This window comes from Equus quagga, chromosome 5 (assembly GCF_021613505.1).
Source record: "Equus quagga isolate Etosha38 chromosome 5, UCLA_HA_Equagga_1.0, whole genome shotgun sequence".
Taxonomy (NCBI): Eukaryota; Metazoa; Chordata; class Mammalia; order Perissodactyla; family Equidae; genus Equus; species Equus quagga.
Genome location: NC_060271.1, coordinates 104,415,328 through 104,486,650, shown reverse-complemented (window position 1 = coordinate 104,486,650; position 71,323 = coordinate 104,415,328). Strand labels below are relative to the sequence as shown.

Here is a 71,323-nt window from a genome sequence, read left to right as displayed (position 1 = left end):
CAACTTCCTGCAAATCTATATTTATTGCAAAAATTAAAAGTTTAAAAATAATAACATTAAATAGTAAATAGCCCTGGCGGCTTGGAGTTTGACCCTCCAGCCCTGCCTTCAGGCGTCATCCGAGTGCTTTCCTGGCATTTTGAAGACGTCGAAGCTGGAAACTTTCCCCCACAGTTTGTTATCATTCCAGAGGGCAATATAGAAATATAGCCTCCAAAAAATGACTCCAAATTACAGACATTTGCAGCCATTCAAGACTTAGAGTTTGTAAAATGTCTTCTTTCCTTTCGTTTGAAACCTTTTGTGGGGTAGGGGCGGAACAGCCTTTTGGAAACTTTTATCCCCAAAAGCGATTACTCTGAAAGGCCTGGCCCTGCTCTACCTTCTGTGTGCATTTTTGTTTCAATTTACATCTGGGAGCAGATTTTTTTCTTTCATAACTACATTTAAAACACAAGTATGGAGTTGTATTAACAAACGTTCATTTAGGCAGTCTGAGTTTGCAATCAACAGGAAAAAAATGTCTAAATTTTGGAAAATTTGTTAAAAACTGTCAAAAATAGTGTCACGTTTTTCTTTGGGGGCCATAGCAAGGTGCCGCCCAGAGATCCCTCAGAGTGCCTCAGGCGATGCCTCCCCTGCATTCGGTCCCACAATCAAAGATTCTCAAGCGCTGGGCACTGGACTAGCTGCCAGGAGCAGCAATTAGGCTGAGAGACCCTGTTCCACTTCTGGCCCTGCCTCTCAGGACAGACACTGGATGTTCTTCTACGGATCTCTCAGCAGCAGAATCAGATTAGCAAAATTCACAGAAGCAGCTAAGGAAATAAGAGTTCCAATTTATTAAATTAATATGGGATTGACCCCTCACTCCCTCACCAGGGACCAGAATACCTAAATCCCCAACCACAACCACCACCTGGGTATGCAAGTGGGGGGAAGTGATTAAAAGTTGGGGACCTGAGAGTCCAATTGCCTGGATTCGAATCCCAGCCCTCTCTTACTACCTATGTAACGCTGGGCAAATTGATTAACCTCTGTGCCTCCATTCTATCATCTGTAACATCCAGATAATAGTAACCTGTATCATTCGTTATTGTGAAGATTAAATGAGATAATGCACGTAAAGGGCTTAGAAGAATGTTCTCTAAGGCCTTAGAAAGTGTTCTCTGTTATGATTAACTTGAATTATTGACCAAAAGGTTGCTTGGCAAGCCCAGAATTAGAACAAAGGGCAGTTGAAGCCATAGTTCCCCTTAGCTCAGGAGACATCAGTGAAATATTGCTCACCCCCCGAAACAATGGTCACCCTCTGGTCAGCAGGCTGCTCATGCCATTCATATTCTGTGTTTCCCTTTGGGCTGGAGAGGCTTAGCACATCTTGCTTCTCTAAACCTCGTTTTCTATGTGAACCCCCTCTTGTCTGCTGGCTCGTTTTTCCCTTCTGTTTAAAGTGCAGCAAGATTGTTCTTTCCGCAGTTCTAGCAGACATTATATCCCCACCCCACCCCCACCTGCCCAGTGTTGATTCAATTAGAACCACTCTCAGAGCTCCAGCTGAGGCGCCCAAGGTCAGGGCCCATGTGCAGGAACCACATTACCTTCCCTGTGAATCACCACCCATCATTTCATATTGGTGTCAGCAAGATTTAAACCTTTCAATAAGAGCTACATGTCTTTTACAGTTGTATAGTTCCTGATCTTTTTTGTTTTAGCATAATCAAGTTTAGAGCACATGTAATTTTACTTTAGCTTCCATTACTTTATTTGCCTCTCACAGTGGAAACTATATATGCTTGTGCATTTCTTAAGGAGACAAACACGCTGAAGTAGCCCACGTTAACTCCTTTGATCTCAGTTTTCTTGCTTAGTTGAAAGTCCACTGCTTCCATTCTGAGCATCATGTTTTCAGATGACTGGCTTTGGCAATCTCCTGGCCCAGCCACATAGCTGTTGATTTTATACTTCCCCTCCAATTGCCGAAAACACCTTATGTTCAACATATATAAGACTAAACTCAAAATCTTAACCCCCTCCTCAAACTGGGTCTTCTTCCAGGGTGCCTTATCTGAAGGATAACACCTCCATCTATGCATCTGGACAAGCCTGGAACCTAGAGGTCATTCCTGACAACTTCTTTCCCTCACCCACCATATGCAATCCATCTCCAAAATCTTAGCTCCTGAATATCCTCTGAGTCCATCCACTTCTCTCCATCTCAAATGCCTCAACTCCAGCCAAAGTCACCTTTGTTTCAGAGCTAGACTATAAAATGGCCTCCCGACTGGCATCCTTGTGTTCCTTCCTGATGCTCCATTCCCTTACGGACTATCATTGATGAAGGAAGCATGGCTTGTTTCCCAGATTGTCCACATGTACTATCTAACTTTGGTGCACATCAAATCACCAGGCATCTTTGCTAAAATGCAGCATCAACCTACGGAGATTCTAATTCACTGGGTTTTGAGTGGGATTCCAGAATCTGTCTATGTAACAAGTACCCTAAATTAATTCTGATGCAGACAGTCTATGAATCGGCATTTGGGGATCACCAGCTACAGCTCACCAGCACCATACCTGACCCATTTTATAGATGGCCAAATATGTTTCCTGCATGAATTAAGGGATGAGTACCCATGGGACAAATATTTCTTGAGTCCTCACTACATGCTAGGCTGTTCAGGCACTAAGGATACAGTAGTGAATAAAAGGGACAAAAATCTCTATATTCATGGAGCTTACATTCAGGTAGTAGGAGAGAAAACAAAAATTAAAATAAAATATATGGAATGTTAGATGGCAATAAGTACTGGGGAGAAAAATAAAGCAAGTTGAAGGAAGGGGTGTAGACCTGTGGAGGGCAGGGCAGATTGCCATTCAGAACAGGATGGTCAGGGAAGGCCTCCCTGGCAAAGTGGCCATTGAACAAAGACTTGAAGGAGAAGAAGAGCGAGAACCATTCAGATAACTGGAGGAAGGGCTTTCCTAAATGAATTCTAGAAGAGCAAGCAAACCTTGCCCTTCTAGCCTTCTCCATCAGAAAGATATTCTCTGCAGATGCCCTGTCCATGTTCCTAGCCGTCAACTCCAAACTGGAGAAGATATTCCCAATAAACTGTGGTATTTCTCCCCTCTATGTCATTGCTCAAGTATTCCCTCTGCCTGAAAATCTGTTCTGGACCCCTCAGCTCAGAAGCATTACTGACTCGGCCATTTTATGCTCCACCATATCTGGAGCTCCTTCTATCTAAGCACCGACCATAGCACCTAAGATACAGTATTGTTTTCTTGGGTTAACATGCTTATCCCCCCCATCCCCAAGACTGGACATTTTTGTCTTTATCTATTAAGGTGTCTTTAGTGCATAGCAAAGTATTAGGTCAGAGTAGATTCTTTTTTTTTTTCTTTGAGGAAGATTAGCCCTGAGCTAACTGCTGCCAATCCTTCTCTCTTTGCTGAGGAAGACTGGCCCTGAGCTAACATCCATGCCCATCTTCCTCTACTTTATATGTGGGACACCTACCACAGCATGGCTTGCCAAGTGGTGCCATGTCCGCACCTGGGATCCAAACCAGCAAACCCCGGGCCGCCGAAGCGGAATGTGTGCACTTAACCACTGCACCACCAGGCCAGCCCCCAGAGTAGATTCTTAATACCTGTTAAGTGCAGAAAAAAAGAGTGAGGAAGGGAGGGAGGGCGGGAGGAAGGAAGGAAGGTAGGAAGGAAGGAAGGAATGGAGAGACAGATGGAGGAGAGGAGGGAGCAGACGGGAGGGAGGGAAGGAGATGGAAGGAAAGAAGGGAGACCTAACTTCGGGTCAAATGCCAAGATAGGTATTACATAGTGGTAGGTCGCCAAACCAGGACTCCTGCCAGCTGGTCCTGTGGAGAGGAGCGACGGAATTCTCCTGCCATCCTTCAGTAGTCCCTGTGGATTTGCCTTCAGGTGCAGGTGAGTGATCATAAGATACAATAATAATAATAACAGCTGTCACCTGTCAGGTGTATGCTATGTGCCAGGCACTACACCAAGTCATTTGCATGCATTACTGCATTATCTCATTCAAATCTCACAATAGCTCTGTGAGGTAGATACAAGAATTATCCCTACTTCACAAATAAGGTGTCCAGTGTCTTGCCCAAAGTTTCCCAGCTGGTGAGTGATGGAGCAAGTGTTCGAATCCAGGGAGTGTGACCCCAGAGCCCATGTGTTTACCTTCTGCTTCTGAGTCAACTGAGCAGTAACTTCAAGGAGACCCACCTTCTGGGTCAGGAAGCTGGGGAGAGCGAGTGAAAAAGAGAGGAGGAAGGATGGTCTGGCCCGGAAGAGAGGCCTTATGGACAGACAGGGAGGTCAGTGAGGTAGGCGGAGGGCCAGGGCTTCAGAACCCCTACAGTCCTCTCAGGAGCTCAGGGGCTCTTCCACAAAGCTCTACCCAGAGCAGAGGAAATAGGGCTGAGATGCCTCTGGGGGAATTTGGGGAGGGTAGCTGGACTTGAAACTGGATTGAACAGGAGGTTCTGAGGGAGACATGTCTCCTGAACTGGCCGAGGGATCTGGGATTGCTTGGCCCGCTGGCGCTGCTCTGGGGAGGGTCATTAAAGCTGCCCATTGGCCATGTTGCACAGCTCCAAGGACATCATTCAGACTAGGCTGCAAGAAGGAGCTTTCCTCCACTGGGTCAGCAGGCCTGAAAGGAAGCGTATTCGGTTCCTCTGTCCACAGGACTCTCTTACCCATCCTACAGAGTTCCCTTCTCCACAGCAGCTATCTGTCTTCCTCCACCCCACTCTCATCCTACATGTCCCCCATCCCCAAGAAAACCTTCCTTCCATTGGAATTTTCCACCACCTGAAGAACAAAAGTTTACTATGGGGAGATTAGGGCACAAGACCTTGGGTCAAGGGAGAAAAGACACAAACAAGGTGAAATGGAGAGAGGTGAGGGGTCTAGCTTGAGCCCAGCCAGGCAGGGCCTGGGATTCTGGAAGCTCTGGAGAAACTTGACACCAAGGCCAGGGCGGGGGAGGGTGTAAACCATCTTCCCGGAGCAGGAAGTGAGGGAGAGAGAGTGAGAGTGAGCTGGGGAAGCGCTCTGTTTTCTTTGGCCTCTGCCAGCCCCGGGAGAGAGCGGGAGAGAGGCTGGAGGGAGGACGATGGGGCTGGTGGAAAGATCCGGCCTTTGTGTCCTGCCCTCCCCAGGAGGTGGAGGCTGGAGGAAGGTGGGAGGGCTGGGGGCTGGAGGGCACCCAGACCAGGCAACGGTTGCTCTCTGCTAGCTCCCTGTGAGATGTGCAAGGGAGCTGGGGCCAGTGAGGTGAGAATGTGGGGTGTGGTGGGGAGTGGGAGGGCTGGAGGTGGGAGGACAGAGCATTATTGTGTCAGAAGGATGTGGGATACCCCAAAAGCACAACCCAAACACTCCAGGTGGCCACAGGAAGTTCCTTACATTCTCTCCAGCCTTGATCTCCTGGGGCGCCCCGCCCAAAAGGCCTTGACCTCATGCACTGCTCTCTCCACCAAACAGAGCCTGAGGGGTGAAGGTCATCTTGGCAACAACTCTGGGCTTAGGTAGGCCAGGACACCCCCTCAGGAAGCCCAACTTGCAGAGCTCCAATGTGTCTCCTAGGGATATGCCGGGAGGGAGACAGATGGAGTCATTCCACCCCTAAAAGAAAGGCTTCCTTAAGGGAAACCCCATCCCTAACCCTAATTCTCCCAGAGACTTTCATCCCAAATGGCATCCTAACCCCAAACTCAGTCCTAACACCCATCCCTCACAGGAACCCCAAACCAGTCTCAACACGAACACTATTCAAAACTATTGAATTTAAAACCCCACACCTTTACCCTCATCCAAAACCTTACTGTAGCCTGACTCCAAACTCACCCCATCTGTGTAAATGTAAGCCCGACCCACACAGAAGTGTCTGTTGGGGGGTAATTAACAAACAGTAAGAGTTAACACGCATTGAGCATTTACGAGGTGTTAGGCTCTTTAATAGGTTTTTCTATTTATTGCTGTATTTAATTAACACCAACCCTATGAGTGAGGCATTACTATTACAGCCATTTTATAGATGAGAAAACCAAGGCTCGGAAAGATTAGGCTTGTTACTCCAGTAAAGTGCCACCAGCCTTGGGTGTGACTGATGGAACCACTGCTCCCATCAGCAATATCTGGCAGGGTGAGTGTGGGGCCTCAACTGGGATGTCTTTTGTCTGCATGGGGAACATTAGGGCTGCTCTAGAAGCCAAACCAACGCTGTCAGATGAGATCCAGATGGGGTCTCTGCTCACGTATTGAGTGACAGTTGCTCTGAGGTCACGGAGCCTGGAAACCCACTGCAGAGTGACACAAGAATCATAGCGTAGGTGGAAAGGATCTGATCCAGGAAACAACCCCAAACTTGGTTAACTCCCAGCCCTGCAGAACCACTGAGGACCCCACCACCATGGCCCCCACCCTGCCACTTTAGGGGTGTTCTTCCTGATCAGCCAGTTCTAACTTGGGCTCAGCTAACATTGTGATTCATCCTGGGGAAAGTGCCATTCTAAATCACAAGGTCCTGGAGGCTTCCAGAACACAATGAGGGGCGTCCTCAATCAGACAGGGATGATGACCTTCTAAGCATAGTGGTTTATCCCCCACTTATAGATGGGCTCGTTCATGCACTCACACACTGTCCTATTCAAGACCTCTCTGGTTTCTTTTCTCTGCCCCAAACCATGTTTTCTCTAGTCCAGTGAGAAAAGCCAATACCAGGGTCTACCTCCCTCATCTGGAGGAGCCCATTTAGGGGGACACTAGCCTGCAAAGTTCCCAGGACATCAGCAGGACTGAGCCAGACCAGAGGAAAGGTACCAGCTCTGTGGAGTCCTCTATCCCTTCCTGGGTCAGGCTTTGGGTCAGGGTTTTTATGGCCAGAGTGTCCGTCCAATCATGAAGGACCACACCAAGAAATGCTCAGGGTGCCCCCACCACTAGCCCCACCACTCTCCACCAGTCTTGAGTAGGTGACCAAACCAGGGAACTCTGGCCAACAAAGAAGCCTGATCAGAGGCCACTTGGGAAACCCAGCCTATAGCCCAGGGTGCTCTGGCTTAAAAGCCAGAACAAGTCCTCTCACGGATACTCCTGGCCTGTAAGCACGGCTCATCTTGGTCACACGACCCTTGCCCCTGGTGTTGCCTGTTGACGTTACCTGGAGCCTTTCCAAACCAGTCCAGGGACCCCTAAGATAGCCTGGGCCGGCCCTGTGAAGCCCAGCCTCATCTTGTTCTCCCTCCTACCACCCCCTACATTTATCACCCTCCCACATGCAACATAAGCGTTCTTTCTCCTCTGCCACCATCCCCACGAAGTAACAATAATAAGTATAATTAGCTTGTGGAGGAGGAGGGGCAAGTGGCATAGAGTAGGACTTGGGGAGGAAGACGGCCTGGGGAGGGAGGTGTGAGTCTCTGACGGAATACCTCCCAGCTGTTTCTGCCTGGAACCCAACAGCCAGGAATCCATGAGTGCAGAGAGGTGGGAGCCAATGCCCTCAACTGAAGCACTTTAGAGCAGCTCCCCTTCACCTGGTGGCATGGAGTCCTCCCCTGCTGTCCCCTGGAAACTGACAGCTCCTGGGGCTAGGAACCCACCATTCACAGATCCCCTCCAGATTCCACAGATGCAGAAAAATGTCAGAATAGAAATAATCAGCTCTGAGAGGGGTGGCTGCAGATGTGGCCAGCAGAGCCCCAGATGTGGCTCTGCCATGGCGGCCGCCAGGGCTGCTGTGGCTGTGAAGAGGAATGTAGACCCAGATGGGGATGGGGATGGGTCTGGATCTGGGGATCAGAGGAGGGGACAATGCACAGAGCTGCTTCTGGGCTCTGGGAGGGGTAAAGCTCTGAGGAGGAGAGAGGTCTAGCGTCTGACTTCATGAAAACGCTCTGCCTGTTCCTGGGGAAAGTAGATTCCTGCAAACGAATACTCCACCCTCATCCACCCCAAGCCTCATTACCCTCTCCTCCTAGTCCTGCTGCCCTTCCCCACCTCAGCCTCCAGCCACAGAATCAGCTTCACTGGGACCCTTTTCTGCTGGTGGCCCCGGGGGTTCTCCTTGGGCACCTCCTGCCACAGAGGGGAGGGCAGTGATGCTGCCTCTGCCTCCGGGAAATGTCGGTGTCAGCCCAGCAGGTCAGCCTCCGTCCTAAGCCCCACTAATACCCAGCATTCCAGGCTTCATAAAGATGAAGGGGCCCACAGCCCTGCTCAGGGGCCCCTGCACATAAACACCCCCAATGATAAACCTCCCTGCGCCATTGCTCACGAGGCCCATTTACTTCCCACTTTGTTTTGAATTTTCATCTTGGGAGAAGTTTGCAAATCGCTAACAGCAGGAACATTCCAGAAGTCGCAGAATATAATCAGTGCATTCTCAGGCTTGCCACTCTCAGGCAGAGCTCCCCCAGGGAGCTGCCTACCAGTGAGTGGAGGAGGCAGGAGGCTGAAGGCAGCCAGTGGAGTCTGGGTGGGAAGAGGCCATGAAGGAGCACCTTGCCCAGCCCCCGCCTCTGGGTGTGCTTGGCCTGCACCCCAGCCAGCTGCCATCATCCCAGTCCTGTTTGTGAAAATAAGAAGCCCAGCCCACGCTCGGCTTTTTCCAGAGGACTAGCTATCTCAACACAGAACATCTCTCCTGGGCAGGAAGTTTTTCTTTAAATATACCCTGAACCCCTCCCATTACATAATCAGCCATTTCCTTTGGTCAAGCCTCAGGGGAGGGGAGGTGGAGGAAGACAGCTGTCACTGTCCTCTCTTAAGGAACCAGAGCCACAGCACTGGGATTGCCAAGTCCCCCGACCCCTGTATGTCTCTTTTGCATGGTACACAGGCCTGTTCTTTGCAGAGCGCAGATCCGGGATCAACACGCCTCTGGGTAGAAGTCCTAGCACTGGGTTTCTCGGCATCACCCTGCCCCTCTGAGGCTCTCCCGGCATGGCCTATTGCATTTGCCACAGGAAACAAAGCCTCTTTTAGAAAAATTCACCCCCTTCTTCCAGTCTCCTCCGAAGAGCCAAACTAATACTTCCTGAGCACCTACCATGCGCTTCAGACGCTTCAGCCCATCTAATTTCATCTTTACGACTCTGCAAGCATGGAATTACCACCATCATCTTAAACATGAGGGAACAGCCTCAGAGAAGATAAAAACATTCTCCTGAGGTCACAGAGCTACTAGACAACTGGACAGGGCCAGGACTGAGTGTTCAACCTGAGCTTCCTCCTCATGTCACACTCCACCTGAGAATTGGAGGCTGGACCCTGAGTGGGCAGAGGAAAGTGTGGGAGGAGATGCATGTAGCACTTCCCTCCGGTTCTCACTGTCACGCTCCAGCTGTGACTCACCTGGCTGCCTTCCTGACAGGCAAGCACCCAGGCTTCACACCTGGACTCACATCTTCCCACAGCCCAGGCACAGGATTCCCAGCAGCCAAGCAAGGTTGAGGGATAGCCAGAAACATTGCTTTCCCCTCCTCCATCCGAGGAGAGTGACTAGCTTTTAGATTTCCACCTGGAATTATAGATTGATAAGGATTATTAATGTCAGATGGGTTTAAATCAAGGCAGACTCCTGGGAAGAGGGAAGATCATGGCCAGTCTTACAAAGCAGTGAAATTCTTTGTGCAGAAAGGAGGGAGAAGAAAGCCCCAGAGCAGAGAAGGGACTGACCAAAGGTTGCAGAAGTGGACCCAGCACCATGGGGAGGAGGACGGGGGCCAGGAATGACACACACTATGTGGGGTCAGCGGCCATCTGCAGTTCTCCCATCCAGAGCTCAGCATCCGGGTCCCTGAGAGGGCTGCAGCAGCCCTCCTCACGTGGTCTACGCCACATTCCTCACATTCTTTACGCTCAATTAAGGAGAAATAATCAGGGGAGCAAGCAAGGCCACAGCAGGGCCGCCATGCCCCACGCTGCTGGTATCACGTGTGCGGAAACAGCCCCCCCTCGGTCAAGCCAGACCAAACCTCGGACCCAGGGGCGTTGGGGGAATGAGGAAAGCAAGCAGTGAGAACCAGCATGTCTCTCTGTGCTCCACAGAGACAAAGGGGAGTGAAGGAGGCAGGCAGGAGGGTGGGCATCGGGAAAGAAAAGGAAATGAGAAGGCAAGGTGGGAGCAGAGGGACAGTGTGCAGCAGAAGACTCCAGTCGTCCACTTCTTAATCATGCTACTGCCTTACGATCACAGCACTGCATCACCATGCACCACCGTCACCAAATGCCCTTTGACCTGCTCCTGGATGCTTAGAACGTTATCCACCTTCATCAGTTAGTGGCATGCATTGACTAAGAAGTATGGGAACAACACCTCTCTATGGTCTTCAAAATACAGTCTCAGCCTGCAGGGAGATGCCATTCTTGACCCCACGGAACAGCCATATTATTTCCTCCTCTTGGACCCAACAAGCCTGGTCAGCCAAACAAACTCCTACTCCCTGAAGCTCTGTCCAAGAGCTGCCTTCAAGCCCACCCCCCACCCTAAGCCCCTAAAGGCCTCCCCTGATGTCCCCAGGACACTCAGAGTCTCTTTCTGGGCTCCCCCTTCACCTGGTGCTGTTTTATAATTTTAGGTGTGTATGTCTATATCCCCACTAGAATAAATAATAACTAAGTGAATGATCATTATTATTTCTTAAGTATGTTCTACATGAAAACACGAATGCATAAAGATACATGCACCCCTATGTTCACTGCAGCATTATTCACACTAGCCAAGACTTGGAAGCAACCTAAGTGCTGATCAAGGGACGAATGGATCAAGAGGATGTGGTATATATATACAATGGAATACTACTCAGCCATAAAAAAAAGATGAAATCTTGCCATTTGCAACAACATGGATGGAGCTTGAGGGTATTACGCTAAGTGAAATAAGTCAGAGGGAGAGAGTCAAATACTGTATGATCTCACTCATAAATAGAAGATAAAAACAACAAGAAACAATTATATAGAGACAGAGACTGGATTGGTAGTTACCAGAGGGGATGGGGGAGGGAGAAGGGTGATGGGGTGACTAGGCATACGTTTGTGGTCATGGATGGTAATTAGTCTTTGGGTGGCAAAAATGATGTAATCTACACAGAAATAGAAATACAATGATGTACACCTGAAATTTATATAATGTTATAAACCAATGTTACCTCAAAAAGTAAAAAAAAAAAAGCATATTCTATGTGCCAGGCACTGTGTTAACACTTGATGGATGACCTCATTTAATCCTTTTAACATCCCTAGAGGTCATTATTATTTTATTATTATTATTATTATTACTACTACTACTATTCCCATTACTCATGAGGAAGTTGAGACTTAAAAAGGTTAAGTAACTTCTCCAAAGTGACTCAGCTAGTAAATTAAGGAGGGGGATCTTGAACACAGGATTGTAAAATGCCAAAACCCATGCTATTAATCCAACACTGAGATGTTTGAGGACAGGGTCTATATTTCGCCTTGCTGACCACTAAACGGCAAAGAACAGGTGCTCAATACAGGATGGATGGATGGATGGGTGAGGTGGGCTTTACAGAGCTTCAGCCGTGCCTCCCTTATCAATGGATCAAATTTGTGAGATGATTTGTTCGACCAAAGACCCAGTCTGTGTTCTTTATTCCATCTACTGTTCGGACACACTTTGTGGCCACTTTGGAGCTTAAGTCTATGACCACATTGCAGCCTCTGTCTGTGGCCACTTTAGGGTCTCAGTCTGTGGTCAGAATTAGGGACCAGTTTATAATTAGGGTGGGAATCTGTCTGGGCCTCGCATGGAGGATCAGTCCGTGGCCAGTGTAGGTCAGAGGAAGAGAACACCTCTCTGCCAAGCTGACTTGCAGCTGAATAGAGAATGGATAGTTCCCAAACCAGACTCCCTTGTTCCCAAGCATTCAGAGGTGGAGAGGGATGTGTGAGAGTAACCGGGTGTGTGGGATAGCACAGGCGGGGTGCCCTGGGAACGGGGGTCAGGAGATGTACCCACTAATCACGTGCCGTGTTTACTTCGTGAGTCCCACATACTTGCGAGTATGTGGTGTGGCACATGTGTGTGTGCTATGAGTGGTGGGGCGTCGGGGGTTGGGTAGGGTGTGGGAGAGACAAGCACACACCTGTAATAACATTGGCTTCAGACGCTAGGAGAGAAGAAATTCCCCCAACTGTTTTATCAGAGCCGAAGTACCAAATTACGTTGTTGTTTTAAATTTGAGCTTCTCTGGCTGCAAACGGGAGGATCTCAGGTTCACGAGCAGTAATGCTTGGCTGGGCCTGGAGCTCTGCTTCCCAGCCCAAGCCCCGCTCCCAGAGCTCCCAGGCCCGAGGAACAAAAGTCTTCTCTCCCGGGGCTTTGAAGTGGAAACACTAACTGCTCTCTTTAATTAGAAAGAAACCCCCTATTGTTCCTGCTTTATTACTGATGGATGAAGATGGGGGTGGGGGGAGATTCTGAAGAGCAGAGGTGGGGTGGGGGAAGAGTGGAGGGGACGCGAAGTCTCTATTTAGAAGAGAGAATCTCCACGCTGGGTCTCTATGCACCAAACCAGACCTCTTTATCCACCCAATCAACCAAGATTTTACAGGGCATCCAGCCTTTGATTAGATGTTATAGGAAAGATGGAAGACAGAGTCCCAGCCTCAGAGAATTTCCAATCTAGGTAAAGGAGGCAGAACAGGGGGACAAGAAATGAAAGATAATTCATACTAAACCAGGACTGTCAATATAGTCAAGAAGAATTTAGGACAAATAGAACAGAGAGATAATCCCATAAGACAACCTCCTAAAAACATTCCAGGGGTGGTGTCAAGGGACTTGAGCTGGGTGCTGCAGACTGGAGAGAATTGACAGAGAGTACGGGAGAGGATATTTCCATTCCAAGCAGGGTAAATGGCCTGTGCAAAGGCAGAGAAGTGGGAACGGGCACAGCTTCTTTGGAGGACAGGAAGAAACAGGTCTGGCTATCGAGGAGGGTGAGTGCGGGGAACTATGGGAAATCCGGCTGCATAGAGCAGACGTCCCGGAGGAGGGAAGACTCGAAGCACACGGGGAGAACGGCCTCGACAAGATCATTAGGGAACCATGGGGCCTTCTTGAGCAGGGGAAGGACCTGGTAAAAGGTGGCTCTTGGGAAGATTAATCCCTGTGCAGGAAGGCATGGAAGGGAGGAAGAGTAAAGGTGGAGACCAGTTGGGTAGGTCCTGAGGAAACTCAGGTACTGATGGCTTAGACTAAGGTCATGGCAGTGGGACCAGAAAAGAAAAAGTGGCTCTTGGATAGATTTCAAAGGAAGAAATAAGATGTGTTGACAGAGTAGATATAAGGGGATAAAGGAGTGGGAAGACTCAAGGCACCTCCAAGACCTCCAGTCTAGGAGACTAGGATAGCGGTGGAGTGGGGAAGGATGTAGAAGCTTCCCTCTAGGGGAACTGAAGAGCCAGAGGAACCCCCAAAAGCTTTATTCCCCTTCCAGAGCCAAAAGATGCTCTGAACTGGGTACTCAGATGACAGTAACTCCAGAGCAGGAAAGCCCTGTTCCGTGAGACTGGGCACACCGTTAGTGAGAACGACAACTTTTGTACAATCGTTTTTCCATGCATTTCAAAGTAATTTACACCTGTGTCTCATTTGATCCTCAAAACAACCACAGCAGGTATCATTATCCCCATTTTGCAGATGAAAAAACTGAGGCCCAGAAAGACTAAATGACTTGCTCTAAGTCACACAACCAGTTAAGGGCAAAGCTAAGAGCAGAAGCCTTCTGACTTTCAGCCCAGAACTCCTCCCAGTGCCTGTTGACAGCCCAGAGGAGGAGAGGGGCCCAGAGCTGCATGTACCCTGAATCACTGGGGGCAAAGAGTATGGGGCTCCGAGAGATGATCCACCCCAGACTTCAACCGCATCCCTCGCCTGCTCCGCACACTCACATAGGGCGTAAGTCGGGAGCCCAGGGTTGGAAACGCCAAGTCTAATCAGACCTCACAAGCCCACAGATGGTTTGAATCAACGTGCTACCTTGATAGGAATAATGAGGAGTCCTGAAGACAGTCTTATGCCAGCTCCATCGGTCTGGAGAGAGAACCACATCTTCCACAAAAAATTTTCCCATCCAGGGTCCCATTACCCTTCAAGTCAGGCAAATCCTTCACAGGCAAGACCCCTGGTCCCACATCACACCTGCTCCCTGGCCCCCACCAGCAGAACCACCCACAGGTTTCCCAAAAACTCTGGCTTTAGGTTCTTATTGGACAAACTCTGACTTCTTAGGCCTTTCTCGAGGCTGAAAATGGTTCCTGGGAGAAATGGATGACCATGGATTACCAGCCTGGGGCAGGGGGTGTGAGGCAGTATGGCGGGGTGGATGGGCCTAGATCCAGACAAGGCAGAACCAGACAAATGTCCCACTCACTTCCTGGTAGAATGAGGATTCCCGAGGTGCACTGTTTCATTCATTCAAAATGACAAATGTCATCATGACATTTCCTTTTATGGGACACCTGACCTAGGGTACCCAAATCTTCTAAAGCCTGGGATTAATCAATCTATGAGGCCACAGAGTCTCAGGAACAAAACTAGGCCTATGGTTTAGAAAAACCTCACCTCTTACTGAGGGAGCCCGTTGGAGCCAGGCCCCATAATGGCAGCAGTAGCCCTTCCCCAGGGCAAGCTCAGGCTTGGGGTCTCGACCCCCTAGTGTGGCCCTGTGGGCAGGGACCTGTTTTAATAAAAATTTGGCCCTGCCCCACCCCTTGCCTAGCAAAATTTAATTTGAAGCTTAAAAAACAATGAAGTTAATTTTTAAAAACCTTTCATTGAGTTCCATGAGACCCCTATTAATTTTATTGTTTCAATAAAGCATTTATTTAATTGTCTCCAGAAGGGCCCTGTTAAATGCACAGATGTTACCTGAGTCAGAAGGGATGGAGCTGGGAGCCTTTTTTTCACCCTCTCCCGCTAGCACGTTAGCAGGATTCTGTTATTGGATTAACTGATTGTCACCTTGAAAGTCACAAAGTAGAGCCCAGAGGGGATGAGACACAAGACAGGTAAATTCTGGGGAGCATTTCAGGTCACAGTTGCAGGAAGCAGGAAGCCAGGCACATCATAGACAGGCTGGGTTTGGTTAAGACAGAAGAAGAAGATTTTTTTCTGCTGATGAGGAGACATTTCTTATTTAGCCTTTGGCACAATGCTGATATCCCTGAAAAAAAATCAGAGGACGAGCGCCTTAGTAGAAATATGGTGTCCAAACCATAGGAGGGGAAGAACTCAGCTTGAGTCAGATTTTTGGAACGTTAGGTTCAGTCCTTCCACAATCATTTACTGAGTACCTGCTAGAGGCTGCCACTACTTGGAGCTTTGAGCCTAGGACAGTGAACAAAACAAAGACTCTGCTCTCATGGTGCTTACATTTTAATGAAGGGAGACAGACAACAAAAAAGTAAAAATACCACAGACATATAAAGATAATTTCAGACAATGAGAAGTGCTCTGAGGACAAAACAGAGTAATGTGGTAGAGTGTGGTCAGAGGAGACCTGTATGATGAGATGACGTCTGAGCCAAGACTTGAATATACAGAGAACGAACCAGCCACAGGAAGGTCTGAGAGAAGAGCTTTCTGAGCAGAGGGAACAGCAAGTGCAAAGATCCTGGGGCCCCACTTTGAAAGGAGCATTATCAAATAACTAAGTAATCACAGGAGCATGATCTGGAGGGAGGCCCAGGGGACCCTCTTACACCAAGAATATTTCAAGAAATACCTCAAGACAGAGACTCCATCATTCATCTTTGTGTCCCTGGTTATTTGCTTGGTGTCTAGCCCAGAGTAGGTGATCAATAAGTGTAGGATTGAAAGGGGGGAAAGGAATGAGAGGAAGGGGAAGACTGAACACTGACAGGGAACTTCATTTAGTCACATTATTTTTTAATACAACAACCAATTAAATCAGAAAGAAAGAGAGGGGGACAAAATCTCAGTCTATATACAAGGTCACTCATTACCAAGCTAAGGGGGGGCCTGTGGGGGGGAAGGTATGGGAGACGTACATCTGGGTCCATCTAGGAGATCAAAATATAATTGAAGAAACAATAATAGTAATCACTCCTAACATTACTATAGGCCCTGATTTAGAGCTTACAAAATGTTTTTGCACACATTTACTGTTTCTAACAGCCTCGTGGGATAGAAAATACAGTCACACACCACATAACGACATTTTGATCAATGACGGACCACATATACGACAGTGGTCCCACAGATTAGTACCATATAGCCTAGGTGTGTAGTAGGCTATACTGTCTAGGTTTGTGTAAGCACACTCTGTGATGTTCACACAATGACAAAATCTCCTAACAACACATTTCTCAGAACATGTCCTCATCATCAAGCAACTCATGACTGTAACAATATTACTCAATATTTAACTAATTGCCTATAGGACTTGGCACCATGCTGGGTGATGGGGATATTTTGGGAGCAGAAATCAAACAAGGTCCTGCTTTCATGGGGTATATAGTCCCAAGTAGACAGACTTCAATCAAATGACACAAATGAAAGAAATTACAACCACAGTGAGGGTTGCGATGGATAGGGCTACAAGAACCCATACTGGGGGTGATCAGGGAAGGCTTCCTTGAGGAGGTGTCTTAGGAGCTGAGCTCTAAGGATGAGTGGAGTAAGTAAGCAAAGAGCAGAGACAAGAGTGTTCCAGAGGGAATAGTAAGTAGGAGGAGAGTGCAAGGTGAAAATGAGGATCAGGGGAGGGTAAGTGGGTCCAGAGCAGAGATGCGGGACAGGGCATAGTTAAGGGGGAAGTGGGAGAGTGGGGCCTCAGAGTACATGGAGGAAGGTTTGTCTTTGGCTTTTAGGAAACTGGAAGCCAATGAAAGTTTTAAGTTATCTTCAAATACTTAAAGAGCTGTCCTGAGGAAGATGGTTCAAGATTTACTGCAATCAAAAAACATCTTGGCTACCTCTAAGAAAGTGAGCTTGTCCACCGGGGGCGGGGGCGGGAGGTGGGGGCGCTGGGCCATTCAGATGTCAGGGAGGGGACTACTTTGGTGAGGAGATTGGGCAGCATCAATGACCAACTTTTTCACCATGAAGGATTCCTTTTATTCATTCTGCTGCCCCACAAACCCCAGAGTTTTTTAAAGAGTCTGTCTACCAGGGTACATTTAGATAACATAATTTTCCCCCCTTTTTCTTAATGAACAACCAATCTCATTCATTGGTACAAGACCCCCAATTCATGATATAGTTCTGGTCACAAGCAAAGAAAGTCAATGTTTCCCTTGACTGGGCAAACTTATCATGAAAACATGTATAATTTCCTACAGGCTTTCTGAAATATTGACAAAAGCTCTCCCCTGCCCAGCACATTTGCAGACTCCTGGAGATCTTTGGGCCCCAGGTTGGGAACTACTATTCTAGAGTCATACCCAAGGTCTCTTCCAACCAGGGGACTCCCGGAACCATGAGGTGCAGGCTCCTTGTGTGCAGGCATCTGGGAAATGAGCAGTGGACGTGAACTAAAGCAGTCAGGGAAGGCTTTCTGGAAAAAGAAAGCTTTGAGATGGGCCTTGCAGGATGGGCAAGCTTTGGATAGGTGGGGAAAGGGTAGAGAGTATGGTCTAAGCCTGGTGAAGCAACCAGCCAGGCTGCAACACAGAGTCAGGCAGCACCTATAGATATGACAATAGAAGAGGCAGGTTGCCACCAACTTTAAATGCCACACTAAATTATCCTCTAAACGATGGGGAATCATCAATGATTTCAGAACAGGAAAATGATGTGCTAAAAGCAGTGTTCTTGGCAGATGACTCTGGTGCCCATACATGCTTTGAGATGGGAGAAGAGCATCAAGGGGTCCCAATCAACAGACCAGATGTGAGAGGAAGAGCCTGGACTGGGGAGGATGGCAGTGAGGAAATAAAGGAGCAAATCCAAGAGACATTTTTTTTAAAAGCACAGGACTTGAATGAGTTTGGAAGCATCAGAGAGACTCTGAGGTGTCTTGTGCCTGCTGGTACGGAAATGAGACAGTCACCAAAGGAAGCCCATGGTGGGAAGGAGAGGATGAATGCATGGGGCATCTTAAAGAGTCTTTACACACTACATCCTTCATGGTGGTTACCTCTGCAGGTGGGATTGGAGGGGCAAGCAAGGTAGCTTTCACATCATATGATATATAATCTCTTTTAATGGAGGGATTTTGTAGAATTTTTACTTCCTTTTTTGTGCTTTTTGGAATTTTTCAAATAATTATTTTAATTCTACGCAGACTTTCAGAGTCTCATTAACCCTCTGTAAAGCATCACTCCTGACTTGTTACCTCTCCCCCAGAGGGAAGGGGAAAGAGGCAATGATTTACAGGCTCTGCTGGAGTCTCTGAACAGCACTTCATAGGGGTTTAGTCTGTGGTTTTCCCTATGGGGGAGGGGTCTCCTCAATGTACCTCTTTCTGTGTCTCCCCCCTCTCCCCTACTGCCTCCTTCCCAGCAGGGCCTGCCTCCGGCCTTTAAAGGCCCAAACATCATCAGACATCCATCTTTGAAGCAAGATTGCAGTGCTGGGCTTGGAAAGACTGACCCTGGGATTTTTATAGCTGAAATCAGCCCAGCCCAGCTCAGCCCATGAACTAAACTACAGGCAGCAGGACAGAAGATGGAAGAACACAGTCTGCAGTCAGAGGCCTCTGTGTCCAAAGGCCAGCTCTGCCACAAGTGACCCAGCCTCTCTAAATGTCAATTTTCTCATCTTGAAAATTGGAGATAATAATAGTATTTATCTCCTAGTGGTATTAAGTAGATTAAATTGATGATGAAAGGCATTTAATAAGCGTGCTCTATCATTAGTATTAGTAAGAACAATAAAATAATAAATCTTTATGAGCAAACTTTGTTACTTGGAGGCAAAAATAACCTTAATGCACTTGCATCTTGGTTCCCACTGGTGGCATTTATTTGCCTCTCTCTCTCTCCCTTTGACTGGAATTTTCTTTTTTTCTCGAACCAACAAAGAGCTGAGAGAAGACCTGAATCAGGGCCTGAGTCACTGCTTCCTGATTTCAAGGTGGTCTGCTCTGCCACTTATCATTTGTGTGACACTGGACAGATTCCTTCATCTCAGGAGCCTCAAATCCCTCATCTATAAAACGGGTGTAATAATACTGACCTCACAGTATGTGTCAAGAGGTTAGACAGTTCCTGGCACACAGCAGGCTTTCAGTACACGATAGTTCTCCATCAGTGTTCCAGGTAGGGGCCAGCTCTTTCCTGCCTGCCCACCCCATCCCCCAGTCCTTCCACAGTCTCCTTTGTATCAGTCCCCGTTGGTTTGGGGTGTATCTTCCCAATTACGCCATAAGCTCCTGAGGACAGAGGCAGGGCCAAGACCTCCCTAACTGTAAGGAGCCGTCTTCCTCTGGGGGAGGCTGGGTCCAGGCCAGCCTGCTGGGGCAGCCAGGAAGAGAATTATCAGCCCTCTAGAGGTCCAGAACCAGATGTACAAACTCAACAGTCCCTCTTTCTTCCCCTTTTCTCTCCACTTTCCAAACCACAGCCCTGAGGCTGCTCAAAAAAGAACTGTTACTTTCTGTTTGACCGTGGCCTAGAAGAAAAGTTGCCCCATTGACTCAGGGTGCATTTGGCTTGGTCAGAGAAGGTATGTGTTAAAACCAATCACCTGGCCACTATGCTCCCATCCTATCCCTCTCCCATGCAAAGGCCTCTGGCAAAGGCAAAGGCCTCCCCTCAACTACCCTCTGCTGCCAGGGTCCATCCATCACCCATTGATGCAATGGTCAGTTCTCCATCCCTCTACCTGCCTCTCCATCTGCCCCAGGGAATAGAGGCCTTGAGATTAAGCCCTCACTGTTCTCCTTCCCATAAACGGTCTTCAGGACCGAGTCTTGGTTCTGGGCCGGGTCCGTTGCCAAGGCAGCCCCCTGGCTCCTTCTCCCTCTAAACAGGTACCACTTAGTCTTCTCTGTCCTCAGCCCCACCCACCCCGCTACTCCTCCAATCAAAGGAAACAGTGGAGGAGGAGGACACACATCTCAGGCAGCCAGGAAAAGGAGAGAAAGAGAAGCTGTCATAGAGCATCTCCCCGGGCTGGTGGGTGAGCCTGAGCAGGAGGGAGGAGTGAGGAAGAGAGAGCCCGACCCAGGGAGGGATACTGAGGACACTCTGGACTACAGCCCTGGAGGCCCAGACAGAGAGCCCAGCCCAGGCAGTGAGAGCTCTGGGAGCCCATAGAGACTTTTGGTTTCTCGGGTCCTAGAGGGCCTCACCTTCTGACAGAGCTGTGGAGCCAAGATGGTTCATGTTCCCATCTTGAGACCCACGGAGAGGGACTAAGCTCTTTTCCAGAAACGACTGGAAAGATCTCTCCTGAGCCACAGCTTTCTGTCTGTCTTTGCCTGACTACCCTTCTCAGGAGTCAGGGTTTTTGTCTCTGTCTCCATGTTTCCGATCTTTGCTATCTTGTCTCCTCTCTCTTTCTCCCTCTGCCCCTCATCTCTGTCTCAGATAATTTCTTGGGGACTCTGCCTTGGGGCTCTCGCTCTCCAGTGTGAAGGAAACCTGACCTTCATCATCTGTTTTTTATATTTTGGTAACGTCAGCTTCACTTCCTACCTGAGGGAAGTGGGGGTGGGGGAGCAGGCTGCCTGGCTCCACCCCTTTTCCTCTCCCCTCCTTTTCTGAATCCGTCCCCTCCCCCAGCTCCTTGCCCCAGGGAGGACAGAGCTGAGGCCCTCCCAACGCTGGGTCACTGTGGCATCAGGAGTCAGGGCCTGATTCATGGTCCTCCCTCCACAGCTCACCGCAGGGTTAGGAAGGCGGCGAGGCCTCTTCTGATCGACCGCTGGTTTGCTGATTTGGGAAAAAAGTAAAAATTCCAGGCACAGAGAAAGCCCAGGAGGCTGAGAGATTTCACCAGTTGAAACCAGGACGGAAAGCAGTTAAAGTCATTTCTGCCTCTAGGCTGAGTTCCATCCAACCAAGATGTCTAGCATGTTGTCACAGAGGTTTATTTGTTTAATATTATTAATACTAGCAATACATTATACATACTGAGGGCTTATCCCATGCCAGGCACTTTTTTATGTTTTTGCATTTCATTCATTCAACAACTTCATGTGGTAGGTACTATTATTATCTCCCAGTTTCCTAATGAGAAAACTACTACACAGAGAGGTTAACTAACTTGCCAAAAGTAACTCAGCTAATGAGATTAGAACCCAAGTTTCTCTGGCTCCAAGTCCCAAGCTCTTTACAGCAAGGTTTCCAAGACCTGAGAAACGTATTTTGTACATTTCTTTTTGAAATAACAAATCTACGGAACTCAGAATATACCTTCAAGATCCCAGGGACCCCTGTAGCCCAGTTGGAGAAGCACTGTCAGTGACTTGCTGCTTTCTGGGACACCTGGGAGAACCAGCCAGCAAAGATGACGTGGAAAGGCTAGAAGAGGTCATTTCAGGAAGGAGCAACTGGGAGGGCAGCAAGTCAAGAGAGCACAGGCACCAGGCTGGGGGAGTCTGACTCTGTGCAGGGAAATGAAAAGCGGCAACAGAGCTAGGGAGGGGCAGGGCTCAGCTCCCAGAGGCCGGAAGGCCCAGTTCAGTTTATCCTCCAGGTTTCTGAGCAGGAGAGTAATACTCCAAAAGAGGTGTCTGAGACCTGGGCGGGAGGGAAAAGGCAGACAGTAAAGAGGCTGCTGAGAGGTTAATACTGCAATCCTGGCAGCCTGGGATGATCTGACAGCACATGCAGAAAGGGGGATCTAAAAAACATTTCCGAAGAAATGTAGCATTCTGGAGTCTGGGCCATCTGCCTCCTTCCTAAGGATTGCTCTTCAAGCTGGTGTTTGGGTGGGTGGGTGGGGGGGGGTGCTGCAGGCAGAAGAAGGAGCAGGAACACTTGGTGTGTCTGCAGCACAGAGCCTTCGTACTGGCAAGCACTCTGATCTGAGGGCTGCTGTGGCCCTGAGTCACAGCTGGAGGGGGACTCTGTGTGCGAAGCTGGCACTCAGCGTTCTGAGCTGGACACTGGCCTGACGACTCTAGCCTGGGAGGCCCCGCCAGGTCTCGGGGCAGGCTGGGCAGGCAGGCTGTAGATCTGGAGCCTTAAGCAGCTTTTTGTGTCTTTTTCAATTCTTTGAAATGATGATTCCTCTCCCTGGGTGGCAAAAAAAAAAAAAAGCAAACTAGCAGAATTTGGTTAAGAACTCAAGAACTGCCAATTCAGAAACTCTAATCTGTTCAAAAAGTTCAATCTCCTTTTTTCAGAGGCCAAAAACCTATTTCCATCAAAGATTGTATATGTCTGTGTGTCTGAGGGCTGGTGAGGGAGACCCAGTGAGTGTGAGCAGGAGAGAGCTGAAATGCCTGTGTTCCTGCGGGTGAGGCTACTGCTCCGTGGGCTTGTGTGTGTGTGTTGTACGTACATTTGTGCCTGTTTCTCAGGCCCCCGTGTGCACTGAACTTTCAAACCATAACAGAAACACTGGAGCTTGGCAAAGATATCACAGGAATAATTATCTAATTTCAGAACATGTTATTATAATACCTACATGATGTGTAACGAACTTAACAATGTTCGCGTTATATTCACCAACTCTGAGTTATAGACCCACAATGCCAAGTCCTACCTCAGCACTTCTCCAAGAACCCAGAGCAGAGCAGGCCCCAAAGAAAGCTCTCTAAGGAATATTCCCCCCACAATGGCTTCCTCATGGATCAGGAGGCTGGGTAGACATGAGGAAATCACTGGAAATCGCTGGAAGGGGGTGAGAGCCTATCTTGGGATGGCAAATCTATTTCTCCCAGAATTCCTGTTCCTCCCCAGCAGATGAGTGTCCAGAACTGGTAAGGAAACAGCCATATTGGGGTCACAGAGGCAGACAGGCTTCCCCTGACTCAGCTGTGGGCCAGGGGTCCTCATGAGCGGCAGGGCTCCCGCTTCCTGAGGCGGCTGGGTTGGACTGATGCTGTGTGTGAGGGGAATGTTTGCTGTTTGCTGCTGCTCCCTGTTGACTTTAGCCAGTAGCTCTGTTTACAAACCCAGGTTGGTTTTTCCAGCACAGTTAATTAGACCAAAGACATCTGGTCTGAGGGCTGGGGAGGGCATCTGCTCAGAGCCTCTCCCCCCACCCCCCAGCAGCCATGGGCCAGTGCAGAATAGAGCAGCTAAACAGGACCAGACCGAATTCCACCAAACCAAAGGTTCTCAGGAGAATCGTGGCTTCTCTCACTCTGCTGAGTTAAACTGGGCTCCAATTCTCGGAGTCTTAGGGGACCCCAGGAGTCAGGGCTGGATGCCCCTACCTCAGTGGGATCACAGGCTGGAGAGCAAGGATTCAGTCCTCTCCTCTGCCCTTCCATGTCCACAGGAACCAGGCAGAGATTCCTGGCCCCTCTCTCATCACAGTGAGTCTGCATTCTGTAGGAACACCAGACCTCTTCAGCCTCATGCAGGAAAGTCTCCCCTTCCTGGACACCCCCTCAGAAAAGAGGCTCTGGGCCCTCCCCTTCCTCCCTGATTCCTCTCCAGCCAATCTCTGACACAGCGGGGAGGAAAGAGATTAACAAATCCAGGAACAGAGGGAGGCAGAAAGGTGCCCAGCAAGGGGAGAGGATCTGGGTGGACAGTTCCAGGGCGGTGGGGAAGTGGAGTGCTGGGAGGGGGAGGGGCAGCGGCTTATCTCTCCCAGGAGGGGGGAGCTCACTCCAAACAGCTAATGCACTGGCGTGTGAAAGCCCCTCAATTAGCACTAATGATGCAATCAGGGAGGGAGGAGGAGGGGCCAGAAGTGCTGGTAGAGTCTGCACCAACTTACACGCACGATATACATTTCCTTCCTCGGACACAGTGGCCCCTTCAGACACACCAATGCACACACTACACAGACAGTCTGCACCACGCGCGTCCGTGGGTACAAAAGCACTCTTTGCACAGACTACTAGCATGCATATGGTTCGTGATCCGCTGCTGACTGCGTCTGACTGCGGGGATCCCGGGGGTGGAGGGTTGGGGGAGGTGTTAGATTTGAGGCTGTAGATCTGAGGCTGATTAGAAATCAGAAAGACTTGGTGGAGAAGGTTGAACAGGGCATCTCCGAAAACCGCACGATTATTTCTCTGATCCCAGGGTTCCCGTCCCATGCGCGCTCGCAGGTGCCCGCCTCTGAGTCCGCCTCCCCCTCCCGCCCCGAAGCCCGGACTGGGCGAGGAGCCGCCACCCCCAGCCCCACCCGCGGAACGTGAGACTCCGGCGCCTTCCCAGCGCCCAGCCCGCCCCGAGGCCCCGGCTCCCAGGGAGGGCGCTCTGGGATCGCACGGATCCCCATCACCCCCGGCCCAGCTGTTCGTCCCCTCCGGAGCCCGTTACCCGCCGGCCTCGCCCCTTTATCTTCTCCCCACCCCGCCCGGCTGGCTCCGTAATCCGCCTCCTGATCCCGTTATCCAGCAGCCCCGGCCCCGTTATCCGCCCTCGCGCTGGGCCCGGAGCCCCCGCGCGTCGCGGGGCCGCCGCCGCCCCCTCCCCCTCTCCCCGGCCCGCGTTCTGGGGGCCGCGCGCTGGGCAGGGCCGGAGCCGCCTCCGCGCAGCTTCCCAGGCCCGGCTGGCCGCGGGAGGAGGGCCGGCTGTCAGTCAGCGGGGAAGGCCGGGCCGGGCGGCCGGAGGGGGCGGTGCCGAGGCCGGGCTCAGGCCCGGAGCTGGGAGGCGGAGGCGAAGGGGGCGGGGGCGGGGGCGGCTCCAGGCCTTATAAGCGGCGGGGGCAGGGCAGGAGGGAGGCAAGTGTCAGCCCGATGTGCCGCCCGCGAGGGGCCGGGGTCGGGGCCGCCGGGGCCATGCGCGCGGGCTGGGCAGGGGGCCGGCGGGGCGCAGAGCGGAGCCGCCTCGGAGCCTGAGCCTCCGGGGGCCGGGGCCGGGGAGCCGCGCGGGGCCGGCCGGCCGGGGGGAGGGGAGCGATGCGGCGCCGGCGGGCGGCGGTGGCCGCGGGTTTCTGCGCCTCCTTCCTACTGGGCTCGGTCCTCAACGTGCTCTTTGCACCGGGCTCGGAGCCTCCGCGGCCAGGCCAGTCCCCCGGGCCCTCGCCAGCCCCGGGCCCGGGCCGTCGCGGGGACCGCGGGGAGCTGGCCCGGCAGATCCGAGCGCGCTACGAGGAGGTGCAGCGCTATTCCCGCGGGGGCCCCGCGCCCGGGGCCGGCCGGCCGGAGCGGCGGCGCCTGATGGACCTAGCTCCTGGCGGGCCGGGCCTGCAGCGTCCCCGGCCCCCGCGGGCCCGGCCCCTGCCCGACGGCGCTCCGGGCTGGCCCCCGGCTCCCGGCCCGGGCTCCCCCGGCCTGGGCCCGCGCCTGGGCTGCGCCGCGCTCCGCAACGTGACCGGCGCACAGTACGTGGGCTCCGGCTACACCAAGGCCGTGTACCGGGTTCGCCTGCCCGGCGGCGCCGCGGTGGCGCTCAAGGCAGTGGACTTCAGCGGCCACGATCTGGGCAGCTGCGTGCGCGAGTTCGGGGCACGGAGGGGCTGCTATCGGCTGGCGGCCCACAAGCTGCTCAAGGAGATGGTGCTGCTGGAGCGGCTGCGGCACCCCAACGTGCTGCAGGTACGAGGGTGGGGGCGCGGGGCGAGGGTACTGGCTGGACGTGCCCAGGCCCCGTCACTCCGGCTGGAAGAGAACCCTTGGTCTTGTAGATATGAAACGGACCCCCAGCGACTGGTGCCCAAAGGCAGAACCCGGACCATGGCCGCTTCCCACTACACCGCCCTCCCTCTCACTCCCTAGTGGGCGTCCCTTTACAGAGGGACTCCTGGGTTTCTCAACTTCCACACCATATCCCTTGAAGACAGAGGGCAGAGAGGGGTGAGGATGGGGGTCCGTTAGGATTTAGGACCCTTCTTCTGCCTGAAGCTAGAGTGTTGAGCACCAGGGAATGACCCCAAGCCAAGACACCGAACAGAGGTCATCCTTGAGTCAGGATCCCGACTGTAGTGATAGGGTCCCCTTTCTTGAAGGAATCTGAATCCCACTTCTCTCAGTTTCCACACAGTTCCTTGCCTGGCTTTGAAGATGGGGTGGGACAGCAATGGGGTCGGGAAGGGCTAGCAGGAGACTGTGTCAGGCTTGATTCTCAGAGAATATCCCCACCGCTTACCCCAGAAGCTACTGGAAGAACAGGAGGGATTGGGGTAGTCATCCAGAAAATGCATAGCCCTTCCCAGAAGTGACCCCGGGGTTCTCCAAGCCTTAAAGTAGGCCCTGAACCACTGGGGAAGCCCCAGGGTCTTAGCTCGGTGCTCAGGGGACAGGCTGAGGGCCTGGGGGTCAGAATGTCACATTATCTGCGCAAATGTGGCCAAGAAGCTGGACGATTGAGAAGGCCAGATGCCCAGGTTCCTACTAAATGGGACTCTGTCTTTCCTGTTCACTGGGGGCAGAGGGGGAAGATGAGACCCCACCTTGTCCCCTCCAGGCTAGACTAGGAGAAGGGCCTCTCGCAGTCCCAGCACTGCCCTAACACACCCACTTCCTCCTCTGCCCCAGCTCTCCGTCCTTGAGTTGGCCCTAGGATTAGACAGACCATTCCCTTTGCACATGTCTGAGCAGACTGAGAGGGGAATCCCTGCCTACTCTTGGCCCCGGGGAGCATAGGGTGTGTGCAGACTCCCCAGCGCAGGAAGCTTGCCCACACCTTCGCCCTCCGAGCCCACTCAGATTAACCTTTCTGCACCCAGCAGAACTGACCAGAAATGCAGGGGTCCTTCCGTCCTTTCCTCAGGAGTGGGAGAGCCCCCCCGCCTGGATGGGCACTGCAGAATCGGAGATATCGGCCAGAGAGCTCTTTCTACTCCTGCTGGCTCCTGGTTTCCCCAGGCTACCCCAACCCTGGTCAGACACCTGTGACCGGGTCCCAGGCCCTGAACGGGTTGCAGGAGGTCGGGCAGAGCCAACGGTTGTGAGCGGTTGCTCCTGGTTGCACTGCCACTGTGTCTGGAGCTTCGGGAAGTGAGCTGCTGGTTACGTGGCCATTCTAACTGGGAGGATCTTGTTCTCTTCGCTTCCCAGGGGCTCTTGGGAACTTTTTGGAAACCCTGAGGTGTCAGCCAGATTCTGAGGCAGTGGAGAAGATCTTGAGTGACTTACCAGGACATTAAGTGTTGGTTAGATGACTGAAGACCCCCCCCACTTAGGACAGGTTTGAGGCTTGCTGTGCTTTCCTGTCTCTTAAGGAACTTCTCCCTCTGTCACTTACCCCGCCCAAACTGCCTGACAAGCATCCAGCTAACTGCCCCACACCTATCACAGAATGGTCCTCCACTTTAATGTCAGGGCCCCGGCCCAATGCTGAAGATGCCAAAGAAAAAAATTGCAACTGAATGGTTTTCGCCCATTCCCTCACTAGACCAAGACTGGGTCTGTCTGGGGTTGGGCATGTGACTCTTACAGGGACAGAGACTGAAGTTAATTGCCCTAGGGTACAAGTGTTATAAGGTGGGGAGGGTCCCAGGTCCTTTCTGTCTGGCAAAGGTGACAAATTATCATTAGGGGGAGGCAGGGGTCCCTTAGTGTGAGTTTAGGGACTGCTCTGGGGGATGGGCGTCCCACATTTATTCCCCAACCCCCAGGCCAGGCTCCCTCTGACTTCTTCAGCAGTGCCCCCTCTGCTGCCAGGGAAGCCTGCCGTGGGGTCTTCTTGCTCAGGAGGCTCCAGTTCAGGTATGCGGGGGAACTAGAAATAATGTTGTTTTAATACCTCGTCAGCATTTAAAATTTCAAAACCGTTTGACTGTTTGCTGAACTGGGGAGGAGTCAAAGTGTTTCTTAGAGTTCCTGCTCCCCCAGGCTGCCAAAGGCCCCCTCCTGCTCTCTGGGAGCCCCACAGTTGGTGCTGTGGCCTCTAATAGAAGATGCCCAGCACAGCATGTCCCACTGGGCACCTCCTGGTGCTTGCTCGGGTCTCGGGATTGCCTGGGTGAGATCTCTCTATCCATCTTCTGTGACCCCTACTAACTCACCCCCGACACACACACACACAAACTCCCTCTCAGGATAGATGCCTCTATAGCCCAGGGTCAAAGGGCACAAGTGTCTTGTCTTCCCTCCCCCACCCCCCCAATGTCTTTCGTCCACCAAGACTTTAGGCCTCACATGGGGCCCCCCGACGTGCTTGGGCCCAGATTCTGGCCCTCCTAGAGTATATTTCTTCTCCCAAAGGAACAAAAGATGCGACTGAAATGCTCAACCTCACGCTTCCTGTGGGGGTTAATGGTGTGTCTTTTTATTTTTTCCTGAGGGGTGTTGATTAATACCTCGTTAACAGTGCGTTTAACGACCTCCGGGTGTTTAATAACCTTCAGAAGTTTCCCACAAGGGCTCAGACTCTGGGCAAGAAAATGAGAACCAGGCCCCGGGGCTGCTCCCCTTATCCGCCCCCCAACCTGGGTCGGGGCCTCCCTGGGCTGATGGGGGGGCTGGAGAAGTGGAGAGAGATGAAGAGAGATGGAAGAAGAGGGTGCCTGGGACTGCCCCCCTATCCCCCAAGTCGCAGCCCTAGTGATCTGACGGGGACACTGAGTCGTGCCTTCCCTTGTGCCAGCAGGCCTAGCGGGTGGCTGGCTCCAGAGAGGGGGAGCCGAAAGGGCTCCCGTGGGATGGAAGGGGGCATGTGAGGGCCTACAGTGGAGCTGGGAAGGGTGTGAACGATGGCATGAAGGGTGACAGTACGCAGAGACATCTAGCCTGTGGGCTTGCCCCCTCCCGCCCCCCACCATGCAGCTCTCCCCTCTCCCTACCCCAGCCTGGACAACTCGGCCTTTGTGTTCCTACCCCACAGGGTGCTTGCTGGTTGTTTTGAGCACCGTCTGACCCCTAGCTGATGTGCAGTGTGGTGGGAGAGGCTGGGAGAAGCAAGGCTCTCTGTGGATGCTGGTTTAGGTGTTAGTGACAAAATCAGCCTGTGATTCCCAGAAGCCCCCGACCAGCTGAGCTGTACCCGGCCCGGCCCCCCATCATACGGAGTGGGCAGCCCCTTGTGACCCTGCCCCCAAAGAACTCATCTTCCCCAGAACCATTCCTGACTACCACCGCCACTGATGCCTGTGACTCCCCACCCACCAACGTATGCAAAGAACACCCAAGGATGTGCCCTTTAAATACTCTGTTCTTATCAATGCTTGTTAACCAATTCTGAGGGAGCTTGCTTTTCCTCTCACAAGACCTGAGTAGAAAAAAACTGAGCTGCCTGAAAGTGGAAATGATGAGGAATAGACAAGGATTGGAGCAGGGAAGAGGTATAATAACCATTTGCTGGCTTGTCAGTTAGCAAACAGTATTCTTGGAAAGAACCACGCTGTGGAATCAGAGGGACATAAATTTGAATCCTAGCCCATGTATGCATTAGCTGTGTGAACTTGTGCAAGTAACTTAACCTCTCTGAGCTGGTTTCCTCACCTGTAATTTAGAGATACTTTTACCCTCTATACCCCTTTAAGGTTATTATAAGAATTGAGTTATGCATGTAAAGCATTCAACACAGTGCCTGGCACGTGGTTAGCACATGGTAGCCCGATCTGCCCATTTACCTGAATGGCAAGCCATAAGGGGCTGATGTAGTGAATAGGAACTCTGGCTGCAGAGACAGAGGGCAGGCTTCCCAGGCAGCGTGGCTATTCTTTTCTGGCCTGAGCTGAAGCAAAGGCCTAGGGCTGGCCGAGCAGAGGGAGGGGGAGTCACAGCCCAGCCCTTCTCCGACCCCACCCCCACCATATGACCTAGTGACCCCCCACCCCCACCCCCGGGCCTTCCCCAGCTCTATGGCTACTGCTACCAGGACAGCGAGGACATCCCAGACACCCTGACGACCATCACGGAGCTGGGCGCCCCTGTGGAAATGATCCAGCTGCTGCAGACTTCCTGGGAGGATCGATTCCGAGTGAGCAGGGAGGAGGGCCGGGGCGGGCTCCTTGCTGGGATGGTTCTCCCTTAGAAGGCCAGCCCTCCAGAGCAGCTTCGAGAGAGAGGGAGGGAGGGACAGAGCAGCGCTGACTCAGCCATCAGCCAAAGGGTTAAAGAAAGAAGCAGGACACAGTGAATCCTTAGGTTTTTGAGCTCCTGCTCCCCAGACATACACACACGCTCACGTACTCACTCTCAGCCTGGCCACAGGAAGGCCAGGGTCCTAGGACTAGAAAAGGCCTTATGGTCGTCTTGCCCCTCCCTCTATTTCCATACCCTGCACTAAAACCCCACTCAAGATGCAACTTCAGGGAGGAGATTCGTCATCCCCAGACTTCCCTGCTGCCCATCTCCCACTTACTCTGGGTTACTTTCAGGGTCAGGCCAGCCAAGGGTTAATAGAAAATCACTGGCTTGCTCTATAGGCCCCTGGCCTCAGCACTTAGTGAGCACTGGGGCCTTTACGAGAAAGGCCACCCCCGAGCTCAGTCCACAGCCCCAAAGGAGGCAGCCCTGGAGACCCCCAGGTCTCCTCTCAGGAGAGAGGCAGTGAACAGCCTTGTGTCTGCCCCTCAGATCTGCCTGAGCCTGGGCCGCCTGCTCCACCACCTGGCACACTCCCCGCTGGGCTCGGTCACTCTGCTGGACTTCCGCCCCCGACAGTTTGTGCTGGTGGATGGGGAGCTGAAGGTGACGGATCTGGATGACGCACGTGTGGAGGAGACACCGTGTGCGAGCAGCGCCGACTGCATACTCGAGTTTCCAGCCAGGAACTTCACCCTGCCCTGCTCAGCCCAGGGCTGGTGCGAGGGCATGAATGAGAAGCGCAACCTCTACAATGCCTACAGGTGACCGCCATCCGCCACTCAGGGAGGCCAGTGAGGGAGAGTGGACCCAGGAGGCATGGCAGGGACACAGCCAACATGGGGTCCAGGAGGTCCACCAGGGCAGGGGGACTCAGCCTTGACCGGTGGAGTGGCAGGGGCAGGGCAAGGATTTCACCCAGCTAAGAAGGGAACATTCAAGGCTCCTGACGACGAGGCTCAAAATAGTCAGCTCCAAGGAGAATCTCTGTTGGGGGGTGGCAGCTGGAGGCTTCTTAAAATAGTGTCAGACTCAGAGCTTGGGGCCGGTAGGACCGGCCCTACCCCTTCCTCCCCTGACCCTTCACCTCTAGAAGCTCCTCACTAGGCCCCCGGCATGGGGCTGCTCTGAGACTCCTCAGCCAGGGGGATAATGTGGGGCTAAGGGGTGAGGAGCCCTGGGGGGGGGGGGGGGGGGGGGGGGGGGGGCGTGATGGGGAAAACAGACCTCGGATTTTAGTTTGTTATGAAGTTAGCTGTGGCCTTCGCATGTGCCTGGACCCCTACCCTGAGTCTTGGTAGACTCCATGCTACACTCTGGGGGCATGGCTCCCTGGCCAGATTGGGGTTCTGTCCCAAGTTGGGGTAGAGGAAGGGTCCAAAGGCTAGACCGCCGAACGCATGGTTTCTCTCTGCCCCAGGTTTTTCTTCACATACCTCCTGCCCCACAGTGCGCCACCCTCACTACGGCCTCTACTGGACAGCGTCGTCAACGCCACAGGTGAGGCTTCCAGGGCCCATCTGCTTGCCAGCACCCCGCCCCTCCCCTAGCAGGCATGGGGACAAGAGTGAGCCAGGACAGCACTTGGTCCAGAAACCATCGTTACCCAAAGTGGCATTCTGTAGCAGCCTTCCTTCCCAGTCCGCTGGTCGTCTCGGCCCAGGCTCCAGGGGCAGAGACGGAAGGGCAGCTGGCTCCCTACCTCGGGGAGCACCACATCCCCTCTCATAGCCACACCGCACTCTGCAGGAGAGCTCACCTGGGGTGTGGACGAGACCCTGGCCCAGCTGGAGAAGGTGCTGCACCTGTACCGGAGCGGGCAGTATCTGCAGAACTCCACAGCAGGCAGCAGAGCTGGTGAGTGGCCCCCGTGGGGATCCAGGGCCTAGGGAGGTGGGGCGTGGGTGGGAGGGTGAGTGATCACCCTAATTGGGCTCAGTGGCGCATCCTTCTTCTAAAGCTCGCTTGGAGTGGTGCAGAGGCCACTGGCTGTTTAGCCTTCACTTGGAGGTCTCATCTCCAGCTGAGCTGGAACAACTATAATTCTGCCTTGAACTGGAGGGTGGGCACTGATACCCCTTCTCTGGGTGGCTCCAAACCCTTCCATGTATTGACTGTGTGACTTTGAGCAAGTTTCCTTACACCATAAGCCTCACTTTCCTCATCTGTGAATTGGGTTCAATATTACCTGCCTCACAAAATTCTGATGGGGCTTAAATGCCAGGTGAAGTGTGTGAAAGCAGTGAACCCGGTTCCTGTTACACTGCTGGAGCGCAGTATCTGTTTGCTTCTCTTTCCTTCCTCTACACTTCTGGGGCCAGGAGGGCAGCTAGAGGTGGAGAGGGCTCCACGCTGAAGCCAGGCAAGAAGCCCCAGAGCAGGGGGCGAATTCTAGCCACTGCTTATGGGCCGTGGTCCCTCCACTGAGGCCCTGGGGTTTAGAGTGGTTGGCAGGGGGGTGAGGGGTGGGCAGCCTCCGTATTCAGGGAGCTCTGGCCGGTCTTAGGGGTGGGGGAGCCCTCGTTAGCCCTGTAAATAAAGTTTAACGAGGTGAACAATGGCTGGCTCTGTCCCCGAGGACGCCGTTTATGGGGCTATAAATCACAGCCAGCCCTGGACTTTGGTCTAGTCCCTGGTAGAAGGAGGCAGGAGGGCGGGGTGACCAGAGGCCCGGGGCTTCTGCATTATCAGTCCAGAGCTGGGGCTCCCCAGGAAGCAGGAAAGACCCGGGTGAACAGGAGGCCTGGGTGAACAGGAGGCCTGCCGTGGAGCAGCTTCCTGACTGAGGAGGTTTCAGAGCCTCTGGGGGCTCCTTCTGTGTAATGGGGAGATCTCAGATTCTTCCTCTGGCCTCCTCCTCAAACACACAAGTTGTGGATTCCCAAATGGTAATTTTTGTGTTTTACATTCATTTGCATGCCTCTTAACTTCAAAAATCCCTGACTGCCTCCCTATTGGAGGAGCTTGCCTCACCTCTCTCCCCAAGGCCAGGAGGAAGTGGGACCCAGGGGTGCTCTAAACTCTCGCTACTCAAAGTATGCTCTGCAGACCAGCAGAACCAGACATGCCGATTCCCAGGCCCCATCCCAGACCTTCTAAATCAGAATCTGCATGTTCACAAGATTTCCTGGAAAGTCCCATGCACACTGAAGTTTGAGAAGCCCAGCTTTCAGTGTCTAAAATGTCCTGACCTCAGCAGCCAGCCCGGACAGCCAGTGGCTCTGTGTGTGCATTTATCCCATGCATGTGCCTGCCATCATGTGCTGACTGAACCAGCTGTGTCCCCTTAGATTTGAGAGATGTGTGTCTCCCAAAAACTAAATCTGAGCTTTGCCCTTACTGAGTGGCCAGCCCAGTTTCACAGTGGTAGCTGGCCTCATCGCCATACTAGGGGCACGGGGCTGGATTTCAGCATTCACCTAGGAAATGAATCTTACAGCCCTTCTCAGAAAGCGGCCCCAGCTCTCACCCCTGGGCACACAGAGTTCTCATTTGAACTCTATCTCCAACCCACAGAGTACCAGAGCCTCCCAGAGAGAACCATCCCCCAGGAAGACTACCGCTGCTGGCCATCCTACCACCATGGAAGCTGCCTCCTTTCAGTGTTCAACCTGGCTGAGGCCGTGGACATCTGTGAGAGCCATGCCCAGTGCCGGGCCTTTGTGGTCACCAACCAGACCACCTGGACAGGTGAGCCAGTGGGGAAGAACATCCTGAGGGAGGAGACTGGACTTCCCTGGAAGAGATTGACAGGTAGCGGTCCCCCATCAGAAGCCAGAGATGTTAAGACAAGAAGGCTGAGGTGATGAGGGACACCTCATCAAGTATATATGTCCTCAAGTACAAGTATATATGTCCTCAAGGCAGTGGCATTAGGGAGAGTGGCCCTGCCTCCAGGGAGAGAAACATCCAGTCCTATTACCTCTCACCTCTGCCCCCAGGACGGCAGCTGGTCTTTTTCAAGACGGGATGGAGCCAAGTGGTCCCTGATCCCAGCAAGACCACATATGTGAAGGCCTCTGGCTGACCCGTCTGAGGGATCCGCTGACCAGCTGACCATCCCCGCCAGCTGGGCTTGCCTGTGGAGGGAGTGACTTGCACTAGCGGCACTGCATGTTACCTAGGAGCCCCTGCAGACAAGGCTGACACCCCAGACAGAGCAAGGTGACCAGGACAACGTGCAATAATGCCAAACGTTAAAATGTGAGTTTACCAGTCTAGGTATGGGACTGCTGGCTCCAGGGCCAGGAATCATGGGGGCTGACTGCCTCTCCAACCCTCTGGGCTGCCAGCAAGACTCAGGCTGGTCTCCCCATTGAGGGCTCTGCCCCTCACTGGGACGGTTCTGTGGGCAGCCCCATCACTGTGTTTGTAGTGTGAGAATGTAGCCAAAGCCCCTGCTGCTGCTGCTGCTGCTGCACGTGCCACGGCCTGGCGGGGGCTGCGTGGGGACAATCCGTCACGAGTGTTCTCTCAGCCAAGCTCCAGACAGGAGACCTGATGGGGATGCTCTTCCGGGATGTGGGCGATCCCATACCTGGGGAGGCCAGCTCTGGCCACCGGAAGGAGGGCACTCACGGGCCAGCCCAGGGTCGGGGGCAGAGGAGCACACGTGGTATGAGCCAAGACGTGGGTTGAGGAGCAGGTTGCAGTTTGAGCCAGGACCTGGGGTGGGGGGGGGGCCGGGGCCTTTCTGCCTCATTTGCTTTCAGTGAAAGCCGCAAAGCAGCCAAAACCAGCCTCTCCCCCATCCTGGAGTTTGTATATCCAGAAGCTTTTGTACTTCTTGTTCATTAAAATGTTTATTTTTGTAAAAAAAAAAAAAAGAAATCAATGAATAAAATGACATTTCACGGCAAGGACTTTTCCCAAACCACAGTTTTCTTGGGCTGACTCCTCACTTTTGTCTTTGGTGTGTGTTTGGTGGGGGGGGTGTGTCCTGGGGGATGACGTTTGGAGGAGTGACATCTGCATGGCTAACACTGAAGTCGGCAAAATGTGCTTTCAGGTCCTGTTGCCATGGTACCCACCTCCTTCCTCGGCCCTCCACATCCCAACAAAAGACATGAGGGACTCCTTCCCCTGGGGAGGCATTTTAACACACACTGGCTTCAAATATACAAAGCCTTTACCCAAGGGACTGATGTCCTCATGGTGGGACATCGGCCACATCAGGGGACCCCAAGCAACCTCCAGTCGGGTCAGCTTTGACTCTGTACAGGGTTAGACCCGGCATCATCATCGCCACTGCCCACCACAAGGTGCTGGGCACTTTTCTTTTCAGAGCCTTTCTCTGAGCAAGAAATATAGAGAAAGTGGAGAGAAAGGAAGGTCTGTGGAAAGACCGGCCCCTCTTCCTGGGTTTTCGGGTGCAGGGTCCAGCACGGGAGGGCACAAGTGTATGGAAGCCCAGAGCAAAAATGAAGACTAAGCATTCTTAGAAAGAGCCCCGGCGTGGATGCATCTTCTAACTTGCAATCTCACCTCTCTCCTATACACCATTCTGTTTCTAGAATCTTCTCAAAGTGCACAAACCTTTCAGGGCGTTCAAAAGAATAAGCAAACTTTAACTCAGAACCTGATTTCTCCTCAACGGATGTGGTTGGTGTAATTTCTCACATATGCGATGTCCCTGTAGTTCTGACTGAGGAGCCAATGTTAGCTCTGGAAACCTCATCATGGATGCCAGTCGGACCCTCAAGGTTGCATCTCACCACCACGCCCATCCACACCCCCCACATTTTGCCTCTGGCTACCTGGGCTCGGTGCTTGTGGGTAGTGGGGAGGGTCAGAGCCTCCACATGACCACGTTGGGCCCGAGGAGGTGCCACAGGGCTGCAGCAGGAAGGTCTGCAGGGTCTTTGCAGTCAAGAGGGAAACAAAGGCGCTGGTTATAGTCAGCAGAAATGCCCGCAGGGGCCAGGAACTGCACGGTTCAGTGAGGAAAGAGAAGGCTAAGGATGAACCAGGCACTGCCTTCTGGGCTTCTAGAAGTTTCCAGACAAGGGGTTCACTGGCCTGTGGAGAGGGGAGGCTCTGGCCTTGGTGAGGTACGATTATCATTCCAATTTTACAGACCTGAAAACTGAAGCCCAGGTCACAGCTGCTAAGGGATTTGGTGAGCATTCACATCGAGGCCTACCCTCCATGCCTGTCTCAGAGGGGAGAATTGCAGCAAGAGGAATCCAAGTTAGTTAAGGAGCCCTCGCTTACTTTGAGTGTGTAACAAACTAAAATGGAGGTCCAAAGCACATAAAACCTTTTTTGAAAGACTCACTTGCAGGTGGCTAAAGGGATAGTAAACAGCTTCTTCCTCGGTGACTGAGCCTTCCCTCAGAACCTATTTCTGGGGGCAAAAATGGCCAGGCTCAGTCCTGCAGAGGAGAGAGAAGGGCATTTGCAGCTGGGAATGGAGAGGTGATGGAGTGCCCTGAAAGGAAGGGGATAGTGAGTAAAAGCCTCCGGCAAGATCATTCCTCCCCCCAGATAGCTGGCGCTGTACGAGTAGCCACCTGTCTCCCTGGAAAGTGTTCAGTTCCTGGGTACATCTTGTCCCCTTCCTGCGGAAGCCAGAACCATACCCCCTCCCCAAAGGCTACGTTCTTTCTGCTCCACTGCACAGCCAGTGATACCCAGGGCTAGTGCATGACAGAAACACATTCACCCAACTGAAGCCTCAGGGACGGTGCCACAGGAGGGAAGCTGGAGGTGGGTCCTTTCCAGGGCTGGGGAAGCAGGTAGCAACAGGAGAGGGGCCCTGGTGTCACTGGTCCCCCATGAGGCTCTGGAGAAATTCTAGCAGTCCTGCTTTTTGCTCACTGTGTGATCTGGGCCGTGACAACTCCCTGAGCCTCCTTCTCCTTCTCTGCAAATTTCAGATTAATAATATCAGCTTCACAGGCATGTTATGGGAATTGAATGAAACTATGTACAGAAAGGTCTTAGTGTCAGCAATCAGTAAGCACTTGGAAAATCCTGGCTGGTACTGCCATTGTTGTGCATGAGCTGAGCCCTCCACTTTCATCCACAGCCTGGCCTGGAAGAGTGTCCAGGTGGGCTGGAGAGGACCAAGGCACTGTCCCCCACCCCCGCCCCACCCCATCTCTAGCACCCCAACAGGGAGCACTGCAGTCGCCTGGAGGAGGTGGAGCCCGGCTCTCCGGGTCACTGCCCTGGGAGTTGAGTGTGTGGCAGACAGAAGGAGGAAGAGGATTAACATGAAAGCAGAAAATGGCAGAAAATGGGATTAGGAGGCCTCAGGATAACGTGCCCACCCCCCCCCCCCCCCCCACCCCCATCCATGACAACGGCTTCTTGCTTTGTGTGGCTTCTGGAGCCTGGAGCATATGAGGCTTGGTTGCCCCCTGCTCCCAGGGACAGAGTCAGGCAGACTTGGTGGACTCAGAGCATGAGACTGACTACTCAGTTCTTCTAGGAAGAGGGGCACGGCTGCCTTTACGTGCACTTTCTCATTTAATTCTCATGGCAGCTCCGTGAGACGGGTGATGACCCAGAGAAGTGAGGAGCCGGGATTCAAGCCTAGGTGATTGCTCCTGAAAGCCTGTGTTCCTTCCCCTCTACCCACTGTCTCACACAGGAGCACAGCATCCCCCTGAGCCCAAAAGATCAATAATCCACTCAGACCTCCCACTTCCCTCGGGAAGGATTCCCAAACCCACACTCTGCCTTTGATGGGAAGCCCAAAGGGCAGTTTAAGGAGACCAGGTCCGCCTCTCTAGCATCATCCCATAGAGCGAGGGTGTCCCCAAAGAGCCCAACCTGTTTTAAGGATGCCTTTGAGGTCTGTCATGTGGGACTTTTAATTCCCTTGTTCACCTCTCTGTGAATCCAGGCCAGTGCTCCCCACTTGGGTGGAGACAGTGCTCCATCAATCTCCACTATGTGAAAGGGATGGACCACGATGTCTCTTAACATTAACTCTCAAGCCCTAGAGGATCCTTGATGACCGTGTAGGGGGAAGTTCATTCTCCCACCCCATTCCGTAAACAAGATCAAGCCCCCTTTCAGCCTCCCTTTTTTAGGACTGTGATCCCTTGTCCTCCTGCCCCATCCTACTCAGTCTCCAACATCCTCTCACCTGCTCTCTGCTGGCCTCATTCCAGCTCCAGGATGTTTCTCCTGAGGTGCAGTGACAAGACCTCCCCCGTCTATCATTCAGGGTCCCAACGGGAAATGGAGAGCACAATGAACATAAGATATATTTACAAAGGTGTGGGTACAGGAGAACCCCAAGGGAGAGTGCCATAAGCTGGGGCTCGTATCAGTGGAGCTGTTACCATCTCTACCGGAGGAAAGAGAGTAGGATCTCTTACCAGAACCCAGAAGAACTCAGAAGTCAAGGGACAAAAGGACACAGCTGGGCGGGGTGACCAGGAAGGAGCGAGAAGAACATGTACCCTCACCTCACTCTCCTCCCTCTCCGACCCCTGTCTCTTTTGGAGCTCTCCATTGGTCAAACCCCCCTTGAAGCCAGAAGGAGCTTGATGTAAGCTCTGTAATTGTCAGGCCTGAGACAGAGAACAGGGGGAAAGTGGAGAGAGTGGATCAGGAGGGGCAAAAGGGACACACCCAGCACACTGCCTCACTTCACATCTGAGCTTTCGTATGGTGTGAGGGGAAGGCAAGAGAAGACTTTTCTTTTTTGTTCCCAGTTCCATTCTTAGATATTTAGCTATTTGTTGTTCTGTTGGATGAGGGAATACGTTGGGCCCAAACCTTCAGGGAGTCCTCCCCAGTGTGCAGTCTCATCAGGGGCGCCATCCTCCCAGGGAGACAAAACTTGGTTCTGGGAGATGAAAAAAATCTTAGCTATCCCAATGCTTTGTAAGCCTCCAAAGGGCCACAATACATAAACAGATATACAGTACATCCATGCTATTAAAATGTCACAGGGGTGGTGGCAATTAGAAAAAAGGTATCCACAAGAGGACTTGGTTGGGGAGGGGGCGATAATGAAATATAGGTTAAGAAGCACGGGATTATAGGGACCCAAAACGCTTTCTTGGGCTGTCACTGAGAGCTTTGAATCTGTCACCCTCAAAAGTACAGTTTATACTATTATACTCTAAACTGACACATACGTTTCTATGTACTCTCTGTGAAGTTTATAATAAAAACAATTAAAGTGCAGTTTGAACTATTTTCCGCTTAATGCTTTACTCAACCTACCCTTGCCCCCAGTGAACATCTCAGGTCGCTCACGGACCTCCTACACCTCCCCACAGCTTACAGCCTTGGGTTGGTATTTGCCTACACGGAAGAGCTCAGGGTCATTGGCAAGCCAGGGAATTTCAAGGTACACTTGCTCTTCTCTCAACAGCTCAAGCCACAAAATATTTCTTGAGTGCTAGTCACCGCAATGAAACCGAAATATCAGACATGTCCCCTGCCTTTCAGGAGCTCACAATGTCACTAGAGATGTCACAAAGGTGGACAAATTCAACAAGACAATATATGAACTGTCACTATAGGGCGATGAGGCCGATTTCCACGTGTGGCTTGTGAAAGCAAAGGGCTTGATGGTCACATCTCAAGTCATTAAGGGCCCGTTAACCTGGTCCCCCAGGAGCATCAATTCTCCACCAGGAGCCCCACTGTTAACTCTTTTCCATCCAGAGAAAGTCTTGTTTATCCTTACTTGGTATTTCCTGTCTCTAAGCCAGTTCCCTATTGTCACCAGACATTCTCCCCATTCCCATGGCGACTCAACAGGTTTTGGTGTGGAGCCGGTCAGAGGCTTCATGAAAGTGTAAATAGAGTGTGTCTACTGTTTCCCCCCTTATCCATACACTTATTTGGCCCTTCAAAGAGCTCTAGTAGATTAGGGAGGCAGGATTTCTCCTTACCAAAGACAGGCTGCCTTTCCACAGGAGGTGGAGTTTGCTCAAGTGCTCCATAATCCTGCCCTGAGAGATTCTGCTGACTTGCCTGGCATGGAAACAAAACTTGTGGGCCATTTCCCAGAAGCCCCTGTGGTGCCCTCCAGTTCTTCAGCACAGATGTCAATCTCAAGAAAATGCTCTTTGTCCTGCCCTTCTATAATATCAATCTTCTTATTTATTTGGGGAAAGACATGTAGGCAAAATAAAAATGAAATACGCAGCATGCTTTGCTTTCTATTGCTTGGAGATTTAAGGCACTGTTATTCATCCACACTTGTCCAGAAGATAGAAGTGAGGTTATCTGTATTATATTTCATTTAATGGCATATCACCTTGTTTACCCCTCTCTTTAGGTTGTTTATAGGATATAGATTACCTTTAAATGCTCTGGTCTTGTTTAGTCATTTTTTTCCTTTCACGTCAATAAAAAATTTTAAAGGCATCCATGGTTCTAAGAAATGACTATGGTACTTAGGGAACAAAGGTGCTTTAATCGGGAAAGACACTTTCTCTCCTATCTTGGCCTCCCGTCTCTTTGAACTCGGCTCTGACGCCACGTGGAGTTTTCTAACTCCATCGTTGAGCTATGCGGCATTTTGTAGTTATTAAGAGCAAATGAGTTTCTTCTTTAAACATGGGCCTCTGCTTAGCACATTTACTTCTATTTGACTTGGGTCTCAAGATAGTGCTATTACTGGAATGGACTTCACATGCTGAAATTTTTTTTTTTAAATTACTCCCAATCCTATCACATAGGCTGAAATGACCGTTTTTTTCCTCTGGCCTCTCCAACAATTTGCTGAGATGAAGAGATTTATACAAGGTACTTTCCGGTTAGGAATTTACAGGTTAACTCTTTAATGTACAAGTCATTACATAACCCATTCATGCTACTTCTGAAAATATATTCTGAGCAAAAAATTCAAAATATGAAAAGTCTCAAATGCACATAGATGTTCCTTGCAACATTATTTAGAATTTTAAAAATGAGGATTATATAGCAATATGATAAAATATGTAAATTATAGTGTTAAATGTAAAAAGGAGTATGCAAACCCATGTATGGAACTATGTAAAAATGTATGTGAATAACGACTAGAAGGAATAAATACACACAACTAGTAATTTTGCAAGGTAGATAAACTAATTAGTATTTTTTTTAACTTTCTAAATTTGTGTTGTATGTTGTGGTGATGCTTGATTAATAAAAAATGATTTTAATTAGATAATTGTTTCATGTAGCTCAATCTTTTTACCTAAAGTGGGAACAAAATCTCACTCCTATTTTGTTCTATAACCTTCATTTAAATTGGACTTTTGGAAAGTCAGCCCCACTAACACCCTGATCCATAAAAAGTGTTTGATGGCTTGATACAGGAGTTGAAATCACAAATGACTACAGGAGCCAGCAGGGACAGGAGCCGTGGTGCCTGACGCCATCTGGAGAACTTAGGCCTGAGTGCACAAGTATTTCAAGGGAATCAGAGCTTTTCTGTGTTTCTCCCGATTTGTGCATTTTGGCCACTAATTCAAATTCAAAAATAAAGACATTTGTGGGCCAAATAGAACATGTCTACAAGCTGGATTCAGCCAGCTGGCAGCCAGTCTGTGACCTGTAGCATAAACCCATTTCTGAAGTTACAGCCAAGTGCCTGATTTCTGAGTACTCAGGCAACAGAACCTTCCCCATGTTCCGCCGTTCACTCTTCCTCAGTGAACCCTGCGCCACTTCCGGCTGTTTGATGAGGGCAATGAAGGATATTAGTCCTCAGAATTAGGAGAATCTGTCCCTAGTTGGAAGCATTTCTCTTGCCGGAATATGAAAGCTGGCGACATTTTTAATATTAATTTGTTTCTCCATCTGTCACTTACATTTAGTGTGGCTGTGAGGAATGGATTTGATGCTGCTCAACTATGCCCAATTTCATCTTTGAGCCCCTTCACAGTTGTCAGATGGGGTGAGCCAGGCCCAGGCTCTGTTTCCAGCTTGTCATCAATCAGACTTGAGTGGTCAATGTGTTTGTCACTGTTTCTTCCAATACCACTGCCCTCACACCAGTTACCAGCTTCAGAGGACTGACCTCAAGATGTAGCCATCTCTTCTGCTCTATCTCCACTCTCTCTGTCTCCTTCTCCCTCTCATCCCTGGGCGCTCCTTTGGACCATGACCACCACTAAGCGGTCCTACCTGCTTCCACACTGGCATCTGCTTCTGATCTCTCAGGAAGGGGCCCAGGCAACCTTTACTTCTGGAAAATGACCATTTTCCCTGAAGTGACCCCACTGGCTTTGCCACACAGATTGTCCCTGTTCTTAGGTCCCTGGATATTTGACCCTGGACTTGCAGCAGGGGGCAGCAGACATTCCAGAACTGACTGTCGTTCCCAGTCCCTGCTACACCATGGACCATCTGGCCCCACAAGATCAAAGTGATGTCCCTGCTGCCTGGAGCCATGGCACACTGCACCAGCAGGATTTCCTAGGAGCTTGTTCATTGATCAATTAATTAACCACCCATCAATAAACAAATGAGTTGAGGCTCCCCAAGTAGCCAGCTTTGGCTTCTACATAGCGAACTGCCCCTTCTTTCCCTATCCAGGACCTATTGTGGTTAAAAACGCCTCCGACTAGTTCTTGGCTTATTTGGGGCACTGCAGATGCTGCCAGATGTTTACTTTTAATGTGAGGAAAATTACACTGCTCTTGTGGTTGGGGGGAAGGATGGGGGAACTCAGGGGTGTGGGTGGGGCTGGCGAGCCCCTCCACAGCCCAGTCACTGGGGGTCCTTCCCTCTCCCCTCCAGATGTGGCCCAGCCCCCACCCCATTTTGCCAAGTCAGCAGATCCAGACTATTCCAAGCATGGGGGACCCTGCAGGCTCCAGAGCCCGGGAGGCGGCACACATGGCCCACCATGTGGGGCACACGTGTATAACTCTGAGGTCATCCCTGGGTTCCACCAGCCCTCACAGCACTCTTGGAATGGGACTCCTCACCCAGAGTCCTCTTCTCGCCTTGGCTCCCTTTTGAAACAGCTTCCTCCTTGAAAGACCAAAAGGCAGAATTCCTTTTTGAATGATTTAGACTTTCTGAAAATGACGCTTTTGGCAGTTATGGCCTTGGTAGGACTCCAAGACTAACCTTGGAACCCCACAAAGCCTGATCCATTTTGCAGCTACAACCCTGTTGCCTGATTCCATCACAGGTTGCAGTCAAGTAGGATTTGCAGGATCTTGTGTTCCCAAGGGGAGCTGAGGCTGATGGCAGAGGCCAGTGCCAATACAGGTCCTTCCCACCAGGGTCCAAAGTCTTCCAAAGACATGGCAGGCAATTACCTACCATCTACACTCTTTGAAGAAAAGTTCCTGATCCCACATCACCTGGAGCCACTATCATCTCTACTGCTAGACAAGGAAGGATAGCCTACTCATTTGTCCATCCATCAACCTGCCCAGTCCATTCTCCTTCTCCCTTCTGCTCTCTTGGGCTTTAATAACCTAGAGGCTAAAAATATCTTCTCTTTTCTTTCTTTCCTTTTCTTTTTTTGCTGAGGAAGATTCACCCTGAGCTAATATCTGTGCCAGCTTTCCTCTGTTTTGTGTGTGGGTTGCTGCCACAGCATGGCTGACGAGTGGTATAGGTCTGCAACCAGGATCTAAAACCACAAACCTAGGCCACCAAAGCAGAGCATGCCGGACTTAACCACTGCACCACAAGGCCAGCCCCTTCTCTTTTCTTTTTTCTTTGTGGTGCTGAGAAAGCAGGACCAAAAAGCAGAAGTTCATAACCAGCCCATACTCCCAAACAGAATTGGATGTGGAAGGAGGGAGGGTGAGCAGCTGCTCCCAGCCCAGCCCAGACAGGCTGGAGGAGCCTTGCAGAGGAGAGGCCCAGGGGTAGAGCCACACGTATTTATTTAGGACTTATGATGGGACATCATACAAGTAGTAATATGACTGAGTTGGCTGCAGCCCACATGTTGGATTCCTCTTAGAATTCCTGGGAACTATACCGCTCTCATTTCTGAGCCATTTATCACGAACTCAGCAATGATTGAGAGCTAGTAGGAGGAAGGGAGACTGCCTTGAAGGCTTTCTCAAGAACTTGTTTTTCCAGGAATAAATGGGAGGCAGAAATCACAAAGTGTTTTTTCAATATGAAACTGTGAGCTTATCCAGTTCATCCCTGTATCCAGCTCCCTCCAATCCCCATCCTTCACCATCTCCATCGGCTGCACCAATCCGCAGTATATAATTATTGACTTAGAAACAGAATTACTCCCAATCCGGTGCTCATCCCTCCTTCTCCTCTCCCCATGGCTACTCTGGGGCAGGGCTAAAGCAGAGGTGATCTTCACCACCACCTCCTCCAGGAAGCCCCTCTTTCTTTTTCCTCAAAGACTCCCACCACCCAAGGGGCATACTTTCCTTTCCTGCTTGTCTCACAGTGTCTCTGACCCTTAAGAGAAGGTAGATCCGTCAATTAACTATTTATTTGTATGCATTTTCCATTTTCCAATTTGTTTAACGACATTACCATCAGGTGTCTCCCCCTGAAAACTTTAAGGAGCCCAAAGGAGGGGACACAAGGGAAGAAGGGCCTGGGGACACACAGGCAGGACTGGGGGATGTGTGGGACTGGTGGCCCACTCCTGAAGGTGCCCAGGAGTGAGGTTATCCCAGCATTCTTCAGAAAAGGAACAGGAAGTATCTAAAGGTTTGACTGAGACTGTGGCCTTAACTCAACTCTTCTCCCGTGGGTCTGTTGATCTCAGGCCAGGGAGAGGTCACTGGAGACAACAGAAAGGTTGCTGGGGCTTTGGACAGAGTACAGGTCACCAAGGAGGCTCTTTGGTCTAGTGGTTACAAACTTGAGCTCTGAAGTCAAGCACCCTGGTTCTGAATCTTTGCTCCATAAATTATGCCCTGTGGGACCTTACACAGCTCCTTTGGTATCATTTAGTGTTTGTTTCTTCATCTGTGAAAGGGGATGTAATAGTGCTCACCTTATATGGTAGTTGTGAGGCGTACGTAGAGTAATGTTGGTAAATCACTGAGCTTGTCACATCTTAAGTCCTCAATAAACAATAGCTATTATTATCATTATTGTCTTTTTCTATTGGGTTCCAGACCTGACCCTCTTCAAGAGGTCCTGAGGGAAGATGATCATCTCTCCCGGGGTCAGGGGGTCAGGGGCCCATCCGGGCTACCCTAGCTCTGCATTCAGCCAGATGTGGCTCAGTACATGCAGCAGATGAGACAGGCTGGGAGGGCTGGGACTGAACAGGACCACCCATCAGGCTGGGGAAGGTGCTGGCAGGACGGCCTCCGCTGCAGCTGCTAGGCAGCCGTCCAGGGTGACAGGCAGAATGCAGTGTGCAAGGGTGTGGAAACAGACAACAGGTGGCAGCTCAGCAACAGTCGGCGGCTGGAGCGGGGAGTGGCAGATATTCCAGCATTTGGTAACAGGGTGTTCCTACCAGCAGGTGGGCCACAGCAATGGGCAATTCCAGGGGGGTATTCCAAAGTCCAAGCAGGCACGCAGCATAGGGAGAGTCTGTCAGCAGATCCCTAAAGCGTAGACCTGGAGGGAGAGGCCAGAGGGAGCAAAGCAGGGCCCCAGGCCTAGAAGGACAGACAGGTTGTCAAGACAAGGCTGCAGGACCAGGACGCAAGGGAGAATTAGCATTGCCAGAACACAGCCTCCAGCCTGCAGGAGGGGAGAAGGCCTGCATGGGTTGACAGTGGGGCAGGTCCTGATGTGGTCCAGCCTGACCCTCGAGCCCTGGGCCTAGGCCAGGCTAATCGCCACGGCAATCAGGGTAGGCCTGAGACTGTGCTGTGCCCACGCTGAGGGTTCAGAAGAGGGAAACTGGAGGTCATCGTGGGGTCCCTTGTCTCTCTCTCTCTGTCAGTCACACTCACACAGACACACGCAGACACACACACACATACATTCTCTCCAGCTACCACTCCAGTATATCTGATTCTTGCCCTTTTGTCTGTTTTTGCCTCCCCTAGATCCTACCTGCTGATAAGGAGAACCAAAATAGGTAGGATCAAGTTTTTTTAAATGAAAGGCCTAGTCCATCAGGGCCTAGCAGCTCCCCTGACAGTCATCTGGCAAGTGACTTATCACTAAGCTTCTGCTCTGCGCCCCAGTGGAAGGAGCATGCCACAGTGATGAACAGTTGGACAGAGCTGTATCCCAGTTAAGGAAGGAAGGTGAGGGTCCCCATAGGCCCTGACTTGTGTTTGGCTCCTGTGCGCGTCTTTCTTAGGCTCGGCTAACAACTCCCACATAAACTCTGTTCTGGATCCAGGTCTTGCCAGTGACCCTGAAGACTGTGTCTGGGAGACCAAGTAACCTTGGGAGCCAGGCTCAAGATTCTTCTATGCTAGACCCACATCCTTACAGACATGGAACCCTAACCCATACTCATCTATGTAGGCCGTTAAGCCTCACACTTGCACATCTACATTAGCCCCTAAGCTTTACACACACACACATATTTATATTGTTTCTCAACTCACGCACATATGCTTAGTCACCGGCCTCCAAAGCATAAGGGCATAAGCAATGACAGTGGGCACCACATCAGGGGACCCCATAAGGGCAGAAAGCAGTCATTAGAGCAGCCCCCTCCCTCCCTCCCCCCCCAGCCCCTGGATATGTCAGCCACACTGTCCCTTTACCTGCCCTGGCTGGGCCTCCTCTTCCTCCTTAGCAACGTGATCTGAGGAGCTAGCGCCCTGGACTTGGTGGGAGCAGGCCAGGCTGCCTTCTCAGTTTGCTCTCGGCTTTAGAATACGGTTCCTGGTGTGCATAACATTCAGATCCACCTGGAGCTGAGCTCTGTAGACTCCATCTGGAGCCAGACTCACAGGACCTTTCCTCCCCTCCAGGGCTTCCTGGATTCATAAAAGGCAGCTGACCGATGATATCAGTCAGAGGAAATGTAACAGAGAGAAGAGGTTCCAAAGGTGATGGAAGAGCTAAGAAGCCACACGGAGATGATAAGCCACTCTAGACATGAGCAACAGCAGGAAGCCACTTCTGCCCTATGGCTGAAGGGAGAAAGGAAAGAGAAAAAGTGGGGTTACCAGAGTCCAAAGCCAGAGTCCAAAGTGGAAATTGCAACCACAGAGACAGGGGTTATCTGATGTGAGCTCCAGGCATGAAGAGATCCAGATTCTGCCAAAGACACCATAGGAAGCAGAGAGAAATACTCCAACTTCTCCCTTCCTACCACCTTCTAATCTTCTGCCAGGGCCCCCAACTGGGTGATCTTAACTGGAAGCCAAAGGGCAAAGAGACTGGGAAACATCCCTGCAGAGCAGACCGGGCAGGTCAAGGAACCAGCCTGAGAGCAAACAGGCAACTCACCAGCACCAGCCCAGAAGGACAACCCACGGGACCTTGGATGGGCCAGTTGCAAGACTGTCCCCATTTCAGAGAAATGCTAGAACTAGAACCCCAGGGAGCAGCATCCTCTCAGCCTCACAAAGGTGGAAAAGGGTCAGCTGCCTCTGATGCCCTGCTAATGTGCAGAATCAGAAAGTTTTTTTGCACTCTCATCACAGAAGGAAGATAGCCCTGAAGGAATGGGAGCATTGCTTGTAAAGATGTGGTGCCCTCCCCCGGGGACTGTCTGGCTTTGTGACCCAGTTAGGGGCTGCACTGGTTCTAAGCACTGGGGGCCCTGTGAACCATCTTCTACACTGAAAAAAGGCAGGCCCAGTGCCTCGGGGAATGGGAACAGGAGGAAGGCATTGTCCAGGCCGTCAGGGCACCAAGCATACTCCTTAGAGGGGACCAGAGAGCCCCCTCCCCCTATCCTCCCATCCCCTACCCCAACTCAGGCCACATTTGGCCCAGCTTCTTTCAGGCCTCTTCTAGGGCCTCACCAAAGATCTTCGGCCTGAGCTGGACCTTAGGCACATGCGCCTCCACATCCGCCTTTGCCCTCTGCCCTCACCCCGGAAGCCAGTCGTGGTATGGGAAGCCCCTCCCTACAAGGCCTTCAGCACAAGGGTCCTGGGAGTAAGGGTAAGGGAGGAGAGAGGGTGGGGAGAGGAAAAAGACATTTCTAAGATTTCTGGGAGCTTTTCTGGCCCCAGAGAAGGAAGGCTTTGCTCAGCATGGGTTGCGAGTCTGAATATGAGCCCAAGACAACATGCAAAATGGGAGGGTCCTCCCCACCCCACCTCAGCTCTGCCTCAGCAATCACAGCCTAACTTCTGCTCAGACATTTACTAGCTTCAGTGGTTCAAGTAAGTCTCGTGTCCTCAGCTGGTCTGCGAATTCTCCACGGGCAGGAATCCCATCTGCATAGCACAGAGTCCAGCACATGTCCCACCCCTCACCTCGCTGCACGAATCTTTCACAATGGGTCCTATGCAGGACCAGCTACCTAATTTGCAAGGCCCAGTGCAAAATGAAAATAGAGTGTTTCTTGTTTAAAAATATCAAAATTTCAAGATGGTGACCACAGAGCATTGAACCAAGTGCAGGACCCTCCTGCATGGGGACCTGTGTGACTGCACTGGTTGCACACCCATGGGGCTGGCCCTGGTCCCATATGGTGTGAGTGGTAGCTTGCCTCCAAGATGCCACCATCCATTCCTTACCTCCTGTGCCCACATGCCACTCCCACCTGAAGAAGTGGGGTCTAATTCCCTTCCCTTAAACCTGGACTTAACCAATAGAACACAATGGAGGGGCCAGCCTTGTGGCCCCTCCGCTTCTGCAGCCCAGGGTTTTGCCGGTTCAGGATCCTGGGCGCAGACATGGCAGTGCTCATCGGGCCACGCTGAGGCGGCGTCCCCCATGCCACAACTAGAAGGACCCACAACTAAAATATACAACTATGTACTGGGGGGATTTGGGGAGAAAAAGCAGGGGGAAAAAAAAAAGATCGGCAACGGTTGTTAGCTCAGGTGCCAATCTTTAAAAAGAAAATAGAAAAGAACACAATAGAAATGACATTCTTGTACCTCCAAGACTAGGTCATAAGAAGCCTTACAAGTTCTGCCTGGGCCTCTTGAACACTTGATCTTAGGATACTGTCTCTCAGAACCCAGTCATCATGCTGTGAGAAACCCAAGCCTCATGGAGAAACCAAGGGTAAGTCAATGGCCCCTGGCTAAGCCCCAGGCAGACAGCCAGCGTCAACTGCCAGTCCTGCGGGTGCACCTCCTTGATCACCCAGTCCCACTGAGCCTTCCCAGGACTGCAGCCCCAGAGACCTCTGACCGAGACCATGGGAGAAACCCCAAGTGGAAACCACTCAGCTGAGCCCTGTCAACCCGCAGAACCATGAAAAATAGTCAGAAATCGTTGTTTTAAACCACTAAGTTTTGTGGTGGCTTGTCATACAATAGACAACTGGGACATGTTCCAAGGAGTGGTGTTCACTTGGAATCCAATGTGAATGGCCTAGATTGTGTGTCAGGACAGTACTGGCTGAGCACACAGTAGGCGCTCAAGAAAGGCTGACCACCATTCCTGACCACTGGTATGTTGGCACTAGACACGTGGACCCCCCTGAGTCAGGACATGCCCTCCCATCGGCGGATGTCCTTTGTGATGAAATATTTGCCATGTTGTTTCAACCTGACCTATTCCTGGCTGATGAGGATGCAGCTACTACTATCTCCAGAGATTCATGACTACTTCCTCCCACTCCATTCCTACCCTTTCTATCTCAGGAAATGAAAAGCAATTTTTCCCCAGGGCCTGTTTACCCATAGCCTCCAAAACCAATCTCACAACCAGTTTCGATTTCTCTCTCCACTGTAATAATAATACAGATGCTGCACCTGCCCCTAGATTCCATTTTCTGGTCTTGAGTGTGTTCATTTGTTCCTCCAGGATCTTTAATCATCTGATTAAATTTCATGCTTCAAATGAAAAGTTCTGAAAATGGAAGATTATCAGACTTTGTAACTTTCATCAGCCCTCTTCTCTGCTTAGCGGTGTTTTGCAACCCCTGTTCTTTCTCCTCACTCCTGCCTCCCAGATGTCCTCTTGTGCCCTCTAAATTCCTCTCCCATTTGTTAGTCACACTGTCCTCTCCCCTGAAACCCCCCAACATGGGCAGCAGCTAGAGAAGGATATTGAGTCAGTGTGCAGCCCAAGGCTGACAAATGGTGTAGTTTGGCCAGGGATGGGATTCCTTCTGTGTTGACTGGACAAGGAGGGCTCTGAGATCCCAGGCTGACGTGATTCTCCCTCCCCACAATGCTCCTGACCACATGGCCCCACTCCTTATAACACCAGCTCCCCCAAAACCCACCCCTCCCTGAAGTGAGCAGACAGTGCCAGCAAAACCAAGTGACCAAAGACCCCAGGCACTGAGGCTGGGATGTGGAACCACAGGTGGGACCAAAGCCTGAGTCTCCCACCGACCGCCCCGCTGTCCCTTGGGAAAATGAAAGCATGCAGTGGGACCCAGGTTATGCCTAGTCTGCACAGCCTGATTCTTATTTTCATTTTGTGAACTTATAAATTGCCACTTTAGAGATCTTGTTTGCAAGACAGGTCCCCAAGCAATTCTCATTTACTGCATTACTTGCGAGTAGCAAGCTCAGCTACCAGGCGGGTGGTGGTCTTAAGGTCAACAACTATAATGCAGCAGGAAACATTTTGGAGGTAATGACCAATTTTTACCCCCCCAGGAGCTCCCTTCTGTCCTCCCACCCCCAATCCCCACCCCACCCCCAACTCAGATTCAGGCAGCTAGGCTGTTCTGTGCTTTCTGCCTCAAGCGAAGGATGTCATTGGGAGAAAAAGGAAAATACAAGCTTTGATGTCTGGGCAAGATTAAAATATTTAGGAGAAACATCTTGAGTGAGAGCAGGGCTTCTCTCCAGCCTTCCTCTACATTCCCCAAAAATAAACAGTCAAGATTCCTCTGAAATGGTGAGGGGAAGAGAGAGGGAGGGAAGGTGATTAGAACAGAGAGGCTGGTGGGCCCCCGACCTGAAGGGCCCACGCAGATGGGATGAAGAACATACCAGCAAAGGGTCTTTGTGAGGGATGCTGCTGGCACCCAGAACTCCCAGCACTGACCATCCCCAGCACCCACGGACACCAAGGCTGACTTTCCTGATGGACCCACCAGTAGCTCTTCTTTCCAGCCAGCATACTTTGCTCTCTCCCCAGCCAAATTACTCTCACCCAGACCTACAATGTCGCAGAACACCTGAATCCTCAAGAAAAGGAGGTTGGGCCTTCAACTCCCACTACCATCACCATCGCACATACACCTACTATGAGGCAGCTCAAAACCTCCCTCAGCACCCATGAACGAGCTAGAAGAGAGTTAAACCTAAGTCAGTTACAACACACACTGAGCAGACTGAGCGCATGCTAGATGGCAGGCATCTAAGTACAGCTTGTCACACCTTATCCTAGTGATAGAACTTCCTTGCTCCCACCCTTAAAATCCAGACTCAGACTTAGCCGCCCTGCCAAGCCTCCCCTTCCAGCACTGCTCAACTAGAGCAGTTACTCTCTCCTCTGTCTTACGTCTGCAACCTTTCCTCCCTTCTGTCATTCCACTATTCCACTGCACTCTAATTATTTACTAACAAGTCTATATCTGTTATTGCACTGGGGCATCTTGGGATCAGAGCCTGTCTTACTCATTTCTGCATGCCTTGTCATTGGCACATAATAGATACTAAATTAATGTTTGTACAGTTAAATTGAATTGTCTACCCAATTCTCTTTTTAAAATTAAAAACAGAATTTCTTATGAAAGCAGCTCCAGAGCAAAGAAGATAGTCGTAAAGAGCAAGCAATTAAGAAAAACACATTTTGGTAAATTACCATCAGGTTTCACCTGGTCCTAATCACTGCTTAATTTTTCCCTAGAGCAGCTGCTCTGAGCCTTCGCACCTGGCTTCTTCTCACCTTCACCCCACTCCTTGAGCCCCAGTCTTACCCCTGAGACCCCCATTCTGAACACTGGCCAGAATCTCACTTCTCATCTTAATGAGAATAGGAATGTGTGATATGAACTTCCTCAATTTCCCATCGCTCTGCCTCACATTCTCTCTAAAATGACCGGCAAGAGTTGTGAGAGAAGGGGAGAGCCTCATACACCGCCTGGATGAGATTGATAAAATCTTAACTAGAGTGCAATTTGGTGACATGTATCAAATTTTAAATGTGCAAAATCTTTGGCCTAGCTGTTCAACTTCTAAAATTTTGTTCTACAGAAAGAACTGGACAAGTGCATCAAGAAATCCACGAAGATGTTCTTTGCAGTGTTGTTTATAAAACACACCCTCCTAGCCTTGTTTTTATGCCGTCTTTGCTTTCTGGGTTTCAGCTACTCTGGCCTTCTTTCACTTTCTCTTTCTTCACCCTCTTTCTCTAATATCCAAAAAGTTCCCACCTCCCACCCTAAGTCTTCTCCGTGTCTCTTACCCCATGCAATTTCTTCAACCTAGCTCAGACCCTCCGTAAGCCACCTAGAGACTATCAAGCCAGCCGCCTTGAAGACAGAGCATCCTTGTGAAGGGCCACTCCAGGGGCAAGGAATGAGCAGCTTATGGTGGGCTTGCTGACTTCTGGCCCCTGAGTCTCTCTGACGCCCATCCTGCCTGTACCCACGCTGCCTTCGCACGAGCAAAATCCTTCTCTCCTGAGTTCGTCTGAAACAGACTGGAATTTTTCACAAGGGACTTTACTTCTTTTTGGTTTTTTTAAGGAGAAAGGAGACAAATGCAGCATATATGAAGCATTTTAAAAAATGAGTTTGCATGTTTCCTCTCTTAAAATAATGACCACCTGGCAAGATATCTCTTCCCTGGTAAAGCTCACTGAACTCCTCAGCCCCGGCTCCCTATCCTTCAGTTCCGTGTGCAGCTGCACAGCATAACCCACTTCTCCTTTCCATTGAAACAAGTGGGTTGACAAGCTGGACCTTGGATGAACAATGGAAATTACATCTTTCTTTGTGATTATTGTTCCAAGTAGTACTATACTTTATTGTAAATTTTTATTTTTGAAAAAGTGATTCCTTAACATGTTTAAAATATTTTACAACCATATGAAAACATGTGCAGTGAAAAAACTTGCTCCCTCTCATCCCTAACCCAGGCACCCAGCTCCCTTCCCCAGAGGCAAGCACTGTCCCCTGGCTGGCATAAATGGAGATGCACACGCAGTGGAACACTCTACCCTGTTCTCCTCCTTGCCTTTTTCGCTTAATATATCTTAGAGACTGTTCCAAAACATACACATAAATAGGCCTTATTCTTCTTATCAGCTTTATGGATGTACCACATTCATACACCAAGGCCCTCATTAATGGATATTTAGCTTGTTTCCAACCTTTTGCTATTATGAACATGCTGCAATAAATATCTGTGTGTATCCCTTTGTACATCTGTTAGAAAAATGCTAGCAATGGAGTTTCTGGGTCAAAGCAAATCTGTATTTAAAATTTTGATAGGTATTGCTGAATTGCCTCCAAAATGGTTGTTCCAGCTCACACTTCCACCAACAATATGCAAGAGGGTTGGTTTCCTCCCAGTTTTGCCAATCATCCACCAAACTTTTTTATCTTTGTCAGTCTGACACATAAAGAATGATGTTTTGGTGTGGTTTTTATTTGAATTTCTTTCAGAATAGGTGACATTGAGCAAGAAGTGTAGCGTAATGCCAGAGAGGACAAACTCCAGTCCCTGATTCCTTAGGTTCAAATCCCAACCCAACCACTTATTAGTCGGATGACTTTGGGTAATTTACTTAACCTTTCTATGTTTTGGGGTCCTCATCAGTAAAATGGGTATCATAACAATAGTGCATTCCTCATACAGCTATTGTGAAAATTAAATGCATAAAGATAAAGCTGTATGTGTTAATTATCATTATTAAATTTTGATATGTTTAATGATCATTGTATTTTTTTTTCCTGTGAGCTATCTCTTCATGTCCTTTACCCATTTTTCCATTGCTTGGTAATTTTTCTTTCTGAAATATAAAAGATCTTTATATATATTTAGGAAATTAATCCTCTGTCATTTGTATAGCAAATATTTTCCCCAGTTTGTCCTTGTCTTTTGACTTTATTCGTGGCATTTTTGCCAAGAAGAAATTTTACATTTTTATGTAGTTAAATATATCAACCTTTCCTCTTATGACTTTTGGACAATAAGCTATGCTCCAGAAACCTCACTCTTCTTCAAGTATGAATGAATAGAAACTTCAGCCACTTCCTATTTTCACTCCCTGCCTTTTCTCACCTCGCTCCCTCCCTGTCCTGTGAATCAGTAAATGTCATTTCCTAATACCTCCTCAGTGGCTTTTTCACAACCAATCTCTCCCCACTCCCATCTAAAGTCTCTCAAGGGTAACTCCAATCAGGGCACTTTCCTGCTCAAGAGTGTTCAATAACCCCCCATCACCTACTGAACAAAGAGCAAGCTTCTCATTAGTAGCGTCTGCCTAGACGACACCAACTTACTTTGCCAGCTTGTGATTCCCCTAAATGTCTCCTATCCTCCAGTCCAACTCTACTTTTCAATGTTTCCCTAAACAGTCTTTCTCTCCTTACTGATTTTCCTCACACTATTTCATCTACCTATAAAGGCTTCTGCCCATCTCTGCCTCCCCAAATTCTCATCTTTCAAGACTCATCCCAAACAGCCCCCTCTCCATGAAGTCTCCTCCAGTCCCCAGCAACCAGATGTGAGCTCTTCTCCCCTCGCACACTCAAAGCATCTTGTTTGTCCTTTTCCTGAAACAGGCATCTCAATCTACCTTCAATACACCACCAAGAACTCTAGGAAAAACATGAGCTGTGTTTCATGCATCTCTACATCTGCCACAGTTCCTTAACCTTTTGTTGAAATAAATTGTAGACACAAGTAATCAGATTGATGGAGGCGGGGGGATTACGAGGGAGTTACTGCTCTCTGGCTACCACCACATCCAGACAGCCGGGCTGGAGGCTGCAGGAGCTGCCTTCCCCCGCTGTGTCAGCTGGTGAATATTGGTTAACCTTCTGTCAGTTGAAAGTGAATGAATACCAAACTTTAGACAAAAAAGGGACTTGTTGGGTGGAGGAGCAGGTCTCTCTCTTCCCTCTCTCCAGCCCTCAGCCTCCCTTCCTGTGTATTGGCTCCATGGTCAGAGAGGCTGTCCCTTGTGGAGGCAAGATGGTGGCAACAGTTCTAGTGGTCAATTGTACTCACATATCAACTCGAATTCAAGTCCAGAGGGGAAGGGCATCTGCCTCCCTCCTAGCAGCCCCAACAAAGTTCTCATTGCCTTTCTCTGTCTCTTACTGGGTTAGATAGCCACCCTTGAGCCAATCACTATGACCATGGGAACGTGTTGCTCTGATCGATAGGGCCTGAGCACATATCCACTCTCAGAGCCAAGGACTGAGTGGATTCTCTGAACACAGGGGTGCAGCATACGACCCAAAGTCGTTCCACAGAAGGAAATTGACATATGGTTACCCAAAGAAGGAAGAACAGATGCTGTTGACCAAAACCACCAAATATTCACCGCACAGAATGCAGAACACTGCTGCCCTCCTGGCAGAGGGGGATGGGCCTGAAGGCCCAACCCTGAGCTATTTCTCTCCTGCCTGCCACTCTCCCCTGCCCTGGAGGCAATGGCTCCAGCTTCCAAACACAACATGGTCCCCCAAGGTTTGTGGCTCAGCCGCAGGACCAGTGCGAACAGATCCTAACCAAACCCCAGACCAGGCAATGGCTGGCGTGGTCCAGCCGGCTCCAAGTTATTAGAACCAGGAGTCCCAGCCCCAGTCCCAAGAGTTGTAGGATTGTTTATCTTTGTTGGGGAAAAACTTCAGCCAGAGCCATAAATCACTGCCCAGCTGGATGGCTTCGCTGAAATGTTTGTTTAAACAATGAAATCTCCTGATGGACTGAAAATATAGGATAGATCACCCTGTCCTTTTCAGGCCTAGTCTTGCAGGCTGGAGCCTGGGGCCTGCAAGGGGGACTCCCCACCCCCACTCCCCATCCCTCCCACCCCCAATATCAGCACTAAAGAATGAAGCCACAGCATAGCTAATCTGAAACAGCAGATAATGCAAAAGCCATGTCTATCAATCTTTGAAATGCAATCTCTGAAGTGGTTTGCATTGGACGTGCCTTCCTAATGGAAGTAGCATTTCTTGGCTAATGTGCACCAAGAGGCTGCTTAAAGGGTGGTCTCAGGAAGGACCCTGGTGGAGCAGGGGAGACCTGACTCTGCCCTGACCACTGCGCAGCATGGGCAAATGGCTTCCACTCTCTGGGCCTTGGTTTCCTCATTTGTTACATGAGGGAGTTAGACTTGGTCTTCATGTTTTCTTCTAGCTCTTGCCTGCTAAGTAAGGTACCCAGGCATTTACATTCCCAAAAGAAAGACTGCATAAACAGGAGGGGGCAGGGAGAGGAGAGGGAATGGGGAGGAGAGGCTGTTGAACTCCAGGATTCCCTGAGGTCCCTTCCAGCCCTGGGATGCTCCCTTCTGTGCTCTCTGGCCCTTCAGAGGAGAGAGGGGAAGCCACTGACTTAGGGAATAGCTGGCAGACCCACAGCCAGGAGCCTTGTGCTCTGAGAAGGAGGTAAAAGAGTGACCACTGGTGGGTTAGGGTGACATGGACCAAGTTAGACCACAGGACTGGGGCCTGTGCCCAAACACTACCCAGCTTGTGGAGAAGGAGGGAAGAGGGGAGCCTGTCTGGGCTGATAGAGCTTGATGGGGGGTGGGGAGCATCCAGAGATGAGCAACTTCCTTCTCAGCCCTTTCTTAAAGGAAGAAGGCTGCAGAGTCCTAAACCTTTCCAGTCTGAGGGCTGCAACCCTGGTTCTGTGAGAGGAGTCATGACAGGCCTGTGACAGAGTATGTGATGTGGGGTATTGAGCTGTCTGGTCATTGGTTTGCCAAATGTTTTCAAGAACATATTACCTGTTGGGTACTGTGGGAGGCTTTGGGAACGCAAAGATGAATAAGACCAGGATTCTTTGAGAGTTTGTGATGGGATATTCCAAAGGGATGGGCAATGGGATTTACAACAAGGATGGTGGGGGAGATTGGGGAAGAATCGTAAAGGGATTGTTAATGGTTATGTGAGGGAAGTGTAGGGGGTGGAATAGGGTCTGTAATTAAGGTCTGAAGTGGACTCTGTCAGGGGATTGTATGATGGAGGGTAAGATGGGATGTTTTGGGGGGTCCATCAGCTATAAAATGGGAATACAGGGGTGTGTGATGGAAGGTCTGACAAGGTACATGAAGGGGTGGGGGCTGTTAGGATAAGTGATGGTTCATTAACAGAGCAGCCTTTCCTGACGGCCCAGACAAGATCAGACTCCTCCTCTTAGTGGATCTCAGTAGCACTTTATACTTATCACTTATAACACTTACCACAATTGAAATGAGCTCACTGCTTTGTAATTATTTGCTTAATTCTTATCTCCCTTATTAGGCTGTAAGAGCTGTGGTAGGAGTAGCCTTGTAGGATCTTGTCAGATCTTGTTCACTGCGGTACCCCCACCCTCCACCCCACCCCAACACATAGCCCTGAGCTAGGCACATGGTAAGCTCTCAATAAATGCTGAATGAACACATAGCCTCGCGATGGTCAGGGTGGCCGAGCCCCTCCTCAAATCCTGCGGGGCAGCTGGATGTCCTCCTGCTTGCAAAAAAGTAACAATTTTGAGGTATCAAGAGTCTGGTGACTTCAGCTCTGTTTGAGGAGAAGTGTTGCCATCTGGTGGCCAAATGGAAGAACTACACTGAGAGGAGGCTCGCATTCTTGCTCCAGTTCTAGCCACCACTGCCTAACGTGACAGCAGCCAAGAGTCACCCCTCAGCTTGCAGCCCAGCTCCCAGCCACACAGAAACCAGAGCCAGCTCTCCCCATCGTCGCAGGAGTGGAGCAAGAAGAGGCTAGAAAATGGAGATCTTGCAGGCCCTGTTCTGGACTGCCCCTTCATCAATCCCTCCGTCAGCTCTCAGGTGCGGGCGCCTTATGGACACCCAGCCTCATGTGCCTCTGACTGGGCTCAGCCCCACTTCTCTCTAACTTTGAAAGCAACCCTTCATCCTAGGGAAGGGGTGGGGGCAAACGAAGCTTTGATTCAGTGGCTTCCATATGAGAAATTTCTCGGGGATCTCATGAGAATGCTCACAGATATGGGGAGAAGACTAGGTGAACACAGTGAGCACATCAGCAAAGAACTAGAAGATATAAAAAAAAAAAATCAGAGAAATTGCTCATCTGAGGTTCACTGGGGCCTTTGACCAAAACACGCACAGAGATAGGATAGAGGGGGACAGTTTTAATTAGGAGTCACTCCCCATTACGTAGAGCAAAGATGCTGCCGTTTTTTCTGTGAAGGTGGATTAATCCATTCTGGACAGTGGGTGCTGGTGGGGCTGTTGGGGTACAGGATTATTTCTATGTCCTTCCATTAACAGATGAGAGCATTCCTCAGCACTTCCCTCTTCCTCCTCTTCCTCTCCACTGTCCTTTCTTTGAAACCAAATATCCCTGGGCTGTCATCTCTACTGGGCCCAGACATTTTTTAAGTCCAACGTTCAAACCAAGCTTATAAAATAGAGAAAATGGAGTTTTACCTCAATATAAAGGGATTAGTTGCTTCATAGTGTGGATCACTACAGCTTCACTCATTCAACAGATATTTGTTGCACACCTACTGGCGACAAGTACTATTCTAGGCACTAGAGAATCAGTGATGGATAAACTAGGCACAAGCCGCTGCCCTAGGGAGCTTACATTCTAGTGGAGCATCCTTTAACTTCACAGCTTTCACCATGGAGCACCTCATCCTGTAAACTGGGGTGACAACATTCTCCTCGCTACTCACAGAGCCATATGCATATGAAGTAGTAACGAGAGAACTGAATGCTGGAAGGATTGGTTCACAGGAACACAGCTGCCCTATAAATCGAGTTAATAATTCTTGTCTGTGTTTTGCACTTGTCTTTTTACAATGCCATGTAACATGTTTTATTTTCACTACTGCAGTTGGGTGAGGGACAGTGGCTATGCCCCCAAAACCATCCCGCAAAAGCCAACAGAGTACAACAGTGCATTTCCGAAGCAAACCCGGATATGTGTCCTTTGCCACTCCTCGCTCAGGTCCCTAACCCATCCTATGTGGGAATTCTGAAACTGTCCAGATCAGGGGCATCTCTGACTGTCCTCCATCAGAATGCTGCCCCCTAGTGGACAGGCAGCATCCCGGGCAGCTCACAGTAATGAAAGATTTCCTTCTGCTCCCACAATACATACCACTCTCCTGGCGCCCAGGGGTCTGAGTGAGCACTGCTTCCAATGCTGCAGTTCTCACTGAGATGGGGAAAAAGTGCCCCAGCACGCAGGGCTCTTTGTGTTGATTTCCCAGAGGGGCCTGATTCTTTCCATTTCATTACAGCCCCCTCTCTTCAATACTTTTTTTTTTTATTGAGTTATTGATAGGTTACAATCTTGTGAAATTTCAATTGTACATTAATGTTTGTCAGTCATGTTGTAGGTGCACCACTTCACCCTTTGTGCCCACCCCCCACCCCACCTTTCCCCTGGTATCCACTAAACTGTTCTTGGTCCATAGTTTTAAATTCCTCATATGAGTGGAGTCATACACAGATTATCTTTCTCTCGCTGGCTTATTTCACTTAACATAATTTTCTCAAGGTCCATCCATGTTATTGCAAATGGAGTGATTTTGTTCTGTTTTGCAGCTGAGTAGTATTCCATTGTATATATGTACCACATCTTCTTTATCCATTCGTCTGTTGATGGGCACTTAGGTTGCTTCCACATCTTGGCTATTGTAAACAGTGCTGCAATAAACATTGGGGTGCACAGGACTTTTGGGATTGCTGACTTCAGGCTCTTTGGATAAATACCCAGTAGTGGGATGGCTGGATCGTATGGTAGTTCTATTTTTAGTTTTTTGAGGAATCTCCATACTGTTTTCCATAGTGGCTGCACCAGTTTGCATTCCCACCAGCAGTGTATGAGGGTTCCTTTTTCTCCACAACCTCTCCAACATTTGTTGCTATTAGTTTTAGATATTTTTGTCATTCTAACGGGTGTAAGGTGATATCTTAGTGTAGTTTTGATTTGCATTTCCCTGATGATCAGCAATGATGAGCATCTTTTCATGTGCCTATTGGCCATCAGTATATCTTCTTTGGAGAAATGTCTGTTCATGTCTCCAGCCCATTTTTTGATTGGGTTATTTGATGTTTTGTGGTTGAGTTGCAAGAGTTCTTTATATATTAAGGATATTAAGCCTTTGTCAGATATATGACTTGCAAATATTTTTTCCCAGTTAGTGGGTTGTTTTTTTGTTTCAGTCCTGTTTTCATTTGCCTTGAAGAAGCTCTTTAATCTGGTGAGGTCCCATTTGTTTATTCTTTCTATTGTTTCCCTTCTATGAGAAGGCATGGTGTCCGAAAAGATCCTTTTAATACTGATGTCAAAGAGTGTACTGCCTACGTTTTCTTCCAGAAGCCTTATGATTTCAGGTCTCACCTTTAGGTCTTTAATCCATTTTGAGTTTATTTTGGTGAATGGTGAAAAAGAATGGTCAATTTTCATTCTTTTACATGTGGCTTTCCAGTTTTCCCAGCACCATTTGTTGAAAAGACTTTCTTTTCTCCATTGTATGCCCTCAGCTCCTTTGTCAAAGATAAGCTGTCCATAGATGTGTGGTTTTCTTTCTGGGCTTTCAATTCTGTTCCATTGATCTGTGCACCTGTTTTTGTACCAGTACCATGCTGTTTTGATTACTGTAGCTTTGTAGTATGTTTTGAAGTCAGGGATTGTGATGCCTCCCATTTTGTTCTTTTTTCTCAGGATTGCTTTAGCAATTCGGGGTCTTTTGTTGCCCCATATGAATTTTAGGATTCTTTGTTCTAATTCTGTAAAGAATGTCATTGGGATTCTGATTAGGATGGCCTTGAATCTGTAGATTGCTTTAGGTAGAATGGACATTTTAACTATGTTTATTCTTCCAATCCATGTACATGGAATGTCTTTCCATCTCCTTATGTCGTCATCCAATTCTCTCCGAAAGGCCTTGTAATTTTCATTATATAGGTCCTTCACTTCCTTAGTTAAATTTACCCCAAGGTATTTTATTCTTTTTGTTGCGATTGTGAATGGTATTGTATTCTTGAGTTCTTTTTCTGTTGGTTCATTACTGGAGTATAGAAATGCTACTGATTTATGCAAATTGATTTTATACCCTGCAACTTTGCTGTAGTTGTTGATTACTTCTAACAGTTTTCCAATGGATTCTTTGGGGTTTTCTATATATAAGATCATGTCGTCTGCAAACAGCGAGAGTTTCACTTCTTCCCTCCCTATTTGGATTCCTTTTATTCCTTTTTCTTGCCTGATTGCTCTGGCCAGGACCTCCAGTACTATGTTAAATAAGAGTGGTGATAGAGGGCATCCTTGTCTCGTTCTTGTTTTCAGGGGGATGGGGTTCAGTTTTTGCCCATTGAGTATGATGTTGGCTATGGGTTTGTCGTATATGGCCTTTATTATGTTGAAGTAGTTTCCTTCTATGCCCATTTTGTTGAGAGTTTTTATCATAAATGGCTGTTGGATCTTGTCAAATGCCTTCTCTGCATCTATTAAGATGATCATGTGGTTTTTATTCCTCAGTTTGTTGATGTGGTGTATCACGTTGATTGATTTGCAGATGTTGAACCGTCCCTGTGTCCCTGGTATGAATCCCACCTGATCCTGATGTATGATTCTTTTGATGAATTGCTGAATTCTGGTTGCCAAAATTTTGTTTAGAATTTTTGCATCTATGTTCATCAGTGATATTGGCCTGTAGTTCTCTATTTTCGTGGTGTCCTTGTCAGGTTGTGGTATCAGCATGATGTTGGCCTCATAGAATGTGTTAGGAAGTGTTTCATCCTCCCTAATTTTTTTGAATAGCTTGAAAAGGATAGGTATTAAATCCTCTCTGAAAGTTTGGTAGAATTCCCCAGGAAAGCCATCTGGTCCTGGGGTTTTATTCTTTGGGATGTTTTTGATTGCTGTTTCAATCTCTTTCCTTGTGATTGGTCTGTTCAAATTGTCTGCCTCTTCTTGAGTGAGCTTTGGGAGATTGTAGGAGTCCAAGAATTTATCCATTTCCTCTAGGTTATCCATTCTGTTGGCATATAGTTTTTTGTAGTATTCTCTTATAATCTGTTGTATTTCTGCAGAGTCTGTTGTTATTTCTCCTTGCTCATTTCTGATTTTGTTTATTTGAGCTTTCTCCCCTTTTTTCTTTGTAAGTCTGGCTAGTGGTTTGTCAATTTTATTTATCTTCTCAAAAAACCAGCTCTTTGTCTCATTGATCCTTTCTACTGCCTTTTTCGTTTCAATAGTATTTATTTCTGCTCTGATTTTTATTATTTCTCTCCTTCTGCTGACTTTGGGCTTCATTTGTTCTTTTTTCTCTAGTTCAGTTAGGTGTGCTTTAAGGTTGCTTATTTGGGATTTTTCTTGTTTGTTAAGATGTGCCTGTATTGCAATGAATTTTCCTCTTAATACAGCTTTTGCTGTATCCCATATGAGTTGGTATGGCATGCTATCGTTTTCATTTGTTTCCAGGTATTTTTTTATTTCTTCTTTAATTTCTTCAATGATCCATTGCTTGTTCAGTAGTGTGTTGTTTAGTCTCCACCTCTTTGTGCCTTTCTCAGCTTTTTTCTTGTAATTAATTTCTAGCCTTATAGCACTATGATCTGAGAAGATGCTTGTTATTATTTCAATTTTTTTAAATTTGTAGAGGCTTGCCTTGTTTCCCAACATATGGTCTATCCTAGAGAATGTTCCATGTGCACTTGAGAAGAATGTGTATTCAGCTCTTTCAGGGTGGAGTGATCTATATATGTCTATTAAGTCCAATTGTTTTAGTTTTTCATTCAGCTCCACTATTTCCTTGTTGATTTTCTGTCTGGATGATCTGTCCATTGATGTGAGTGGGGTGTTGAGGTCCCCTACTATTATTGTGTTGTTTTTAACATCTTCCTTTAGGTCTGTTAATAGTTGCTTTATGAATCTTGGTGCTCCTGTGTTGGGTGCATAGATATTTATAAGCGTTATTTCTTCTTGATGAAGTGTCCCTTTGATCATTATATATTGTCCCTCTGTGTCTCTCTTTACCTGTCTTATTTTGAAATCCACTTGGTCTGATATGAGAATTGCAACACCTGCCTTTTTTTCCTTGCTATTAGCTTGAAGTATTGTCCTCCACCCCTTCACCCTGAGTCTGTGTTTGTCCTTGGGGCTGAGGTGTGTTTCCTGGAGGCAACAAATTGTTGGATCTTGTTCTTTAATCCATTTTGCCACTCTGTGTCTTTTTATTGGAGAGTTCAATCCGTTCACATTGAGAGTGATTATTGATGCATGTGGACTTAATGCTGTCAATCTGTCTCTCATTATCTTGTTTTCCTGTGTTTCTTTTCCTGTGTGCTTTAGACTACCCATTTAATACTGCAATTTCCTATGCTGGGTTTCTTAGATTTTTCCTTATCTATGATTTGTGACTCTGTTCTGTACTTTATTTTAGTGTCTACCTTGAAGTTTGTATTTAGAATCTCGTGTATAATATAGTCTATTCTCTGGTGGTCTCTTACTTACTCGACCAATACTGATTTAGACCCTTTGCTCTTCCCCTCCTAAATAATTATTTTCATTTTTTATTCCAACTCGTCTTATTAATTTGTAGTTAGAGTGCTAAGATCGTCCTTGTTTTGGTAGTTTCCTTATTTTTGCCCTAATGCTATAGTTGAATATTTGCTATCCTGTTCTGGTTCTATCCATCGGTCTCCCTAGTCTGTGGCTTGTGTCCCCCTTCTCCCTTTTTTCTTTTTTCAAGTATGAGAGCCTTCTTGAGGATTTCTTGTAATGGAGGGCTTTTAGTTACAAATTCCCTTAACTTTTGTTTGTCTGGAAAAGATTTAATTTCTCCCTCATATCTGAAGGAAATTCTTGCTGGATAGAGTATTCTTGGCTGAAGGTTTTTATCCTTTAAAGCTTTGAATATATCACTCCATTCTCTCCTAGCTTGTAGGGTTTCTGTAGAGAAATCCACTGACAGTCTGATAGGGGCTCCTTTATAGGTTATTCTCTTTTTTTCCTTACTTCCCTGAGTATTCTTTCCTTATTATTCCTATTTGCCAACTTTACTATTATGTGCCTTGTGGTGGGTCTTTTTACACTGACAAATCTAGGAGATCTAAAACCCTCCTCTACACACATTTCTCCGTTGATCCCTAGATTTGGGAAGTTCTCTTCAATAATTTCGTTAAGAACACTTTCTGCTCCATTTTCCTTTTCCATATTCTTGGGAATTCCTATAATCCTTATGTTCTTACTCCTCATTGAATCCATTATCTCTTGGAGATTTTCCTCATTTTTTTTAATTCTTAGTTCTCTTTCTTCCTCTGTCTGGCGCCATTCAGCCTGTCTGTCCTCGATTATGCTGATTTTCTCCTCTATGTTGTCTACACGGGCATTCAGGGAATCCGTATTCTGTTTTATCTGGTCCATTGTGTTTTTCATCTCAAGTAATTCTGTTTGATTCTTCTTTATGATTTCAATCTCTTTTGTGAAGTAACTCCAGAACTCGGCTTGTTTCTCTATCTTTCTCTCTACCTCATTGAGTTTTTTGATTATAGCTGCTCTGAATTCATTATCACTTAGTTTACCTAATTCCAAGTCCTCAGGACTTAATTCTGTGTTTTTATTGTTTTCCTTCTGGTCTTGGGCTTTTATAAATTGCGGGATGGTAGAGGAGCGGTTTTTTCTCATGGTGGTAGAATTCAGTTGCAGTTACAGGCTGTCGCCACTAGATGGGGGTCGAGAGCGGCGTGTTAGCTCTCCGCCTTGGGGCAAGATGGCTGTGCCCACTGGCTTTGTTGCGGGGGAGGGGCTGTTACACGCGACGGTCTGGGTTCAGATCAGTTCTGTTGTCTGGTCTCCCAAGGCCCTTGATTTATAGGGTCCCCGTGGATGCAAGCTTTCCCCCCGTCAGCGGGTCTCCACTGAATCAGCGGCAGGAGTCCTGGATGATCCCCCGGTCACGCGGCCCCTCCCCCGCTCCTTCCCGACCCGCGCCGCAGCAATCGCAGACTCTCGGGGAGGGAGCGATGTTCTCTCCTACCGTTCCAGCGCCTCCGAGGCCGTCTGCAAGGTTTGTGATCTCCGCCTTCTTGGTATTATAGGTCTCTAATGAGCTGGCATTATGTTTATTCTCTGAAATTCAGTTCTTCCAATCTTTTGTTGTATTTTGGAGGGGAGAGAATCCCAGGTCAGCTCACCCCGCCATTTTGCTCCGCCCACTCTCTCCTCTTCAATACTTTTTAAATGTTCCCCAGGGCAAAGTTGAAGGACATAGAATACTACCCACTAAGGCCACCTCACAGCATCCTTGTGGAGCAGCCCTGAATCGGTATCCTGCCCCTCAATCCTTCCCAACCTCAGGGTAAGTCCTCAGCCACCTAGGAGCAGTCACTACCAAGAGAGACTGCCCACAGCCTTGTCCCCCACCTTCTTCATTCAATTTGGTCCTGACCATTGGTCCCAAATTGTCTACATCCTTCCTCCCAGGAGGCCCATTATATTCCATCCATGTGTCCCACAATTCTTACCACAGGTGTATAGAGTCAGCCTCCCCAGGGGACACACTGTAAACAGATAGGCTAGATATGTGGAAAGGATCTTAAATGAAGTAAGTTATTAATACAAATAAATAAAATAAGATAACTCTCGGTAAAAGGAAAATGAGTGGATTGATAAAATAATTCTGCCAGGTTGAAACATACACATACTTACAGCCCTTTTTCTAATAAAAACAACTCAAAACATTAACATTAGTGTCCTGTGTGTGTCCTAAGGTAACAAAGCTAGGATCCTGTACAGAGAAGGCACCTTAAGGACTAAAACAGAAGGTAAGAGCCCCATCAAACCATACCGGCTAGAGCACCATGGGCAATGAAGCTTCAGATCCCATCGCCAGGTCCACCTCAGGCCACTGGCATGGGCATTATCACATGTGTGTGTAACAGAATGGAGAAAACTGCATTTCTCAGAACTCCTCTCAGGGAGAGTACTAGATACGGTCGGAAAGAACACTCTAGAAGCTGCATAGGTAGAGGTGTGGACAGGGGGTGGTCAGAGTCACTCACTAAGGGCAACAACAGATGCTCAAGTGACAAAGGATGGGGGTCAAACTATGCTCTAAGGAGACAGGCTTTTGTTTAACTGGTGGGATGTGCACAATTGCCCAAGACAGTGGAGGGGAGGCTGACACTGCAAGGAGAAGCCACGGGTGGGAGTGCAGGAGATAAGGGGACAGGCCTAAGGTCTGGCCAGTAAAGAGATTTTGAAGGAGAATATGAAAATCTAATGGAGATCGGTTCTTCCACCTAGGATGCAGCAAGCTGGAAAGAATGTTGCTCCAACCTTCATAAGAACAGGAAAATGGATCCTCTACAAAATTCCTGACTTTTCTTGAACCCAATAGACAGCTGAGGTTGCGGTGCAACTGAGGAGCCTACAGTCTAAGGAAAGACAGGAGTCTCCCGAGAGAGACGGGCACAAGCACAGGGCACCTGCAGCAGAGCAGAGGAGAGCAAGACGTCAAGCACCACACCAACCGGTAAGAACTTAAACAAAATTGTTAGCAAATTACTAAGGCTGAGTGTGGGAGCATGGGAGAGTAGAGGACCTCTGGAAGATGCACAAACAAGAGCAGGGTGGCCCATTCACAGGCCCCTCCCCATGAACGTCCATCACTTATGACCAGGATTGGGGTAGATTGGGGGTAGAGCAGGAGATGTGAGAAATCTGTCCCTTAGGGGTGTAGGCCCCAAAGAGGAGAGCACGGGTGCTGCAGGAAAGGCACAAATTCCACCCAAGCCCTCGATCACTATAGGAAAAAAAGCCATAAGCCACTGGGAAAGAGCAGGAAACTGTCATTTCTAGGACACAGGTAAAGACTCATGCTGCTGGAGCAAAGAAAAGGAAAACAAGCATCTACCCTGCAATGGGGGCAGGAAACCACCCTGGACCCAGATATTAGGGGTCTTTGTCAGCTCAGGGAGGGGTAGGATCACAGGGACACAGGGCCTGCCTGAGACAGGCTAGACCAGGACAACAGGCGGTAAGAAGTGACAGAAGTTCACCACTAATGGAGGACAAGCATGGAGAGAGATCCCTTCTGAGGCACAGACCAATGGGGAAGCCTGAAAGCTGAGGGTGGAGTAGGAACTTTGAGAAAACGTTTGCAACACCCCAGTACCCACCCTAAGCACAAGGTGGCGCTGAAGGAAATTGAAGCAGCAGAAGAGACATGCCCGTTAAAAGGCATAAAAATGATTTACCTCAGTCTCTACTGGTCTACATATGATGCCTGGCATCCAATAAAAAATTACGAGACATAACCTCCCCACCAAAAAAGAAGAAATAACTAACTCACTCTAAAGAGATGAAGCAATGTACAGAACCAGACTCAGAGATAACCCAGATATTGGAATCATCAGACAGGGAATTTAAAATAAATATGAGTAAGATGTTAAGCGCTCTAGTGGAAAAGGTGGACAGCATGCATGGCCAGATAGAAAATCCCAGCAGACAGATGGAAAGTATAAGAAATTGTTAAATGGGGGGCCGGCTCCGTGGCCAAGTGGTTAAGTTCGCGCGCTCCGCTGCTGCGGCCCAGGGTTCGGATCCTGGGCGCAGACATGGCACCGCTCGTCAGGCGACATTGAGGCGGCATCCCACATCCCACAACTACAAGGACCTGCAACTAAGATATACAACTATGTATCGGGGGGGTTGGGAAATAAAGCAGAAAAAAAAAAAAAAAAAGATTCGCAACAGTTGTTAGCCCAGGTGCCAATCCTTAAAAAAAAAAAAAAAAAGGAAGATTGGCAACAGTTGTTAGCCTAGGTGCCAATCTTTAAAAAAAAAAAAAGAAATTGTTAAATGGAAACGCTAGATATAAAACCACAGTAAGAAAGATAAAGAATGTGTTCGATGGGCTCTTCAGTAGATTTGTCATGGCCAAGAAAAAAATCATTGAACTCGAAGATAGGGAATAGAAATTACCCAAACTGAAATACAAAAAGAAAAAAGGCTGAAAAGTTTTAAAAGAATACAGCATCAGAGAGCCGTAGGACAATATCAAATGGTTTAATATGCGTGTCATTGGAATCCAAAAAGAAGAGAGAAAGAACAAGAAATAAGAAATATTTGAGAAGGTAATGGCAGAGAACTTTCTAAAACAATAAAAGCTATCAAATCACAGATCCAAGAATCTCAGAGAGCTCCAAGCAAGATAAAAAAACAAAAATCCGCCAAGACACATTGCATTCAAATTGCCAAAAACTAACGATAAAGAGAAAATCTTGAAGGCAGCTTTATAAATAGAGGAACAAAAATAAGCAATACAGCAGAATTCCTCATCAGAGACCACGCAAACCAGAAGAGAAAGGAGTGACATATTTTAACTGTTGAAAGGGAAAAAAACTGTCATTCCAGAATGCTACATAGAGTGAAATATTTTTTCAAAAATGAAGGAGAAATTTAAAAATCTTCCAACAAACAAAAAATAGGAGAATAAAACATCAGTAGGTCTCTCTTATAAGAAATATTAAAGCAAGTTCTCCAGAGAGAAGGAACAGGATACAAAACAGAAATCGGCATCTACACACAAAAAATTAAGATCTCTGGAAAAAGTTAAAATCAACATAAATACAAAATATCTTTTTCTTATTTTTAATCATCTTCAAGATAATTGATTGTCTAAACCAAAAATAGTAGCAAAGTATTGTGGGTTATAGCATAAAAGTAAAATGGATGACAATAGCTTGAAAGTTAGAAGGAAAGAATTGGGATTATACTGTTGTAAGGTTCTTACACCATAGAAGAAGCAATATAATATTATTTGGAGATAGGCTATGATTAGTTAAATATGTACATTTTAAATTTCTAGGGCAACATGAAAATTTTGAAGGTATAAATAATAATAGCCAGCCCTGGTGGTTAAGATTGGGTACTCCCCCTGCCTCAGCCCGAGTTCGTGCCTCGGTCAAGAAACCACACCACTCATCTGTCGTCGTCATACTGTGGTGGCTGTGTGTTGCTGTGATGCTGAAAGCTACACCACTGGTATTTCAAATATCAGCAGGGTCACCCATGGTGGACAGGTTTCACCAGAGCTTTCAAACTAGACAGACTAGGAAAAAGGACCTAGCCACCCACTTCTGAAAAAGTTGGCCACGAAAAGCCCATATATAGCAGCAGAGCATTGTCTGACTCAGTGCCGGAAGATGAGAGAACGGCGCAAAAAGACCAGGCGGGATTCCACTCTGCTGTACGCAGGGTTGCTAGGAGGTGGAATCAACTCCACAGAACTAACAACAATAAATAATAATACAATAGTGGAGACAAAAACAAATGATAACAAATTCTCGATCCAAAAGCAGGCAGGAAAAGAAGAAAAATTGAACAAAGAACGGATAACACAAATAGAAAATAACTAGGAAGATGTTAGATTTTGATCCATGTGAATGGTCTAAGCAATCAGATTAAAAGACAGAGATTGTCATTTTGGATAAAATAGCACCATCTAACTCATGCTGTCTACAAGAAATCCACTTTAAATATAAAGATGTACACAGGTTAAAAGAAAAAAGACAGCAAAAGACACACCATGCAAACACTGATAAAAAAAGTCTAGCAGCTGCGTTAATCCCTGGCAAAGTAGGCTTCAATACAATAAATATCACCAAGGATAAAGAAGGATGTTCCTTAATGATAAAGAGGTCAATTCACCAAGAAGACATAATAATCTTAAATCTTTAAGCACCTAACAAATACACGAGAGCTTCCAAATACACGAGGCAAAAAATAATAGAACTGAAGGCAGAAATAGATAAATCCACAATTACAGTTGGAGGCTATAATTAAGCTATAAAATAGGTAGACAGAAAATCAGTAAGGGTATAAAAGAACTAAACATCGCTATCAATGAGCCTGACCTCACTGAATTTATAAACACTCCACCCCACAGTGGCAGAACTCACATTCTTTTCAAGTGTGCCTGAAGCATTCACCAACACAGACCATTTGGGGGGACATAAAACAAATCCCAATGATTTTAAAAGACTCGAAATTATACTAAGGATGTTCTCTGACCAAAATGGAGTTAAACTAGAAATAACTAACAAAAAGATACCTGGAAAATTCCCAAATATTTGGAAATTAAATGTCTGATGGGAGTATTTAATAGGTTGTTGCTTTTCGGTGTGAGATATATTCCTCTTCTCTACGGCCTCACAAAATTGCTTAGTAAAATTGTGTAGCTTACTACTGTTTTAGCCCAGGGGTGGTGAACTATGGCCCAGAGGACAAACCTGTCCCTCAGGTCACTTTTAGCCTGGCCTGCCAGCTAAGAGGTATTTTACAATTGTAAAGGATTGTGAAGAATGAGGAGGAGGGAGAGAAGGAGGGGGAGGACCGGGAGGACCAGCAGCGGCAGCCTCAAATATTCACCATCTCCTCCTCTAATCTTACCAAATGAGTTAGGAACTGTTTCCTCTATTTTCTGAAAAAGTTTGTGACACGTCGGTATTATTTTTTTCTTTAAATGTTCACCAGAGAAGCCTGGTGTTTTGGGGTTTTCTTTGTGGAACAGTTTTAAATTATAAATGCAATTTCTTTAACAGAGATAGAGCTATTCGGATTTTTATTTCTTCTTTTGTCAACTTTGGTAATTCCGTCCCTTTGTGTTAATCAAAGTTTCCATCTGGCCTCATCTGCCTTCAATTGGAAGGATTTTCTTTAACATTTCATGTAGTACATTTTGCCAGTGTTGAGTTCTCTCAGCTTTTGGTTTTTTTTTAAATATCTTTATTTCACTTTCATTTTGAAGGATATTCTTTGCTGCATGTAGCATTCTATGTCAATCCTTTTTTCTTATAGAACTTTAAAGATGTCATTTTCCTATCTTCTGGCTTTCATTGTTTCTGATGAGGTCAGTGTTCATTCTTTGTTTTCTGTATGTACTGTGTCTTTTTTTCTGGCAGCTTTCACGACTTTTCTCTTCATTCTTAGATTGTAGCAGTTTGATATGATGTGTCTTGGGGTAGTTTTCTTTGTGTTTATCCGGCTTGGGGTTTGCTGACATTCTCAGGTATTTGAGTTATATCTTCCACCAAATTTGGAAATTTTTCAGACATTATTTTTTCCAATATGTTTCTGCCACATTTAGTCTTTTCTCTCTCTTCCTGGAACTTTAATTATA

The 71,323-nt window shown here is 48.9% G+C and overlaps 1 protein-coding gene across 1 annotated transcript; it reads left to right on the top strand.

The window, feature by feature from the left end:
• Nucleotides 1-24,889: 24,889 nt before the first annotated feature.
• On the top strand, nt 24,890-34,967 carry PKDCC (protein kinase domain containing, cytoplasmic). Its single transcript, XM_046663319.1, has 7 exons — nt 24,890-25,655; nt 29,860-29,982; nt 30,582-30,853; nt 31,510-31,589; nt 31,839-31,946; nt 33,606-33,779; nt 34,031-34,967. Exons 1-7 carry the CDS (start codon nt 25,017-25,019, stop codon nt 34,114-34,116), a joined length of 1,482 nt encoding a protein of 493 aa, XP_046519275.1. The 5' UTR covers nt 24,890-25,016; the 3' UTR covers nt 34,117-34,967.
• Nucleotides 34,968-71,323: the final 36,356 nt, after the last annotated feature.

Bases quoted from the DNA above. Each gene is read 5' to 3' on its own strand.
- PKDCC (XM_046663319.1), top strand. From the start codon at position 25,017: ATGCGGCGCCGGCGGGCGGCGGTGGCCGCGGGTTTCTGCGCCTCCTTC. The intron at 30,854-31,509 runs GTGACCGCCATC...TCTCTGCCCCAG, and splicing joins AACCTCTACAATGCCTACAG to GTTTTTCTTCACATACCTCC. The intron at 31,590-31,838 runs GTGAGGCTTCCA...CGCACTCTGCAG, and splicing joins CAGCGTCGTCAACGCCACAG to GAGAGCTCACCTGGGGTGTG.